The sequence below is a fragment of the Falco cherrug genome, chromosome 2 (assembly GCF_023634085.1).
Source record: "Falco cherrug isolate bFalChe1 chromosome 2, bFalChe1.pri, whole genome shotgun sequence".
NCBI lineage: Eukaryota > Metazoa > Chordata > Aves > Falconiformes > Falconidae > Falco > Falco cherrug.
The window spans coordinates 47,436,775-47,508,863 of NC_073698.1; positions in this window are offsets into that span (position 1 = coordinate 47,436,775).

A 72,089-nucleotide genomic window follows, 5' to 3' on the forward strand; every position below is an offset into this window, starting at 1 on the left:
TCAGTAAATCTGCTTTCCAGACAGTTGGTCTTCAGTGTGTCCACTGGGCATTATTCCTGGGGTTACTCCTCTCCAGATGTAGGACTTTGCATTTCCCTTTGCTGAACTTCATGAGATTCTTTTCTGAGCAGTGCTTCAGGCTGTCAGGATCCCTTTAAATGGCAGCATACCCATCTGGTGTGTCAGTCACTCACCCCATTTATTTTTTTTTTAATCTGTGAACTCTTTGAGGGTGCACTCTGTCCCAGTATTGGCTCATTAATGAAGAGATTGAACAGTATTGGCCCCAGTATTGACAAATGGTCGAGCATGAGAATGTTGTGGGAGACAGTAAAGTGCCTTAACTGATGTTGAGGTAATGTGGTGGTTTGACCCTGGCTGGACGCCAGGTGCCCACCAAAGCTGCTTTATAACTCCCCTCCTCGGCTGGACAGGGGAGAGAAAACGTAACAAAACAGTCGTGAGTCCAGATAAGGATGGGGAGAGATCACTCACCAGTTATCATCGTGGGCAAAACCAGACTCAACTTGGGGAAAATTAATTTAATTTATTACCAATCAAATCAGAGTATGATAATAAGAAAATAAAAAATAAATCTTAAAACACCTTCCCCCCCCCCCTTCTTCCCAGACTTAACTTTAGTCCTGAATTCTCTACCTCCTCTCTATGTCCAGCAGTACAGGGCTATGGGGAATGGAGGTTACGGTCAGTCCATCACACGCTGCCTCTGCTGCTCCTTCCTCCTCATGAGGAGGGCTCCTCACACTTTTCACTTGCTTCAGTGTGGGGTCCCTCTTATGAGAGACAGTTCTCCATGAACTTCCCCCAAGTAAGTCCTTCCCATGCGCTATAGTTCTTCATGAACTGCTCCAGCTGGGTTCATTCCATGAGGTGCAGTTCTTCAGAAGCAAACTGTTCCAGTGTGGGTCCCTCACAGCATCACAAGCCCTGCCAGCAAACCTGCTCCAGTCTGTGGTCCTCTCTCTCTGTGGTCATAGGTCTGCCAGGACCCTGCTCCAGCACGGGCTTCCCATAAATCACAGCCTCCTTCAGGCATCCACCTGCTCTGGGGTGGTGTCCACTGTGGGCTGCACGTTTGTATCTGCTCCACTGCTAACCTCCATGGGCTGCAGAGGGACAGGTAAACAACATCCATTGCTAGTTCTACCAAAGTCAGTCTTCCTCTGTGGTCTGGGTGATAGTTCACTCCAAAGCTTGTTTCTGAAAGGTGTTACAGGTAAGGCTGTACAATGTCCGGCACCTTCTGCTCTCCACAGACATCTCATATTATCCCACCTGGTTTTATACACAAAGAAACACCCATGTGTCCTTTACCACATCCCAGGGCATGCACTACATCCCCTTGATTTCATTCTGTAAAAATCCCAGTTTGGTGATGGTGAGAATGTCCTCAGTCTTCAGAAACTTCAACCTAGAAGCAGCACTCAAAATAGTCATCGTGACTCAGGGCTGAAGGAATACTGCAGTGGGCAGAGAAGATGATCAAGGTCAGCAGCTACGTGGTGGCCACGCTGTTTAACGGGACACATGGTGAGCACTGTATATGCAAGCAAGTCCTTGCCATGGGGCTTAAAAACCAGGGATCAGTTCCTGGTCTTTTTTCGTCTAGCAATAGAGGCATAGCCAGTTACTTTCAGCAGGGCTGCCTCTAAGTGTTTTTATTGGAGGTTAGGAAAAGATTTTTTTTCTTCTGTTTTTCTCATTATCTGATTGATAGGTGCATGCTCTGACTGCAAAATCCAGTCTAGGGCAGTTTTGTTCAGTAACCTACATTGTGCCATTAACAGTTTTAAGGTACTCTATTTCCAAATCATACATGCATAACTGAAAAAAAAAAAAAAAATCCTGTCTGTATTCTTGGGGATTTTTTGTGGGTCCCTTTTAACTTCCATGGCGGTTTCAGCTGCCTGTGGCCTTATCAGGTAAAGTCATGTACTTTTTTATAACATAAGACCATAAACAAAATTATTTGTCTTTTTGAGTGCTTAGTTTTTGGTAAGACACGCACAAACCACTGATTTGCATTTTTGCTTGTCCTGCTGCCTGAGAACTATACTAATCACACCCTGTGGAGGCACCTGTGGACAAGTAAGGTTTGAGGCTTCTGCACTAATTTTGTTCTTTTTCAACAATTTTTTTGTTGTATCTCATTCCCAACTTCACATTGTAACAGCCACACTCTTGTATCTGTTCCTCCTCTGTTCAGTCAGGCAGGCCATGATGGTCCTGATCTTACTGTAGTCCATTTTCTTTCCCCAAAGTTGTTTGATGGACTTTCTCTTTTGTTTATTACACAATGATTATTTTTTTTAACAGTATATCTCTGTCTCCTCCAAAACTGGTCATATTCACTGGTTATGGTCCTCAGTTATCTTTCCTCAAGGAAAAAAATGCTATTTACAAAGATCTTAGTAGTGTCCTTACCATCCAAATGTTAACTTTGTTTTCATTGAAAAAAACCTGTTACCAAATACAAGCCAGATGGTGGGTTATTTTCCCAAAAGATAACATTTAATATAGACAAACATGCTGTTATGTCTCCAAGGGTAGAAAATTATTTGATGTCAATGATACCCCTCAAAAAATTTACTTTGCAGAGAACGTATTATCTTTTTCTACATTTATTGATAATTCTGTGTTTATACAAGTGTATATGTCTATAATTTCTCTCTACAGCAGGGGTTTTTTGTCTCCTTTACTTACTTTCTGATTTGCACAGAATTTAATCTTCCACTGATTTTGCTCAAAGGGAACTTTGCAATGGCTAGTCTAGAAACTCAGGTTTGATCACTTGCTGTTGGGATTTTACTTTAACACCAAACAAGGGGGAACTTCCTTTCATAGCATAATGAATGATGTTGCTTTCCGAATGTATTATTCACATCCACTGTATAATTTCCTCTATATGTGTATAAATTCAGCTTTGAAAGTTGCCCGAGTATTATTGGTTTTATTTCTTCAGCTTGGAATTTTCTTAGTGTCAGTGGTGTTGTCTCTTGACTTTGTACTTGCCTGTGCATCTGTCCAACTTAAAATTAATGATATTCCACTTGCTTTCATGATCTACTTATGTTCTGCTGTTCAGAAGTAACTTAGTGACATATGACAAGTGGACATAGTCTTCTCCAGAAAGGCTGAAGCTGAACAGCATGGATATAGGCTACTTGCAGCATTTTTACCATGTGGCACTAGGCATAGGCATCACTCTCTGGGAATAACATGTTTAACAATGTTGTTTATTTATCTACCATATGAGCTGATGAAGGGCTGGCAGCCTTCAGGCTCAGTTCCCCAGCAATCCGCTTGGTAGTCTAACAGCAAGACAAGCTAAAAGACAGGAACAAACAGCTTTTGTATGGAAACTTTCCAAATCAGCAGATTCTGAAACCCACATGTGCTTCTTCACAACTTTGTTGGTCTCATAATTTCTGAGAAATATTTCATTTTTGATTAATCACCTGTCTCCATCCGAAAAGGTTCCACTGAAAGACTTCTAACAAGTTGTATACATGGCTATAATTTCAAAGAGGCCTACACATTCAATAGGATATTTTTAAAGGCAAGGTTTTCTAGAAACATAGAGTAAAAGTCCATTTCTATCTCACAGAGATGGCAAAAGACTGTTGACATGAGAGATCTAAACAGACAAACCAAAAAGAAGATAAACAATCACACAGTATTAGTTACCGTGTTAAATTGTGGTATGGGTGTATCAGCCTACCAGCAGACTGCCTAAGGATTTTTTGACATATTTGGAATTAAACTTTTTAATTTTGAGTTGATATTTTCATTTAAAGTAGTGACCTGAATTAAACAAACACCAAGAGAAAGATAAAAAAAAAGTTTAAAAGTGGATGGGAATTTATCTAAACTACAAATTAAATATTATCTTTCATTGGAAATTGAAGTATTTTATATTGATCCAAGAATCTTCTTTCAAAAGCTTGGTTAGTTATTTTGCAAAAATGTCTTTATTTATATGGTTCTTTTGAAACTATTCTCACTTTCCCACTGTCTCTTGTTTTTTGTTACTCTACTTAACAAAAATATGAATATTCATACAGTTTTTTTCTGAGATGACTGTTACTTTTCTGCAAATGTTCCAATACTAACCAGGAAAAGCTGAGATTGCAGCTTTCACTAGGAAAATATTAGTACTACTAAAAAGCAACAAGAAACCTCTTTTAAAAAACTATTATTTGAGGCCATTGAGACAAAATTGGAAGCTATTGCGACAAAATAAGAAAAAAAATAATGCAGCAATTACAACCACTCCCTTTTTTACTTGATACTAGTTTTTGTTAAGGATGCCTTCCTTGCAGTAAAATTCAGATTGATAACTCCCTCCTTTGCAAACATTGTAAACAAAGGATATACTATTCAGTCTTAATTCCAGGTGTTAAAGTTTGTTACTCCTTTTCATCCTGAAGAAAGATTTCTATATCTAAAGACTTGTCTAATTCTTCCACCTACATCAGCTGATCAAATAACAGCTATTACCTCTGCCTGCAAATATTGTCCTACTTGTACTGTTTATTATTATTATGATTACAGCAAAATACTACTTTAAAGAGAGATGTTTTCTAGACAGCATTTTGGAGACCCTCTTTCTGTCTTTCTCTATTGACTATAGGGGAATGTAAGGGACACTAGTCTCCTAATTCAGGCACTTCATTAAGTAATTTGAGACTGGTCTGTGCAAGATATCTACTTAAGTCTTGATCCTTGCTGCCTTACCAGGTAACCAACTATTCAAGCAACTCTAAAGATTTCTATGTCACGTGTTCAGAATGTCAAAACAGATAAATCCACAGCATCTAAATCAGAACACAGCACTGATTTAATTTCAGTTTTTAGACATACAGCTTTTAGATTGCAGAATTTTCTTCCACAGAAAGAATTCCAAACACCTGAACTTTATCTAAGGGCTCCTTGCCAGCAGAGACCCTAGCGGAAGATGCCTCAGCCTCTGGGGACCTTCAGTCTCATACCATTGTGTTGCAGCTTCCATACACACATTCCATTCAAAAGAGGGTGAAATCAGGGAATGACATCCAACATGCACCCTGTGTGATTTGTCATAGTCAACAAGAAATCACTTTCTTGTGATATTCTGGGCAGACTCTCTTGAAGCATATAAAAAACCCACTGCTCCTCCGTGCCCTGAAATAGCTTCTGTGGTAATGCTGGAAAACTGTGTAATCTTTCAGGGGCTCTGTGTATTCTGCTTTCTTTCCTACTAGTGCCTTGAATACTCAGCAAAGTCAAAGGAAACTGTAAAAGGAAAGGCTGCAGAACTTAACAGGGAAAGGTGAGACAATGGCATAGATAAGAGTTTCAGGTTCCAGCTTCAAAGGAGTTCAGATAACAATGGCTAGGGCATCAAGTGATGGGGAGCATTTGTCTGTCTGGCTCAATCTTCTCTGGGATCAAAAGACATGGAAAACCTCAAAGACCGTTGAAAAGGGAGGGTACTCAGGAAAGTGCCCAGACTGTGCCAGTGAAAAAAATGCCGGTGGGGTCCCTCATCCCACATTAAAGGAGGGAGCAGGGCACATCTTTTGACAAAAAAAAAAAAAAAAAAAAAAAAAAAAAGGGAATAAAACAGGCCTTCCATTTGATAGGGTGGAAAAAACTTGGTAAATAATGTCTGTGGGTAACATAATTTGAAAAATAATTTTCCCAGTATTGCTTTCCTTCTGGCAAAAACCCAAATGTTTTGCTTTCCATTACAAATGTTTTCCTTATTGCTGTAGAAGATACTCATGCTCCAGGAAAAGAGCTCTTACAATGGCCAACACTAGTTATATTGGTCTTTTATTCATAGCTAAGAGGATGATCAAGCATCACAGAATGTATTTTGGATACTGCCCTAAGAATGGGCTCAATGAAGCCTGTCACTTTTGAAGGTACATTCAGAAATTGTTGGTAATGTCTTGCACTATGGATGTCACCCTGTGAACAGTAAGAAGACCAGGTAGGCCATGTTCAGACAGTATGTTTGTTTTTTCCTCAGGAGACTCCACTGAACACAAATAGTGTGGTCATCAGATCCACTTGCCCAGCATGCAGAGCATTTACTGATTTCCCATAAATGTCTGCAGCCTATGTGCTAGTTGACTGCACTAGAACTATTGATCATGACACTGTATGTATGAGCAAGAACAAAATTATTCATATTGTCAGGAAGCTATCTGGCTCTGTTTGGGCCTGTGGTAGCTATTACAGGCATATGTCACAGGTGTTGTGGTTTTCAGGCATTCAGGATTTGCTGATCGACTTTTTAGCAGTTGATCACATCTTAATAGATCACTGTTCCTTCTCCAGCTCTTGTTTTAGCATTTCTCTGTAAAACATGTCAGTAGGAATTAGTAAACCTGGACTAATTCTGTTGTCAGTGGAAAGAAACAGGTATCTTCAAAACATACTCTTCATACCTCTGTTAGTTGGTTTTGGATGAGATGACTAACCTTGGGACCTGTGTATGTCTTTACATTGACAACAGAGGGAGAGTCAGTTTACTGACTGTATTTTCTTATACTCTATTACTTGTCAATATGTTGACTTAAATGTCTCATATATGTATGTGATATTACAGATCTGCAAACCATGACCCACAAGAAACTTTCAAATAATTGAGTATTTTTAATCTTAAGAAGAAAACACTGAAACCATATATTGTCACCCTGAATAATGGAATGGTAGTTGCAAAGAGGAATGAAACATATTCTTTCATTAGTTCACTGGGTTAGGAAAATAGTAGCTGCCTAATGTTGCTGTAGGGTATATTTAGGTTAGATGTGAAGAAAAAACAAGTATGGTTATCAATTAAATGAGCATCCAATGGCGATTTTGGGGTCTCTGTCCCTGGCTTTTTTTGAGAACTGGGTGGACAAACATCTCTCAGGAACAGTAAGCATTTATCATGCATGATTTACCCCACTGCAAGAAGCAGATGATCTTATCAGGCTCCCCATAGCCCTGTTTTCTGAGGCTACGTCTATGCTGATAAGTTAAATCTGCCTAGGATCGTTTTCTGACTTGATTCCAACTAGTATAGCTCAATGCATATCTATAGTACTAAACCGCCTTGGCCACCCGGAACAAGGTGGCCAACTCCACCTTACTTGAAATGGACGCCGGCCTGGGTCAGCTGCCACAGTAGGCCCATGAATTGCTTGGGAAGCTGCTAATTGATGTCATCCAAAGTTGTGTGGAACTCCTCTAGCATTTGAACAGTGCAGATGATCAAGAGAAATTGTTTGGGAACATTCCTTGTCCCAGTTTAATTTACTAGTATAGTTATAACTGATAATTATGTGGCCCAGTCTGTCCACACGCTCATCAGAACTGTTCTCAAATTGAAAAATGAAATAAAGCTCAATGTTCTCTACTTCTGAAAACAATCAGTCTTTTATTACATGTACTAGCTAGTGGAGATTCTCTGTAGCTCTCATATTTAGACTTCTATCCTTTTTTTCTCAGTAGAGGGCATCCTTAGTACAGTCACTTCAGTAGTCCGTATCCATACCGCAAAGAGGGAGCAAACTTCATATTGCCTCCAAAGTAGACTAACCTGAGTAAACACTTGGTGCATGTGCATATTTATGAGAAACACTAGGTCCTGTGGAACAACTTGGGCCAGTATTCGCTTGAACAGGCTTTCTCCTTTTCACCATAATAGGCAAAAAAGGGGAAATAGGGACTGGCAGACTAGAAAACATTTGTGAAAGTTTCTTGCTTAACCTTTTTTTTTGAGTAGAGAAAAAGAGCCAATATGAGCATAGAGCTAAAATAGCATATTTACGTTCTTGTCAGAAGAAGGAAGGGAGATTTCTCCATTTACTTTAATTAAAGTTCTCCACAAGCTTTTTTTTTCCCCTTAGGTTTGGGAGCTTGGCAGGCTTTATGCTTTTTAAAAAAATCCAGCTTGCTCACGAGGCAAATTTTCCCATGCTTTCAAAGCTGTACTGTTTAGGCAATCAAATGTAGATCCGACCACAGCCTAGCTTTTGCTTTCTTCCCAACAGCTTGATATCTATCGCCATTAATGTTATACCCTCAGATACAGGGTAGACAGTGATGTCGCTGTCCAGCACGTAAGTGGTAACAAACTGCAGCACAAATAATGAATTGATAACATGCATGTGTTCCTCACCCCCAGCACATATGCATGGGTAAGCCAGCTGCAAATGATTTATTCTACGTACCAAAGCTATACTAAATCAAGCCAAACAATATTGCCTTTTTTTTATAAGAGTGAAGTATTTCCCACGAAGCTGGTAACTTCTATCTATTAGCTTATAATCTATATAACCCATATGCTTTGCTTTATAACTCTCTGCCAGTGGTAAGCATGAAAAAAATTGAAGACAGTCTCTAGGGGTCTGTGTTAACTTAATAACTGGGAGAGCGAGCATGCAACTGAAATGAAGAAGGCACGTCTAAGAAAAGAAAGAGTATAAAAGGGAAAGTCTAAACAGTTAAGAGATCTCAGCCTTTGAAAAGAGGTTTTTCACTGAGTCTGATGTGCAAAGTTGCCACCATGAATATTTTGAAAAGCAGACTGATGTAAAACTTGAATTACAGCCCTTAAATCTACTTGATCTGTACTGCTTGTCATTGGTAGCTTTCATTGATATATTCAATGTTCATTCAGGATTCTGGTTATATCTGGCAAAAGGGAAAAAAATACAGTGGAAGTTTTTAAAAATGCAGTGTTCTATCTTTTTCTAACATCTTCTTTATAAAGGAGGTTTGCAATCAAACTTATGATAAAAATGTAACATTTCTTTATTACAAGCTAAATTTGAATGACAATAATTTTGCTATGATTGTTTTTGATGATAAACTGGAAACAGCATACAGTGATCACTACCACATGTATTTAGACTGGGGTTGGCTAGACTTGTATTCTCCCAGGGAAACTGGGTACTTCAACTGGATTTCATTTTTTAAAATTTATATCTCACTGAGAAATTTCCAACTTAGTTTCCAATCTATTTATTCACAAGAATTCTTAGGGTTTCCACTAACTGTTGCAGATGTTCTTTGCTAGCCTGGGTTCTGCAATCTTGGAACAAGCTCTCTGGAGAGAAAAGGCCTATTTTACAGGATCAGACTGTTTATTCACACTGAAGTCAAAAGGACTAGCTGTATCACGTTGCAAACAACAGCAAATTATCTGAACAAATAGATTCCTTTTCATTACAGGCATAAATGTGCACGTACCCACACATACACACACAGATGCACAGGCACATGCACATGTATGCGCGAACTGTTTGGGAGTAAATCTGAGAAAGAAAGTGAGGGAGGGATGAGGTTAGAAAAAGTTAATGGAGAAAAATAACCCCCTTGGGCTTAATTCTATTCCTGTCAAAGAGTAATAAAGGGGGTTTGTTTGTTTTGGTTTGTCTTGTTTTTCCCCCAATGAAAACAGATGACTGAGGACTGATCCTGTTCTCAGCAACGTTATTGTAAAATCTAGAGCTGGAAGTTGAGGAAAAGGGGACGCTGCTTGGTGTTTTCTCAGAGAGAAGAGCTTGAAGGTTTGGGGTCTAAAACGGTAGTGTGACATTAATGTCAGGAAGTTTGGACTTCTTTATTTATGAAAAAGTGTCCATGTCTTTTCAGGTCCAGAAGTTAGATGGATGCAGTGGTAACAAAGGACCCAGTTTCTCAGAGATTCTTAAGAGCTGCCAGATAAAATTAGGGTTTCATGAAAGGCTGAGAGAGTGCAGACGCTCATAAATAATGATGCTGTCCTCCTTCCTTCAACAGCGCTGCAGTGGGGCTCTTCTGGCAGCAGGCACTGTGTTAACGCTTTTAATATGCTTTGAAAATGAGTTTTATTTTTTAATGAAACAGTCTTGCATGTTCTGAAAGAGATTTTTTTTTTTAAATGAAAACCCAAAATTTATTTTTGTTAAAACAATATAGCCGTCTCTTCTTCCTCATCCAGAATGTGAATTTCTCCCTTAAAAATTTCATAATGAACTGCATAAAGTACATAGCCATGAGCATCCTTGGAGTCACCCTGTCTCCCAGAGGTGCATCTCTGGATGTCAATTGTACCCTAGGCTGCACCTTAATCTGTGAGCATGGGAGCAGAGGGGGGTCATGGTTTGTCACTTGTTATATTTATAGCAGAGGCTATGCTGTTTCAGCAGTCAACAGAAAGCTGGAAGTGAAGAAAGGTGACAGAAATGTTTCTTCCCCAATCCTTCCTCTCAGCCCAGAAATAACCCAAACATTTCTTCTTATAAACATGAAGGTTTAATTTATTTTAAAGTAATGACAAAATGTGTATCTGTGCCAGGCTGCAAAACTAACTGTTACATGGTAATATTTTGTGCCCCAGGAAACCCTTTCTCAGGTTTGTTGCTTAATCCTTGCCTGTTATAAGAAAAACTATTCCACTGAACTTTTTAAAAATAGATTTAAAAAATGCAAGTACGAGGACAAATCACCAAAAAAATCACAAGCCCTAAGCAAGCACATATAATATCTGGCTGAAATTACCCTTCTATTTGAAGCAAAAAAATGCCAAACAATTGAAACAACAACAATAGCTAGCCTTCCCTTACTCTGGAGCTCTGGCATCCTTCATGCCTTTTTGTTTTGTTTCAGAAGGAAATCCACCTTCCAGCCATTCAGCCCCACAAGCTCCTTGGAACAGGTGGTCTCTAAGCTCTAGGGGGAACCAGCAGGCTGAAAGGGGAAGGCTCCCAATTGCCTCCTACCATAGCCCGAGAAAGTACTTCATTATTTGTGTTTCTTTATTGAAATACAGTCTCTTTTATAGCTGAGGCGATATAGACAGCTGTTCTATTTGTTTCAAATGCTCCCTGTTTCTGGGGTAATCATTTAGAGCTGGTAGCTGAACCTCTGAGCAGAGTCTGCTTGACTTCTTAAATAAAGATGAAGACTTAGAGTCTGGAGATTGATAGGAAATTTTCTGGTAGTTCTGGTTAATTAATTAAAATTTTCTTGTTATTCTTTTCTTCATCTTGCAGCCAGACAGTCCTCCCTCAGGAACTGAGGAAAAATAAGAATGCAATTTGTAAAAACCAGCCTCAAAACTAAATCTTAATGTGCAATGTAATCTCTCCTTGGGTGAGGAGTTTGTTTTTTCCCTTGACCAGGGTATATTGCTGCTATTTTGGTGACTCCAGAATTTGTGAGTCACATCTTGATCTGTGAAGGAGCTGGGGCATGTGCATCATCATATATTGGACTTGCCTTTCCCATTGCTACTGTCAGCAAGTGTTGGCAACTTCATCAGCGTGGCTAACAGTTTTAAATTACTTCTCGTTTATATTGGCTTCAGTGAAAGCAAATACAGTAACCCTTCACTTTAGGTGGCACCAGTAGAACTAGATTTGCCATGGCACAGAACAGCCAAAAGAAATACAGTTATTTCTGGGAAACAGACTTATTTACATGTTATATTCTTTTAGTGCTGTATTGTCATAGCTGTCTGTATGTTTAACAGGCTTTGACACAAAAGGGCTGGACAAGAATTGTAAAAGAAGCAGGGAAGAGTGGAATAAAATAAATGAAGTACTGGAAATAACAGAGAAAGCTAAATGCAAAATTGAGACAAGAAAATACCAAAGAGAAAAACATCGGTAGCGTAAAAGAAGGAATTGAATGTGGTCAAATTCAGGCCCTCTACATTAAAAAAAAAATAAATCCAACAAACAAGCAGAGAATGGTAAGCACTATAAATAGATGCTTTCTGGACACTTCAGGTGTAGAGTGGACCCTGCCTTCAGCAGGCAGCTAAAGCTGGCTCTTGTCACATATAAAACCCACAATTGGGCCCCTTGTTTTCCTTGTCACTTGAACGTCTGGGACTTTTGTTCCTGTTTTATCTAGGTAGTAATTACATTAATGTATTAATGTAGATTATTTTGTCAGGACCAGAAATAGAAAGAACTAGATGAGTATTTTACAACATTGATGAAAGAAAGTCACAGGAGGGCCAACGGTTTCCAGAGCATGTCTGTGTGATGTTAATCAAAATGTTAGACCCTAAAAGGGAGAGCGCAAGGGACTGAGCTTAAGACATTTAAATATGGGAGAAACATCAAAAATCACTGAGCCTTGCCAATCTCAGAAGACACCACAAAAATTGTAATCTTGGCTTGTGAGATAGGGGTTACGGAGAAGGCTAAAACATTTAAAGACTGATAAATAAGCATATATATTTTAAAAATTTGTCTGAAATAAACCCAAATTACAGCCTATACTGAATTTGTAAACTGCAGTGCACACTGAAGGCGTGTTAAAGGGAAATTATGTTCTTCATTCATTGGCAAACTGGCAGAAGAAGATATTAATCACTATCATTTTCTTCAGTAATTTCAAGGGGTGTGGAGAAGGCTTTCAGAACAATTCAAATATCTGAATTGCAGAGCACCAAGTGAAAGGAGACAATCACAGCTGATTTCTGTGAACTTTTGCCCAATAGCAAAATATCTTTTCTTTTTGAGGAATGTGTATTCCAGATATCCGCTGCTGGCATTTTGTCATCTACTTCATCGGATGCTGTGCTTCCTGTTTTGGATCATATACTGAGCACATGTGGTAACTAACTTTTATCAAATCTGACAGCAGGCCACTGTTTGATAGACTACTTTTTGAAAAATATGTGGAACTTTTTGGACTTAAACACAAGGAAGTTCAAACCCAGTTGGCCACCATCCAGTGGGCTTTATGCAAAACTACTCTGGTTGAAGATTATTAAGAGCATTCTCTTAGAAATATCTCTAAATCAATTTTGAGACATTAGAAGTCCACAGCTTGTCTCACTATAGGGAAATTGTCTGGAAAGTTTGATTTCTTGAAGGCAAGTAGAGATGACTTTTCCAGATATCAAGCAGAGGAAGCCCAGTTGTGGCATCTCCATAAGTGCTCAGGTCACAGCTGCTGATTTTAAAGCCAAGAGATACTCTATAAAAGGGGGGTGACAAAAACTGTCTTTGGAAACTCTGGATTCAGTGTTTGGCTGGGAGAATATGAATCCTAAAAAGACATTACTCTATTTCTACACAATTTCCAGTCACCAGATGAAAAGCTTATGTAATTTAAAGAGAACATTCACCTTTCAATCATCAATTTCTAAAATGCAGATGTAATCCTGTGTCGAATTTTATTGAATAGCCTGTAGACTTTCAGAAAGGATCTAATTCTAAATTAATTTCTATCAAACTTTTCTCTACATTGTTACTGGCTTAATCTCTTATATTCTATGGGATTTTCTACATGGAGTTGGAAAAGTCCTTTATTACCTGAAAGAAAGGAAACCTGTCCATTTAAAGGCCGTGGGGTGTGTGTATGTGTGTGTGGCACAGTTCAGTGCCATGCAGAGATACTGGAAGCCACCCTGGATAATCTTGCTAGGTTATGGGAAGCATTATAGCTGTATTAACACAGGACTCAACCCAGGCTCTTACCATTTGCTTCTCAGCTGAGTTTATTAACCTATAGAAGGTGTTGTACTGATGCAAAGATTTTTTTGGTGGTTCCACAGTAACCTATTTAGATTTCACTTGGCCTTTTTGGGGCATAACACCCTGTTAGGCAGACTCTCCAAAAGTGGCTGGAAGGAAGAAAACATTTGCATGAGATATGACTCATCCAATGTAAGTTAAATTCACTGCATCCCCTATGGAAGGTGTCAACAAATGGGTAGGCCGAATGCAATTATCTACTGTTGATCCTAATCTTTGAGATTATCTTCCAAGAAATAAACAGACTAATGTACAGTGAGGAGGAGGAAGGTGTTTCTCGTGTGGTTGGATAGGTTAGCCACACGCCTAGTGATCTGATCTGAGGCACTTGAGCTGAAGTTTTCAAATGCCTCTGCCTTCCCACTTGTGCACTTTAACACAGTAAAGAAACCAGTTCTTCCAAAGCATGTATGAATCTGATCCCAGACTCTGTCTGAGATTTTAAAATAAAGGCCTAAACCTTCCTAGAATGTACTTAGAATGAATACTATGTGCTATAATTCACACCATTTAGTGGTGATTTTTATTATTCTGAGGGCAGTCTCCCCATGTCATACACTTATGATAAAAAAAGGATATATTTTTTGCAAGAGGCCAGCTGTTTTATCTGTACAATGATAACTGCAATTTCAATTTAAAAATTCACCCCCTTTGCAAGAGCCAGGAATTTCGTTCACCACATGTGTCTGGATTCCTTTACATTATCCTAACACACACACAATTGTCAAGCTAGACTTTGACAATGAAATTAGTGTCATGGATAAAAAAAATTAAGAGCTTTAGCCTCTAGGTGCACCTGTTTACAGCAACTAGTCAGGCTTAGTCAGGGTGTGGGTGTGTGTCAGTCTGCCACTGCAGCTGTTCCATTACCATAAACCCCATAGTACTTATTAAGTTTTAAGCCTTTCTGAACTCCCTAAGTTTGCCTTACAAAGGGAGGTTGTAATGCTATGTCTGGACTGTGATAATAGTTCAGATAAAGATCCAGCATGTGACTCCTAATGACAGCATTAAGTCTATTGGAAGGAACTATATCAAACTATATGCAGTAAAGCAGACAGCAAGTATGAACCATGAGAATTAATGATTAACTGCTTGCTGCATGCTTCACTGGGAACAGCACTGCCATTGAAGGAGTCTGCAAACTCTGCAGAAGAAATTAACTCATGAGCTAGAGTTATCACAACAAGGTAAAAATCACAAAGCCACTGCTTAGATTTTGGGTGTGTTTCAGTGCAGGAAAGTTCCTTTGCAAATAGGTATCAGGTCTTGCTCCTGTCTCCAGTCCTGCAGCTGATTCTATACAGAAAGGACACCCCTGTACCTTCAAAAGACTCCCCCAGCATTAAATTCAATGAGCAGTCCCAGGCATGTCCACATGGATTCAGCTAAGGCATAGGAGTTCCAGTTACAACAAACAACCAAACTCTTAGACGCTGTATTGCATCTTCATTGTTCTTTAAAGACTTCTTGTGTTTTTTCTTTTTCTAGGTGAAAGTTGTATGGGATTACACTCGTTAATCTTTGTGCATTCTGTAATTTTAGCAACCCATAGCATTTGAAAGCTTTAGAGACCCTGCCTTGTACATGACTTCTATGTTAACATCCACAGCTTCAAACCAGCTTCACTGAAGGAACTGACTGGAAATCCTGGCAAACCCAATGCCATGGCTACTGACAGGCTGTGAAGATGACATCTGTCTCCCTCCATTCCTGGCAGCAGGGAATTGTGGCCTTGCAACTACTCTTTCACTTCTGTGCAAGGTACAAGTCTTGGCTCCTGCTGCTCTGGGAGTTCAGCAGGAGCCAAAAAAAAAAGCATGCAGGGGCATCTGCCTCTCCCAGAGATGACATCCTGCTGTCAGCTGGTGTGCTGTGGGTCACCACTGCCCATGTCCACAGCCTGAGAGCTAGCCTGCCCTGCTGCAGTGCAGGGTGCTGGTGCACTGAGGACCTGCCTGGCCTGTGAGGTCCCAGGCCTGCACATCCCCAAAGGCACGCTGCAGCCAAAATCCTGACCTGCCTCCCCACCCTGAGTGCCAGGGATGCACAAGTGTGACTGCACGAAGCTCTTCTGTAATCTCTGTCATGGAGGAAAGCAGAGAACCCCAAATGTCAGTTCAGCCTGCCTCAGATGTAAATCGCCTAACTGCAGAAGACTGCATTGACAGTGTGAAATGATGAGGCTCCAACCTTAAGGCTTGCTGGAAGTGCGTGTGGTTGTTTACCCAAGTTAAAGTGCCAAGTACAGAAATTATGTTTATGCCAATACAGTTCTATTTATAGTGCTTCTATTTATCTTGCACTCGTGAATGGGCCTAATGAAAATGAGGATGAGCTCCAGCATATTGAGGAAAGTAGGTTATGATGTTCTCTTCCTAAAACTACAGAAAATTTTCAGTGTTAAACAAGAAGTACTTAATGGTTTGGGTGAGTGTTTTGGCCCAGACTGGTGCAACTCTTGATTGCTCCACCCCCTGGCACTGTATCCCATCACTTTGTAACCAGCACAGTGCATGTTGATTCCATTTATATTCTTGCAATGGCTTTTACATTTGTTTTCTGCTGCTAGATCAGTGGAAATTTGAAGGACTCCGAATTAATTATGTTTTATGACAGGTATGAACACCTTAAGCTCCTGCAGTGGGCTGACCTTGGCTGGCTGCCAGACACCCACCCAGCCGCTCTCTCACTCCCCGCTCCTCAACAGAACAGGGGGGAGAAAATAGGATGGAAAAGCTCATGGGCTGAGATAAGGACAGGGAGATCACTCACCAGCTCCTGTTACGGGCAAAACAGACTCTACACAGAGAAAATAAAATTAATTAATTAAAATAGAGTATAGTGAGAAACAAAGACTAAAACTAATACACCTTCCTCCTCGTCCCCTTCTTCCCAGGCTCAGCTTCACTCCTTCAGTCCCAGCTCCTCTGCCTCCTCTCCCAGGAGTGGTACTGGGGGATGTGGAACAGAGGTTGGGTCAGGCCATAACAGCTCCTCTCTGCCACTCCTTCCACTCGCACTTTTCCCTTCCTCCAGCATGGGTCCTTCCCATGGGCTGTAGTTCCTTTCAGGAGCCTGCTTTCGTGTGGTGCAGGGAAATACCAGCTCCACTGTGGTCTCCTCCAGGGGCTGGCTGCAGGGGAACCCCCTCCAGTGCCTGCAGCACCTCCTCCCTTCCTCTGACCTTGGTGTTCCCTTTGTTGTTTTTTACTCCTCTTTTTGTTCCCTTCTCCACACTTTGTCCTGTGGTGGTTTTGCCCTTCCTTAAACACATTTTCCCTGAGGAGCCACCATGGTGGCTGCTGGGCTCAGCTGTGCTCTGCAGTGGGTCCATCAGAGCCAGCTGGTACCCCAGCACCAGCTGCACCTGGCCTGGGGCAGCCCTGGGTCCCCTCCACAGAGACCCTACAGCCCCCACTGCTGCGCCCGGGCACCTGCACTCGGTGCAGCTCCACAAAGGCCCAGATCCATAGGAAGATTTGTTCTTTTCTGTCTCATCTGATCTAAACATTGCAGTCATTTTTATCAATATACAAATTTAGTCATGTGTGGGAACTCTCTTGCCTATTTTGTTCATACAAAAGTCAGGTCTCCAGTCTACACTTACCAGTCAAGGTCCCCCTGTGGTTGGTGGAGAGAGGCAGGCATATTCAGATGCAGATTCATTATGTCCTAAACTATGGATGGATAGATGGATGGATGGATGGATGGATGGATGGATGGATGGATGGATGGATGGATGAATGGACGGATGGATGGATGGATGGATGGGTTAGACATCCATTCAGCAGGCTTGTGCCTCTCCACAGGCTATGGAGGTAAATGAGACAAGATATTGTTTCCTCCTTTCTCTTTCCTGGAGGCTGTTGGGTGTCTACTCTAAAATAACAAGTTTCTCTGCCTTTCCTAGATGACAATCTGATTTTAGTGCTCCATGAATCAAACAGCTTCTAGAATTTCACTATCATAGCAGTCCAGCATCTTGTTATGGAGATATCACAGCTCAGTACCACAGCAGGACTTCATGAAGTTTCATGCAAGTTTTTGAATCACTGGATCTTGGGTATGTGCATGCATGCGTGTGTATGAATACGTACACCGGGCTGCATGTCTGTGTGTTTGTGTGTATTGTGCATATGCGGCGAAAGGGAAGAGGTTTGAGTGTGAGACCTGCGATCACCCACTCTGGTCAAAGAATAGCTCTTTGGCTCTATTTCGGATTGCTCCGACTAGCTCTCTCCACGACAAATCTCAGGAGGGCTCAGGCCATTTGGTGCCAAATAACTTTTAATTTGGCAACAGAGACACAACTATTGCCTGTGCTAGAGCAACATTAGATTACTGTGTGCTGAATGGGCCCAAGGTACAAATAAAGTACTGGGTTTCAAGGAAGAAGTTAGGAAGTATTTTTAAAAATAAGGATGTGGTATGATGACTCTATGGGAGAGGTCCATTTTCTCAGACAAAAGCATTTGTAGCCATTTGAGATGCCCTGAGGTACCAAACACATCCAGTCAGTGCTGGGAAACACAGCACAGAGCCTATAGAGGATTTGCTTCTGGCATGGAAGCCAGGCACCACTGGGCTATCCTGCGGTGCCTATGGTCACAACAGGGATGTATGTTTAGGCAACTGTATCATACACTTATTCATTAATCGCAGGTTTACACATTTTCCTTAAGGAATTGATTTCAAAATCTGGTTTTTCTTTTCTTCTTTTTCTATATAGTTATATAGGGAATTATGATATCCTTACTGAAAATGAGTAGCACTTTAAATTATGAGTAGACATTAATTTCAGTATTATTTACCTCAGTGACAACTCTGCCGATTGCTGATGTATGTGAGAATGGCAAAACCAGGCTAAATATGAATGTATGAGAAAGGAGAACTATTCCTAATATTCACCATTAATTTTAACTCTTTTTATTTGGACAGGAATTTAAAAAAAAAAAAAAAAAAGAATTTGGAATTAGGTAAATCTTTCTCCAACCTGCTTTTTGAATTAATCATTGCTTTGGATTCTCCAGTTTTAGAAATGATAAAAAAAATCATCCTTACATTACAAAACCACATTTTCTTCTAATTTAGTGGCTGCTTTCCAAAGCAGGAAGTTAAGAAAATAAAACAACTTTATAGCCAGGGTAAGTAAGATAAATAGTACTGTCCTAAGAGGGAAAGCTATTTATACTCCCTTTGTATTTATATTTCCTATTCCGTCCTCTTCCTTGTTCCACTGACTGAAATTAAAATCACAGCTTCTGAAGTAATTTTACATTTCCTTTCCAATGATAATGCTGTTTTACCCCCTACAGAAATTATAATGGTGTGATTGCTAGTGTAGGCAAGCTAAAAAAGACATCTAACACTTTAATCTGTGCCATTTAAACCTGCTCTTTGTAGGCAGGTTATTATGATGAAATAGGTGATGGTTTCACAAATATCATAAGTCTTGATGTTGCACATGTTCTAACAATTACACTGCTGTGCAAAAATACCCACCTTTTTGAATGTGGGTCCTCTTCTCAGAAGAAGGGGAGGTGACCTGGGTTTCAGCTGTGATGGAGTCACACAGCATCTACATTGACTCTTTGTTCACTCTGTATAGAGAAATGTATGCTTAGGGTGCTTGGTCTGTCTTCTGGAGCTCTTCATAGGCACATACACCTCTTCACTGGGAGTAGAGGGAAGCATATTGCGTCATTTGTCAGGACTGTATTGCTCAATTACAGTGATACACATCAGGTCTAGGCACATATGCCGTAGAGCTACGTACTTAAGTTAGCCACCCTAGACCTGGATGTAGGCTGTTATATAAAAGTGATGCTATCGTTGCCATCACCATCAACTTGGCAAGAAAAACCTGGAAATAATTATGGCTTTCTCTCCCTCCAAGTAGCAGGGATCAGATGAAGAACAAAGAGAGGAAACATTTCAGGGACACCCTTGTCCTCAGTGGCTGTATCTATGCAACAAAATGCATTTGTTCCAGCTGATGCAAAGTAGCCATGTTGCTGTAGCTGGGGCTGATGGTGGCAGTGGCACCAGGGCAGCAGCCGTGGGCAGCCGTGTGGGCTGGTGGGAGTGATCTCCAAGTTGTATCTCCCTGGGGTGGCTCTCAGGTCTGGTGCCACAGGGAACCAGTTGCTTGATTTCAAAAGAAAGCTGGAGAGCTAATTGGTGCTTATGAATTAGCTTAGGGACATTATTATAAAATTGGGAGTGTATGGGGGGTGCCAAGATATCTGGCAGTGTAAGAGTAACTATTATTTCCTAAATAATTTCCCTGTATGAGTAATGTGTTGGCTATGCTGGAGTCCTCCTGAGACACCTGTCCTGCAGCGACTAACTAGGTTAAGCTTAACAGAGTGTCTGGATTTAACTGTAGGTGCGGTTTGAGCACTGTAGTCCTTTAATGAATCTAATTATGAGGGCATTCTTAATGTGGTATTGTTTGTATGTGGTGCTGGGCAGGAACTTAGTAGGACTGAAACCCATTAATACAAAATGTGCTCATAAAAAACAGCGACAGAATTATCCTGCTATCATAAATTTGTATCTTTTGGGACTTACGAGTCATTGTAAGCAAATGGAAAAAACAAACTGAAACAATGCAGTGTTAATTGGCAAGGCTTTTTCAGGATGAGCAAATATTCTTTCATACAAATCCAAACAGGGCCAGGCACAGTGGAGGCTGATCCATATTTAGGATCTACAAGCAGTATGGGAAAACTGCACAGTCTGAGGCTGCCTTGTCACATTCCTTCAAAGGGGAAATAGAGGTGGCAGAGTTTAATCCATCAGAATACTGGGGCTCCAGTAAGAACAAGCACCGCCCAGTATCAAACGACCTAAAGAAAGGCTGATACAAAACAGTGAAACCTAGCTTTATCTCTCTCTCCTCTAAAGCCAGTGGCAGGTTTGAATAAAGCTCAGTCATACCTAGAGCTTTTCCAAATCAGTTACGTGCATAAGAGCTGTCTGGCAGATGTGGAATAAACCCAAGCCAAACGCAGCACACGCTGGACGGGCTGCACGTGCGGCACAAGGGGCAGTGCTCGGGCTGCCTGGCTGCGGCTGCTCCCTGGAGCTGCTGGGTGGAAGTGGGTGGCCGGACAGGGCACCTCAGAGGAGACAGGACTGAGCTGTCCTATGGCTGGCAACCCCAGATATAAAGCTTTTGACCTGAGCCAGGACTACCAGACATCCAGAAGTCACAAACAAAACTATAAATGTATCAAAATACGCCTAGAGGGAGCCTCTCAGCAGAAAGGGGGAGGGACATGTTACGAAAAATTTGGAAAAGCCTGCTACATGCTAGAGTGCCTGCGTATGGTGACATGAAACAGATCTCAACCCTTCTCGGTGTTTCTGAGGCTGGAACAGTGCTTTTTAAAATATTGTTAGTGTTTGCGAACCTATAAATGTTAAAACGTGATCAAAGCAACGGTTTGTTCATTAATAGCATGCTCGAGAACCAAGCAGTGATTCCTAATTGCAAAATGGGTAGTACTCAGCCCAGCTTTCCAATTGGCTTTAGGGAGCTTGAATGCACAGCCTTATTTCACTGCAAAGCCCTGGCAGACTTTGCACATTAAAATTCTAAACTGTCTAAGTAGGTGTGAAACTAATTTTGTGTTTATTTTTTAAAAACCACCTATGATCATTTAGGGCCATCCACTTTACTTTGGGAGGCCCTTACCTAGCTGCAGGTGGGCCCTAGGAGACAATAAAGCCCACCTCAGAGAGGATAATTTCTTGAATATCATAACCTGAATATTTATAGCTTCTGGAATCGTTGTAGCTACTTATCCATGTTTCCAGCCACAACTTTTCTTAATAAGAAGGGCTTTGAAAAACTTGCTAAATCTGGACATAAAAGGAAACAGAAGTTTTCCTAGTGCAGTGGAATTTTTTGAAAGTCACATAGTAACTTTATTGATGAAACAAGGAAGAAAGCACTTTTCCACCAGACTTTGCAGAGCTTATTTACAAAACACAAGATTTTTTTCATTAATGTGTAGGCAAGGCAAAGTCATGACGTGGTTTCCTGCAGAGTGGGGATGCTTATATGGCTAGTCATTTCATCAGTGGGTTATCTTATTCCTTTGCTTGTGGTGTTTTAATATGTTTATGAGAGAGAAACCTTGGGGGGAAAACAACTTTCAAAGAGACATGAAAGAACTCAGAGACATTTTTGTGTTTTAAGGTTTTATTTAACATGTGAAAATGTGTGCTACATCCTATTTACACAAATGTAAAAACGTTTGCAAATCACCTTGTGCATCTATAATTGATATCTTGATTGACTGCTTTGCAGTTCACTTCATCATTGACAGAGACAAGCTCCAAGTCACTGAAATTGGTCCATGAAGTCGAGAGAGCGTTGAAATCATGCTGGCTGGCTGGGATTCACCCTCAGATTCAGACACCTAATTTTGGGTATATGAATAAAAATGTCTGCATGTAAACTAGAGAGCTAAGCTTCTTTTCCTGTCAGTGGAGAAGTGGTGAGCTAGGGCAGGATTCAGTTACCTATGTGTATGTATGTGCTGTCATGTGAGATGCTCAAAGTGTCTCTCTCACCAGGCTCCTTCTGGTACCTCAGAGAAGTTCAGGTCACTTGTAGGTGGGTCCTGTGTCTATCTACCAGGCCCATGTGGGTGACCTGGATAGCCCAGGTTATTTCAAGTGGCACAGGTATGTTAGGCAGCAGAACAGCACTTCCAAGTGTTGTAGTCCAGAGCTGCATCCTGGCCTCAGCTGGTCTGCATCGGTGCACTGCAGCATGCACATAATAGGCGATCTTTGCTTCTGCTCTTGTGTGCTCTTCCCTGTATTATTTCTTAGTGCTGCTGTTCAATGGTTTTTGAGAGGTCAGACCCCTGGCTTTGCTGTCTTTCCCAACACCTATGTAATGGTTGCATGTAGCTCTGAGAAGGCAGAAACTATGACTTTAATAACAGTGTCTCAAGTGGACAAATTTAGAGAACATATTAATGGTTAACATGTATTTAGACTAATGTGGAAGCATAAACATGCACATACACATGACACATCCACTGTATTGAAGGAGGCATAGCTAATAACTTAGTATTTATTTATTTCTCAGACCCCAGAGATCTAAAGATGGAGGGACAGACAAGATGTAGGTGCTAAGCAATTGTGTATCCCTTCTTGGCAATGACAATGAATGACAATAGAAATACAGGTAAGAGTGAAGATAAAAATCAGAGTCACTAACTAAATTTTTAGAAACTGAGCCATATTTTCAAAGAGTCTGCAGCCAATAACTTAATTGTCCTCCACAGGAATGTTAGGATGAAAGTATTTTTGCAAATGTGGCCCTTCTTTCTCAGAGGTACAAAAAGATCCTGCCACCACCAAATGGGGTGACATATTCTGCTGAATGAGGTTTCAAACTCAGTTTTCAGGTTATAAGTTGTCTGGGGAGGCTGTAATGCCTTGTGAATGATGGGAGCTAGGAAGCATTGAAGTTCTGTGGAAGTGTGATTACTATGTATGCTTAATATGCTACTACATATGTTTATGTTTATATTACTATGTATGCTTGTGTTATTACTATGTTTATAAGCGTAGGGATTAAAAGGTAAAGTATCATTTTCCTACCATGTATTGTCCTTCTAAATCAGGACTAATGACTGTAAATGCACAAAGAGTGAGTCAGCAGTGCCATTCTCTGTCCTGTGAGTAAACAATTGCTCTGGAGACTATCCACAGTTCAACAGCTTTTACCATAAGACACTATCAAACAAGAAACTGCTCTTTCCAGCCATGAGGACATCTCTCCTTTAAGGCAGATACTGTTGCCTTTGTATCCAGAAGGAGGAGGCTTTGGTTCTTTAATTAAGCAGTCTGAGTCCTTTTTTTTCTGCAGTGTTGGAAAAATAAAAAGACTGATCGATTATAACAACAAGCTGAACACCAGATGTTTTATGAATATATGGCTTCCCCAGCCCACACCCACGTGCATGTAAGAGAAAAAGAAAAACAAAAGACTGTTTATAATTGTCAGAATATTAAAACCTTTGCTTATTCAATGTTCTTTCTTTGCTGGCTTGTTCATGCAGCCAAAAAATTCATTTATGACATAGACCATTCATTGCTTGAGTTTTGCTTTCCAAACTTGGTAGAAGTATTTCATGGCCATAGTCAGATGTCTTTCTTTATGTAAATTTTGATAATTTGGAGGCTATCTTTAAACCAGTTCCTGAAACTGCAGGCCATACTAACTCACTTGGTTTCATGTACTCTGCTTAGTCCCATCAAGACAAATTGCTGGGTTCGGTGTCCTTTGCCAAAAGAAAGGAACATTCCCTTCTGTTACATAACACTGAGACACTTCAGCAGGAGAGACAGGAACCGAGGCTTGCTGACTAGCAAGTATTCTGCAGTTTTGGGGATTTCTGCCATGCTTTAGACTATCTTTTATGGAAATCCAAATACTGTTCTGCAAATTTGCGGATGCAGCTATTACTAGTGCATTAGCTTTTCCTTGAGAGAAAGGCCATGGACCAAAGCTTTCCTGATACAAACGCTTCCGCTTGCTATTGAAGGATATTTTTGTTTCAGCAAAGCAAGTAGTGGTCTAAGAACATATTAAAAAAAAAGTTAATCATACTGTTTTATACTTTCTATAAAAATCTAAGGTTATTTTTCCAGAGGTGTCAAAGAGCAAAATCCTTCTTAGGATTCATTGCTACCTTTAACTTCTTGGTTGACAAGGTACCTGAAAGTGATTTTTTTAATGGCAGTACTGGTTTCATGGGTTTGCTGTTTCACATCATTTGATAGTGTTCCCAATCACACTTCAGACTTCACAGGTTGGTTTGAATCTGGTGTGGCCACACTTTAAAGACCAACAGTAAAACTGGAAAGTATGCATTGGCAGGAAACAATCACCTCCTGTGCAAGGCTACTGTTAGCTTCAGTTAGGGTGTCGAACTGCCTGAATCCATGTTTTGCACAGGCTACACTTTGATGTAGCTGAAATGAGAAATGACACGACTGCCTTGTTTAAACTGTGAGATGGCTAAAAATGTGTGACATAAACCCCCTGCTTTTCTGTTTGAACTGTTCTTCAGCAGTTTTGATAGTCTGTATATTTAAATTGAGATAACTCCCTTAGTATTTTCCCTAACTTAAATATATACACATATGTGCGTGAGTTTAGCTTGGTTTCTGAGAGCAATGAAGATTAGGCCATCACATGGTGAAGAATATGTCCATATGTCTTGCTTATTCCACCTCTGTAATAACTTTTGAACTAGTTGCTATATGACAACTGAAACTAACAAGCAGAAGGTCCAAAAAACCCTAATTTCCTACACATTTTGTGGAAACTGATGACTGCAGAGTCAAGAGAGACCCAAATAAGGGCTGCTACTGAGGGAAAAGCCATTATGATCCATCTCTGTAGCATTCAAAGGGATTGCAGGTGACCAGTTTGCACACACTGCTGGCCACAGGACACCACATGTTGCTACTCTCCCAACCAAAGAGCCGGGGGACACATACGGCATCTCAGGGGACTGTGGAGGCAAGCAAGTGGGAACACATCGGGAAACAAAACTAGTTCACCCCACTGATCACTGAACAATTTATGTGTATATCTGTCCATATACAGCATGATTAAAAATCTGGATGAGTTTTATATGTACTGCTGAGGCAGTGAGAACTGCTATCTCCTACTAACAGGCTGGCAATGGCCAGCTGAGGATCTTGGGGTTTTCTTTGGCAATATTTAACCAAGGAAGGAGAAGAACGGAAAAGACAAGATTCAGATCATAGGCTAGTTATTTCTGGGACTTAAATATTTTGTTAGTTTACTAGACTTCCCAGTCTAGACATCAAGTCTTCATTCTAATGGACAGATTGGCAGTTTTTTTCTGGTGCAGATATGGAGACACTATTCTGTCAGCACACTTACTCTCAGTAAGACCATCAAATAGACTATAAAGTTCTTCTTCAATCTATAAGCGAAAACATCTGATAATACATAAGTGTTTATCACTTTTCCACTTAAAATAGAAGCTCCAAGATTGCCTTTTACAAACAAAATTTTAGAATCCCTGATATTAAAATCCTTAAAAAGTACATCAGATTATGCTGTAACCTAGAGAAAATGAAGTGTATTTTTAGCCCTTTTACTAACAGTTTTGATTTCTTGTTGAAATTCTATTTGCATTTGAGAAAGAGTCACTGGAAAACTACCAAAACCAAACTCAGCACACAGAATTTTAGTATAAGGCTTGTAAGAATCCCGGTTATCCCTAGTGATAAGTGGAAATTAACGTCCTCCGTTTTTTCTTCTGTGTCTTCCCTACTAACATGAGGTCATGGATTCAAAGACCCTTGTGAACTAAGGTGTGGATTAATTTTAAGCATCTGATGGCATTGAACATGGTCTTTCTATAAAGCTCAGCATCATATAAATAAATCCATAAATATTTATAGTGCTTTGTATTGTCACTGAAAATGAGATTCAAAGATTTCAGCAGCTGACATGCTACATGGTTAGCACAGGCCCAGTTCTTCAGTATCACCTCTGCCAGATGTTACAATCTCCTCTGTTCTTGTTTAAACATCCATTTGACTGTGCTCCAACCCAAATTGTTGCAAGTATCTTGCTTTATATATATATATATATATACACACACACAGTTTTTGGTGGTGGAGATAGTGACAAGAAAATGCCTTAGACTGAGAACATGGTTTCCCTATAGGCTCTCTACATATTCTTTGAAGAAAGCGTGGCACCTGCAAAATGCAGTTAAATATTTTGATGGGCTAAGTCACCCACTCCGTTGAGGAAAAGGTTGTGAGCAGCTATGTCTGTTGGCACTTCTGTAGGTCTGCACAGTCCCTAAGCTGGGAGTGCAGAGCCACTGCCACCAGTTCCAGGAGGCCCATGCAACAACGCTTGCCCAGGCAGCTTCAGAAGCCAGGCAGGAGGCACAGCATGTCATGGTACCTTCCACCCACAGGTGACACTGGTATTACTTACCTCTGGGAAGTAGACGGTGTGTTTGGTGAAGGGTTAGGTCTTGGGAGATTTAGTAGTAGACCTGATCGTGTGCATTCAGATTCTTCCAATTTCAATGGGAGCTGCTCATGAAGCTGTTCCTAAAATCTCCACAAAACCATGGCCGGAATCTTCTCTTTGCTCAAAATCCTCAAAACTATTCAGATATCAAACACTCAGTACTTATAAGAGTCTGTGCCTCATTTTCCCCTGAGTAAAGAAATGCCTTGGAGCTCTGCCATGTGTCATGGGAGTTAAGGTGCTGCAATGGAGCCCCATGGCTGTAGGGAGCAGGTGCTCTGAATGTACGTTACAGCCTGCGTTTTCTGCTGGCATGCTTCACTCTCAGATCAGAAAATCTCCTTTACAGAGAGTTACATTTCCAGATTTTATACTTGATTTCATCTGAACTTAACACTGAAATGTACCAAAATTCCTAAAGATCTCCATTCATCTATGTAAAATGCTGTTTTCGGTAACTAAATGTGGCTTTAGAGAGCCTGCGTTTATAGCAACATCCCAAAAACTGAAACTGCTGAATTGACCATGATCTAAAATATTCTTTGTAGCATTTCAGCTAGTTGTATCAAGACTGAGGAGTGGACAATGTAGCTTTGAATAGCTAAAGATATATTTTTTTTAAAGATGAAGAATGGAAAATACATGAAATATCAGACAGTTTGGCAGTTAAAGCAGACAGAAGACAGAAAGAGGAATCGTGATACAATAAATATACAAGGGGAAGAAATAATTCTTTCTCTACTTTTTCCACACAGGAACGCTTAGATGCAACTTCCTTTTTTAAAATGCACCTATGTCAAATGCATGAGGAACCTGATAATGACATTAACACTAACAAAAGAGGGAATTTGATAGCCTAAAACACGCGTAGTATGAGCGGAGATTTATTTTACACAAACCAGATAGTAACAGCCAAAGATAATCCCTGTCACAGAACAGAGACTGTGTTTCTCATTCAAATAACGAACTCTGCTATATATAGCTGGCTTTACTATAAACTTTATCCTTCAGAGATGAAATTATGTAGCTCCTTATGAGGTATAATAGTGTAGACCAAAGCCAAAAGCACCTTTCAAAGCTGATCATTTCCATTAGGATGCATTTCACTATTCTCAGTTCTAATGTGGTAGGGTAACAAGGGAACTATTTTGATTCCAATCAGTAAAGGAAAAGAATAGAGAAAAATAGAAAAGCAGTTGGAGAACAACCTTTTTGGGAGTCAGTCCTGCAATGCTTTGGTGTTGAGCCACATAGTGCAGAGCAGCCACATCTTCTTCCATTCATGGAGGTGCCCATCTCTTGTGCAACAATCCAGAGCCCGATACAACTGGGAAAGCTGAGTGCAATCGCATGAACAATGCCTGAATGGAGGAAATCTCCATCACGCCTATGGAAGCTGGGCTGCCATTCAGTCAAAGCGGAAAAAAACCCCACAGGTCAGGGGGAGAATAGTTTACTCCCCTTTAGATCCAAATTCTAGTGATAAATGTATTGGCTGGTTGTGAAGGAGGGACACATGCATTCAAATCACTTTGCACCTAGTTTATCAGATCTAGGCTCTAGGTTAGGACTTTCAGCTAGGGGATTGAATTCTAATAACTAAATAATAGGGTCCTCGAGAGAGGCTTTTTGTTTCTGTCCTACTGAAATTGGTAAACTTGCTATAAATATGAACTGGGCGAAGAAAAAGACTAAAGGTTTTCAGTGCAGATAGTTGTGAGAGAAAGTTCATTCTTTGACTCCAGTCCTGGTGGTTCCTGTTTGTCATGCAAAGCAGAACAGCTCTCCACTGAAAAGCTCATATTTGCTAGGGTGGTTATGTGCTCTGGAATGCCGAAGGACACATTTTAAGCTCACACGCTGCATGAGGCAAAGGGAAGATTTGAACGTTGGCTTCCTATATTGGATAATATTATCCTAACCAGTAAGACATAAGTCTCCTCTGACTTGTGAATTGTTCCAAACCTCCTTCATAAATGTAGTCTCTCTTTATCAGATTTTTTTCAGAAAGACTTAGGTGAGCCAGTGTGTAATTTTTGCCATTTTTTGTGCCAACCCAAATTTGCCAAATCTGATCCACATTGACGAACATCTTCCAGGTGAAAATTATTTTTTTTCCCCAGAAGATAAATCATTTATTGAAGATAATTCTCTTGGCCACACTATGGTACAGCATTCCTGGCTATGTTATAGGAGAGCAACATATTCTTCTCAGTGCCTGGGCTCCTAGTGCAGTGCATTTTCTGAGGCAAGTTTAGCAGGTTAATTCCATATAAGCCAAAGAGTGTGATCAGAGGGCCAAACACAGTGGAATATTAATTTTCCATCTGCATAAGCCTCTGAACAGAGAGGTGTGAGCAAGCTGGAATTTTCTAACCCTACAGAGTAAAAGCGTGAAGGGAGAGATTCAGCCAGGCAGCAGCATAAGCTGCCAAGTGTTCGGACACGAGTAAGAGAGGAATCTCTGGCTGCCCTTGATAATCCTTCCAGAGCTACAGTTTGCTGATGGCACTGCCAATCATTCCCACTTTTTTAGTGCACTGATTTCCCATATGCCTTTATCTATTTATTTTTTCATTTTATTTTCTGTAGGATTTAAATTATTAGAAATTACTTTTGAGGCTACAGATTTTCCTGTTGAAGCACTGTGCTGTCAAGCCCTATACAAGTGCCATGGCCCGATGTTACTGCATTGCTCTAGTTGACATTTACCCAATTTTGTGAGGGAATTTGTTTGAAGACGGGAAAGGTGGGAAATTTCAGATACCAACAGAATGTATCACTGAAAAAAAACAGTCTAATATGTGTCTTTGTGGAGGTTTTTTTCCTCTTGTATTTTAAAGCCATGCAGAAGGTCTGGAACCATGTAGGTTCCCAGAATTTTGCTTAAAACAAAACCGAGTCCCCTGTTTCTTTTCAGCCTGAAACCACCTGATGATCATCTAAACCTGGAAGGCTGACATTCTCTTTGTTCTCTGCTTCAATAAACTAAGTGTATGTGCACAGCTTTTTTGAATCTGCTTACTCTACTTACTGCTTACTTATGACACCAGAAGGATGTTCCAAACTGGTGGTCACTAAATTCTTTTACTAAAATAAAAACATTCTGTGGAAATCTAAATTTAACCATCTTTTATTTCCCCAAGATTGATAATAAGCAGACTCATAAACTAAAGAAGTACAGTATCTCTTTCCAATACAGTGTAAAGACAGAACTGCACCATATATTTAGGCTAGCTGGTGCAGGCGAAATTCAGTCCTCTCCTGCATTCTTTGGGATCATATTGAATTCAATGAGAACCACCTGCACACAGAATTTAACCCCAAAATGAAAGCCTGGCCACAGATTTGATTTGAATTACTTGACTTAGAAGTGACATAGGCTCCCTCCAACCCCCCACCCCCCAGTATTTTTGGAGTAGTTGTAATAGCAATAACAAAGATAGCATATTTCACTATGGAATATATGTGAAAATATTTATACTTTTGGAAAATAGTGATGACCTGCTGTGAAGTACCATCTTTTAAAATGTTACATTTTTCTGTGGTGTATTGGAGCCATTATGTTTGAGATAGCAGGGCTTTTTGGTGTCAGCTGGCTTACAAATTCACCTGAGCAGCAGTTCAAGTGGGTTGAGTCCTCTAAGAAGCAGAACATTGCCTGGTCTGCTTTGGTTTTAGCAAACCTCTGCACACACCATGCACTGTGGCTAACTTCCTGAGCTGGAAGACAGGGATGGAGAGGAAAGTAAAACCTCCATATTCCAAGGGTAAATGGTCAGTGACCTGCAACACCACTTAGACATACACAAATCTATGGCGCCAGATGGGATCCACCCGAGGGTACTGAGGAACTGGTGAAGGAGCTCACCAAGCCACTCTCCATCATTTATCAGCAGTCCTGGCTAACTGGGGAGGTCCCAGAAGACTGGAATTTATTAAATGTGACACCCATGTACAAGAAGGGCCAGAAGGAGTATATGGGAAATTAAAGGCCTGTCAGCCTGACCTTGGTGCCAGGGAGGGTGATGGAGCAGACCATCCTGAGTGCCATCATGCAGCACATGCAGGATAACCAGATGATCAGGCCCAGCCAGCATGGCTTTATGAAAGGCAGGTCCTGCTTGACAAACCTGATCTCCTTCTATGTCAAGGGGACAACCTTAGTGGGTAAGGGAGAGGCTGTGGATGTTGTCTACCTAGACTTTAGTAAAGCCTTCACTACCATTTCCCACAGCATTCTTCTGGAGAAACCGGTTGTTCATGGCTTGGAAGGGTGTACTCTATGTTGGGTGAAAAGCTGCCTGGATGGCCGAGCCCAGAGAGTGGTGGTGAATGGAGTTACATCCAGTTGGTGGTTGGTCACAAGTGTTGCTCACCAGGGCTCAGTATTGGGGCCAGTTCTGTTTAATATTTTTATCAATGATGTGGACGAGGGGATTGAGCGTACCCTTAGCAAGTTTGCAGAAGACACCAAGTTGTGGGGGGAGTGTTGATCCGCTTGAGGGTAGGAAGGCTCTGCAGAGGGATCTGGACAGGCTGGATCAATGGGCCAAGTCCAGTTGTGTGAGGTTGAACAAGAAGTGTTGGGTCACAACAACCCCATGCAGTACTAGAGGCTTGGGGAAGAGTGTCCAGAAATCTGCCCAGAGGAAAGGAACCTGGGGATGCTGGTCTACAGCCAGCTGAACATGAGCCAGTAGTGTGCCCACATGGCCAAGAAGGCCAGCAGCATCCTGGCTTGTATCAGAAACAGTGTGGCCAGCAGGACTGGGGAAGTGATCGTCCCCCTGCACTGGGCACTGGTGAGGCCGCACCTCAAACACTGTGTTCAGTTTTGGGCCCCTCACTGCAAGACACACTGAGGTGCTGGAGCGTGTCCAGAGAAGGGCAATGAAGCTGGTGAGGGGTCTGGAGCACAAGTCTTGTGAGGAGTGGCTGAGGGAACTGGCATTGTTTAGTCTGGAGAAAAGAAGGCTCAGGGGTGACCTTATTGCTCTCTGCAACTACCTGAACAGAGGTTGTAGTGAGGTGGGGGCTGGTCTCTTCTCCCAAGTTACAAGCGATTGGATGAGAGGAAATGGCCTCAAGTTGTGCCAGAGGAGTTTTAGGTTGAACATAACGAAAAATTTCTTCACCGAAAGGATTGTCAAGCACTGGAACAGACTGCCCAGGGAAGCGGTCGAGCCACCATCCCTGGAAGTATTTAAAAGACATGTAGACGTGGTGATTAGTGACATGGTTTAGTAGTGGATTTGGTAGTGCTAGCTTTATGATTGGACTTGATGATCTCAAAGGTCTTTTACAACCAAAATAATGTTATGATTCTATGATTCTAACTTGTTCTTAATTTCTTATTAAATGATGAAACATGGACGTTAAGGACTTTTTCTACTTCATTTACAAGCAAGAAGTTAAAAATTATGTCAATCCTTTAATAATAATAATAGTCTAAAAAAAAAAAAAGGAGATAATATTTCTCACTGGCTTACACAATGTGCTTCTATTAGATCTATTGAAGCTAAAAGGATGAATGGAAAATCTGAAGCTAAAAGGATGAATGGAAAATCTGGTCTGACATTGCTTGAGTTTTTCTTAATTTCTTCAATTAATCATGGTAATAATGAAAAATATGCATTCTGTTACTTAATGTACACCTGACTACATGCCTGTCTGTGAAGCAACATGACTTCTGAGGTCAGAATATCTCCAGTTCATGTTCCTTCTAAATAATAGTCCCGTGGTGGCAGCAGCATCTAGTTTTTAGAAGCTAAAAGGAGTACCCTTGAAATATTTCAAATACTCTTATGTACTTGAAAGTGAAACACTCGTTTAATAAAAGTGTAATCTTGAACAATTAAAAGTGTAAGTGATTAAAACATGTACAGTAATCTTTTGAAATACAGTTTCTCTCTCCTTCTCTTTCTTTGTCCCCTTTGTAACTAGAAAAAAAAAAAAAAAAAAGAGTGCATTGTACAGGCAGCTCTGAGATGTGTACTTAAAATTGAGTGACTGGATGCCAAAGGTATTTTCAAGGACATGGGAGACATTCACTTAAACCAAGGACTGAAACCACTAGAACATGTTCTTAGGTAGATTCTCACTCCCCTTCTTCTCTTCTGCTCCTTCAGCTCCTACTCTTCTCTAAAAAAATGTTTGATTAAATAGAAGAGCTCTCTTGCGTTTTGAACAGTTACACATTTAGGGCCAGATCAGATACCTTTTCTTAGAATGAGTAGTACCCTCCTCTACAAGAGTCCTTAAGATTGCAATAGTACCAATGGCAACATACAGTGTTCCTTCAAAGTAACAATATTCTGGCCATTAAAACACATACCTGTTATAAGGTCACCTATACAAGACGTTTCCATTATGTATTGCAAGTGTAAAGTTATCAAAGGTAGTTTGGGTATCAAAAACAGTGTCACTGCAATAAAAAGGTGATAGCGTGAGCTGAGTGAGCTTTCCCAGGGCCCCGAAGACAGGTGCTAGTAATCAAACTATGTAGAAGTGTGTATGCCATGGTGGTACTGGTACTAAAGGGAGCTCACTTGGATACATGCCAGACACAGGGAAACTCGTCTAGTCCGAGCTTTGGCATGGTTTAGCCACCTACACCCACTTTCCCCCATGCAGACATTGGTCTAGAAGTTGCAAGTGTGGACGGACCTCAAAGTATGTGGCTGGGCTACATCTGAGGCAACTTGCTGCAAACAGCTTGTGACGGTCACAGGCTCCCAAAGCATTACCTTTGCTTGATTGTCCATGAAAGGATAGTTTTGCATCTCCAGATTGGCAGTGTTCCTGTGGCCTAATACAGAAGGTACTGGAACAAGCATTTAGAAACAGGAGAAACCCTGTGGGGGATTTGGCTGCCTGGGCTCAGGGCCAGCACAGAAAAGATTTAGGTGTCCGGCCACGACACACCTCAGTGAGGCCACTTCTCCTTTAATTAGGAGCTGCTTTTAAGCTCTGGATCTCACTCTTGCTCTCTGCCTGAGCTATCCTGGAGGTATGCCTGCACGTGGTCTTGTATTTCCTTGATTTGGACCTTGATCCTGATCCACTGACTAGACTTTGTTGCTTGGCCTTACACCTGGTTCACCACTATGGATTTGCGGAGTGACTAACCGGCTCTCAGATGAGGCTGCTCACCACCCCCAGGCTTGCCCTGCCCTGCATGGGTGCTGTGAGGCTGGCTGCCTTGTCAAGCAGGCTGCTGCCTTGCCTGCTTTGCTGTGACCTGCATCCCCCAGGCTGCCATCCCTCTTGGTGCAGCCTGTTCCCACTGCTCCCTGGCCCACAGCATAGGGTTCATGACACCCATCTGTGGGCTTCAGCAATATTGACATTGTGTCTGGTCTACAAGCTTGTGTTGCCTTTGTAATAAAAAGAGAAGAACAGATGCTTGTGGCCCACCTGACATATCTTACATGATAATTTTAGATGAAATAAGCCCTGGCAGGGGCTGATTCTCTCTATTCATTTGGACAGATGAGCCCCAGCTATGGTGTCTCTGTACCTGCCTCTGACCTACTGTGGATCAGCTTGTTTGTTATCTATATTCTACTCTAAATGATTAGGTTATTATGTGTTCTTCATTGAGGTAGAAATTGCCTCTTAGTGTTTCGCTCTGTGGACCACAACATAATGCCCCACAAGCTGGGTATTGGGACACTAATGTAAATAAAAATAATATTAATTTCAGCATTACATTAAATAAAAATATACTAGTTCTCTGTGGCTAAAATGATACTGAAGTCAAAACCTCATCTTAGAAGAGCAATACAGCTTAGTAAAAACTTGAACTACCTCTCCTCCCATTTGAGATATTGAAGAACTTTGTGCATTCCTATTCCTATCAAATTTGTCAAATCTATTCCCAGGGGTGTTCAGGTGATAGAGGAGAGCTTGGTTAGTGAATCAAAGAATTTGTGACTCAGTTCTAGCAATGTTTATTAGTAACCTTTTTAATCCCTGGAAACTGTATATTCAGTTTTGATAGCCTCTTTTGGGTCCAGCTAAACCACTTACTCTCCTAAAAGAAGATGATATAGGCAAAACCACTACTGTGTCATCCCTGAGTTGACAATGCTCTCTACTATGGCCAGTCTAATTCCTAAATCTGAAGGTGGTATTGCCTATCTACATTTGATCAATACATTATCCCCCTTTGTGTTTATTGCATTTGGTGACCTAATGGTTGCCTGCTTGAGATATTCATTAAAAGAGTAGTTCAGAATTTTTAAAAGTAGATTTGAAAGGTTAGTTCATAGCAAGAACCAACCTGATTTTGGAAATTTCTGAGAGCGTAACAGCTCCCATATATGTAAGCTATGGACAGCTTCTTTTCCTTGACCATCCTTACCTATCGAGCTCTGTTTGATTTTAAGTCCTTGTCCTGGGAGCTCATACATTTCCATTCCAAACAGTCTTTTCTTTGTTTTCATTCTTCTGGAATGTGGACAAGGATCATAAAACCCCATTTGGCTACAAATGTGTCCAAAACTCAGCTACTGCAGGCCTGTGATGTGTTTCTTTGCTTGCTAGTCATATTCAGCACGTGGGTATAATTTTGCTTTTTGAAAGTTCTGTGCATGAATTAATGAGTTAATCTAAATTAGCAGACAAAATAATTGGCAGAATTGCCTGCCTCTTGTTAGCCTGAGGGTTGAGAGCACATGAATGCTCTCAAAACTGCATCTCCCACATGGCATCCCATTGCTGTGCCCACTTGAGTCAAAGGGCAAGAAACAAGTACTCCTTTGAAGTACTACCTTAAACAAGAGATAAGGAATAGTAAACTTAACTGAAGCCTAACTGATGGCAAACAATTCTGTCTTCTCATGCACAATAAGCAATTGCTGAAACTGTCTTTCAATCTCTGTAACGTAATCATGACAGCAATCAACCAAGCCCAGTCTCTTTTTTGCTCTTCCTATGTTATTCTTTTACTTCAGCAGATCTTCCCTATAAAGCTGAGTGATAAGACTTTGCAATTGCATCCATGTTTCAGAAGAAACAGCGCACAAGGTAATGACAGGTTTCATCACCATAGCGTTGGCTGTAAACAGTTCCCAAGCTTCCTGTTCCTGAATGATATTACAGTGGCTTCCTGTAATTACACAATATATTGTCATGCAGATTAGCTACGGGTCACTGCATGGGGATAGGAAACTTTAGAGATTTCTGTTGGACCTGTCAGGTTGGCAGATCTAACAAAATGTTGGGATCCCCTCCAGCATTCCTCTCCATAACCCTCACAGCTTATTGCAGGCTCTCTCTGAGAAGGGGGTGTAAAACAAGCTGTAATGTTCCCCTGAGGAAATGCCCCAAACGCTTGTTTTAGGAACAGGCATTCAGTCTGTAATTGCTTGAGGGAAGGTGAGGACTGCAGGCTTGCAGGAAAGCAAGCTGAAGGAAACTGTAGGGATACAGAAGCATCTTTTCTGGGAAGACAGAAGAGTATGGGACCCTTAGGGGCTTGGTCTGCCTTTCTCTGAAAAAGGGACATAACAACATGCACATCTAACTACTGTTCTGGGAGTGGGAGGAGGAAAACAGCCAATGTATTGCTTTTTTATTAAGGTACCAAGGACAAATCTGGGTAAGAGATGTGCTTCCTCATGCTCCGGAGCGCATTCAACAGCAGTCTCGTTATCTATCTAAATTCAGGGGAAATATCCAACAAAAAAAAGAGCTGAGGAGGAGACATCAGAAACAACCATTAAAGTTGTTTAGAAAGGGTAAGCTGACAAAAGGGTCAGGGGTAACATAAAAAAGGAAGGAACCAGTCACAGTCTGTCTGTCTGCAATTTAGAAAAATCTGACATATCCAAAAAGAGCAATGCGTTTGGCATACAAACCACATGCTGATACTATAACATAAGCCATGCATACTCAGAAGTGAAAATGCAGATTGCATTTAATATGGAAAAAGCCACGATTTAAGCTTGGGCTTAGCAGCTGATATGAGTCCTGTCAGACAGCACAGTGGTACACTGTGGTAAGACTAGACAGTTTAAGATTTTTAAGATCTAGAAAAGCTGCTTGTCCTCACTGCCTGCCCCTCACCCTGGTGCTTTTGTATATATATACTCAATTAAATTGTATAGCAAATGTGAGTGATTCCAAAGGACATTAGCCATCTTTTGAGATGTTCTTTTCAGAGGACCTTAAAAATGTTTTCTCCTTTTTAATGGGATCATCTCTGAGAGGAGTTTACACTTTCCCTACCTTTGCAATAGACAAAGTAACAGTCCATGACAATATCAGCAACTATCTCTATTAATCTTCTCCCTGCTTTTCTGGGATACTGTGAGTTACAGTTTTGATAGTACTTTGAAAATCTGAAAAACTACTACAGCAGCAGAAAACTGGACAGGTCTGGGAATACTTGGGTTTCTTTTCCAACTCCTTTCACTTAAACTCCTGCTGAAGGCAGGAGTTCTGGTCCAGGCACCCTGGAAAGCCCACTGGTCCCTGGTCTGTGATGTTTCTGTGGTGGAAGAAGAAAGTATGTATTTATATTCCTGCCTTGTTTTAAGCACTCAGTAAAGTCATTGACATGAAAATCCCCTTTTTTCTTTTTTCTCCATTAAATGAGTAAACCTAAAGAAATTATTTTTAAAATATGATCTCCACTCTCACTCAACAGATGTGTGTCCCTCCTTCTTGTGTTCCCACTACTGCAATTATCTTTGTGAAGCCATATGGGGAGGAGCACAGCCCAGGCATTCCCTGAGTTGACTCATTTATTAATCATTCATTATCTTTTGTAAGAATGAGTGAATTTACTGGCTTGTGTCTGAACAAGAGTTTTCTGAGCGGATTCTACAAGTCAGCATTTTCTGAGGCTGAAAAGAGCCTGAAGATGAGAAAAGAGCTGTCTTCCTCTGTTAACAGCACTTCCCCCACAGTCTGCTGCTTACTCTGAGTAGCCAAAGTAGCCAAGATGTGGTTTGTGCCCTGGCACTAACTTTGTGCATGCAGAACGTCTTAACTTCTGTCGTGGTAGAGGACTGTGTTCTAACAAGCTGGTTGAAGCTTATGCTTCAGCTTGTCATGGTATGTTTATTTAAAAGCTTAAGAACTTGCCATGGTTTCACTTGATGTTATTAATAGGAAGTGTTTTGTTTTGACTCTCTTTCCTTCCTGATTTAGGGTCCTTTTTTCATCATGGCCATCCCCAGACACCTAAATGTATGTTCCTTCAGTGTCTTCCCACATGTTCTGAGGTCACGTCTGCACAACCAGATAGGCAGCACAGAGATCACAAGAGCGAAAACCAAGGCCAAAATGATCACAGGTTGCCTCACAGTAGGGTTGGCCAGATTTGAAATGTTCTGTTTGGAAGAATTTTTGACATATAAAAATATCCTTTAAGCCTTGGTACTCTCGCTTTCTCCCCCAGCAGAGACAAATTCTGGTATAAAATCTTTCCGGGAAGTATTACAGAGAATTCAGGTTTCATCTGTCATTTTGGTTACAATTACCTGATATAGGACTATCTTAAAATGAAATGTTTTACAGAAAATATAAATTAAATGCTTACATTTCTGGGAAGAAAACAAAACCCACACAAACCCTTCATATTTCACTGGAATTAAATTTTAGAGTGGAAGAACATGCCTGAACAAAAGCCTCTTAAAGTGAATAGCGTCACTCCTCTTGACCCTAGTGGCTTCTGGGTCAGGGCCTATGTGACTTAGTTTACCTCACAGAGGGCCATTTAGTAGGTAGTTGATTGGTGTAACTAAATTCTGAAAACAAGTACAGTAGCTGCAGTGGGCTGATGAATATAGCTAAACTGCTGTTCTCTAAACAGTCAAACAGCTAAATATCACTTAAGTGGCTTGGCTTAAATTACCTTGGAACAAGTTACTGTGAAAGGGAAATGAAAGCATATAAATGAGTCTGAGACACTTGTATTCATTTGCAGAGAAGTGAGGGAAACAATTAAGATAAACCAGAAAATGGCAGGCGTGTTGAGCCATATGGCCCTTTCCTGTTTCTAACACTTCTTTTGTTTAACTTCTCCAAAGCAATTTTGTCACTATTATTACTGGGGTTGTTTCAGTTTTAAACATGTTTTCCTAGCATTCAATCTTTTCTCCAGCTGCCCCTCAAAAAAAAAAAAAAAAAAAAAAGAAAGTTCCAGCCCAACTGCCCAACTAAAAATAAATGCTGGAAAAGTCTTTAAGATGCTCTTTGGCTCACATTGCCTTTAAAACGTTGCACTGTATGCTAGTTTCTTTTGTTTTTGCTTTCTGCGTGATTTGCCCAGCTGTTGGGCACTCCTATGTTCTGCTATAGCAAAACAGATGCAGACTAAGATCACATGGACTGCTCCAGTTGAATGAAAGCAGCTTTGGCCATTAATCCTGTCTATAGGCTCTTTGCCTTTTTTTTTTTTTTCTCTTCACAAGTTGTCTTTTCTTTTGTCTTTTTTTTTTCTTTTTTTCATTCTAGCTTTTAATCACAGTTTACCAAAAATTAAGAAATGGGTCTAAAAAAAGTGTGAGAGACAGAGATCAAGCAGGCTGCTGTGAGCTTTGAAGCCTAAAAAATAAAGGAAAAAAAGAAGCTTTTATTGTTCAGGAAATGGCAAATACCTAGCTCAGTTTAACAATTCTGTCTGGCTGCTAGATAGGGAAGTAATGCCTTTGGCAGTACATAAACTCTTGTTTTCTTGCTCTTTGTCTTCCGGTGTAAAACACTGTTGAAAAAATCACCTGTCCATTGCAAAGTTAAACTACTGGCTTTAACACAGTTGCATGGGAACTTCGGTTTATTAATGAATACAACATACCCTCTTTGATTTGAATGCTTTCAGAGCGCTGAAAAGATTCAAAAGGCATTGCTTCCTGCATCAGCGGCGTGCCTTTATACATCTCAGTGGTTCACCCCTACCCAGCTGCTATATCTCATTAACAAGCGTTTGGCCATCGCAGCAAACTTCGCAGTGTTGACACTTGAAAGGCCCAGGCAGGCGCTGGCAGGCTATCAGCTATGGCAACAGGAAACTGCCCCAAGACAACACTGAGAAAACAGCAGCTGCAAAAGCCAAAAGCAAAAGAGGACGGAGAGAGCTAGGTGTTTTCAGGCTGCGCTGTTTTCCATATGGGCTGTTTGTGCAGCAGAGCCATGCCAAGGGAGCAGGGGAGAGGAAAAAAGAGAAAAGAAGGGTCTAATAAGGAGGTTGATATAAGCTCGGTATATGCTAGGGCATTAAATACTTTTTTGTTACATTTTAATGGCTTCCTAAAGTCTATTTTCATGCAAATAAAAGCCTGCCTGTCTTAACGAGTTCACAAAAGCCAGGCCTGGGGCCCATCCGTGAATGGTGAATCGTGCTCCCTGAGCCATCTCTGGTCTGGGGAGGCTGCAGCCAGCCACACTTGCCAAAGGGACAGGCTGCCCCTGTCCCCTTCCCGGCAGCACGTCCCCTCTGCAGACACGTTGGACACTTAACTGGGTATCAATTATACCCCACATAACTGAGGCTGCAGCCCTCAGCCCCAAAGGGGCTCTGTTTCCCTAGTGTTGCTGGAGTCAGCCAAAATGGGAGCTTCACCATGCCAAGAACACCTGCTCTGCCGCTGCCCTGCTCCAGGCAGAGCATGTTTTCTACAGGCTTTACATCCGACAGAGAGCTACTGAGATCAGAGGGGGAGGAAACCTACAGAAGCCGGTGGGGTGAATGCTTTTACGACTGTACATTGGGGTGGATGAAGCTCGCTGGCAATTGATGACAAAGGGCTGAAGCAGTAAAGGGATGGGGAAATGTGTGACATTGAAACTAGGATTCTAGCTTAACCATATTATACTGCTATTTTACATATGTTAAGGAAAGGTAAACCCTAAATGCAGTTTATCCTATTACCCTGTGTTTCCATGGATGTACCTAGGGTAGCCTGTGGGCAGGCACCAGGTTAACTGGTGCAAGTTAACTAAAACCCGCTCTGCAAACAGCTGCAGCGAATCTTCAAGTAACGGGCAGATTCATACAACAGCAGCAAAAGCAGCAGCAACAGAAAACAGACTGACATGAGCTCAAGACTCACCACCACCTTAACATTTTCAATGGTCTGGAAAAAACCTCTCAAATAGTTTTAAGTTTTTAATAAGAGTCATTATTTTTCCAGTGGTTCAAATGTAGCGCTAACCATTACCATGTTTCTTCTTTCGGCTCCTTCAGGGGTTTTGCAGCTGTGAGAGGCTTGCAGGCGGATGTTTAGATAATCCAAGTTTGTATTTTACATTTACAGGTAGAAGTTGTATACACTATCACTATTACAGAAAATGGAAACTATTTTCTCAAGCCTCATGCGCGTCAAGCTCTGTGGTTTATACTAAAAGTGGATTTTATAGCCTGTTGTGTACACTTCATGTTTCCTGTGCCAAGGAACCACAAGACAGAAAACCTGCAATCTGTGAAGTTTCCCAGCCTCAGACCTCGGTGTAGCATCGTCACCAATGGTTTCCAGCACGGCTGCACACTCTTCAGGCTCTCTGTTGTTCAGCCGTGGGGTGACTCAGGTGGTGATGCACTAGGTGGTAAGCTTCCTTCTGTCAATATTGAACTTATGCCCTGCTATCCAGGTATGATACTACTATTTAAAGGACTGATGGGATACAAGAATAATGTGGTGACCGATTACTGTTGTTCAAGCTCCCATGGCAGTTAATTTTGGCGTGAGCGGAAATATTAACTCCTGGGCACAGGCCAAGTTTGAGTTTGTAGGAATACATTCTGCTTAAGCTTTCCTTTCCCATCCTTATGCTGGTTTGTAATCTTGTTCTTCCTGATGGCTTCTTTCCACATGACACAAGGCTGCACACTGTAGTGTGGGAGATGATTTCTCTTAAGCCCAAGGAACAGGGCACAGTGCTGGTATCCTGAGTCAAGCAGAGAGAAAGTATAGCAGAACTGCTGTTAGTCTCTGTGAGTAAAAGTGCTTACTCACCCTTTGTCCGAAAGTACAGACACCTAGAGATGTTTGAGATTAGTCCTGGATTTTTACATATCTGTTGGCAAAAGAGCATGCACGTGACAGGGTAGAGCAAATGTAAGCTTACCAGGCTGCTTATTACCACAATACAGGACATTTGGAAATATCAGTTAATTTTCAAAAAGTTATTTTACTAAAAAGAGCTGCATGCTGCAAGAAGCACATAAAATGCCAGTTTTCCTGAGTTCATACTGGTTCCATATTATGTAACCAAATTACATTATTATTTTATATTTCTGGTACAATATGAAGTGCTGATCCTGATAGTCCTAAAAACCTTCCATACTTCAGATGTTTGCTAGTTGAGAAGCGATGCCCCAGCAATTAAAATGAGCAACGCTTGCTCTGCGGCTGGCACATCCCTGTAACAGAGCAGTTAGCTGTCATGCTTTCATGCCAGGAGTACGTGGGTGTGTTCACCTCAGTGTGTGACTCTCTTTTGCTCATTTGTGCAGCTTCTTAGGTTGTTTTTTTCCCCTCCTGATCAGATACTTTCATGTTTTGGTATGAGTTTACACAGACACAGCCTCTGCTCTCTTCTCTTGTTTGAGGAAGAATTGCAGGATTCCCCCGGTGACATGCAAAATCATATCTAGAATATATAAGGGTGTTTCATGATTTACTTGTCATTTGTGTCATCCAGATAGGAAATTACTGGTCTGATGAAACAGTAAAGAGAGAATTTGGAGATGTAGTGTTATTTCCCCTGGGTGCTACACCAAAGCAATAAAACATTTATTGATATCAAAGTTGGTTCTTCACTGTCATGAAAAACAATTTCCAAGCAAAACAGGCTTACAGAAATAAAGAAGAATTTTCTGAGTCTATACTAAGAAGTACTTATTTCTGATTTTGAGAAGCAGCAGAATATATGACAAAATACAGCCTTGTTCTAGAAACGTAGAAAAAACTGTGTATCAGTCCTGGTAGACAAAACCAGTGCTCTGGCTTGCTGATTGGACAGCACTATTTTAAATTTATACACAATAAGAAAGACATATGAGAAGCAATTAGCAGAGGAGAATATCACCAAATAGCTACTTTTATGACTATGATAAAGTATGTCTGTACCTGAAAAAAAAACCACTGTAAAATGCAGTGCATATCTGTGCTTTTGTTTTTATTTTCTGTAACTTGATGAGTTCAGTGTCACTCATTTTGTGAAACTACATATCTCAGGTAATCTGAAACATTATGTATGTGGTTAAGACTAAATCTGTTATTTTAATGTGATGTCCTGCAAGTATTCTTTTCTCTTCTTCATCAGACCTGAAAAACATACATCTGACCTTATATTTTTGAAATGAAAGTGTAAATTATTTTTGATCTTCACGGCAAAAAAGGAATACTAAGGAATCTTTTATTTATTTATTTATTTATTTATTTTATTTGGGGAGGCCAGGAAGGGATTAGAAGTTTGAATTTAAAATTCTATCACTTCACTATTACCAGACTTTCAGGAACATTGACTATACAAAACTGTCTACCTATCAAATAAAACACTAATTTCTGGAATGAGATTTTAAATGTGAAGTTTTGCTCCAAGATAATTTTTTTCTCTCTTTCTTAAACCTAGGATAAGATGAAACTATAAATAAATGTTAACATTTCCTTAATCACAAGAAAAACTACTGGGTATGTTTTAAGGAAATCCTCATCTTACAAATGTGTTTTAAAGGAAGCAAGTTTTGGGCTAGTAACTTGGTCACACAAATTTTTTAGGAGTCTTTTGGGTTGGTTTCTTCATGTGAGCATCTAAGAATATCTGTGGTAGACAAAACAGCTAGGCCCTGATGCACACAGCACACAAACATTTACACATTTTCCAGTTCATAAAAAGTGCCATGAAAAATAATTCATTATAGGCATATTTATTTGAAAGATTTCTTGGTGTTCTGCTTCAAGAAACTATGGCTGATTTGAAATTGAGAAAAGTGCCATAAAATGGGTTTCTTCAGCTTGATCAGGTTCAGTGAGGATTGTAAAGGACTGTAAAAGCCTGGTTTCATTCAGTCTCGTGCCTTTGCAAAGCTCCTGTGAATGTTTTGTATCATTGCTGTCAGATGTGATTTTCTCTGCCGCTGCAGATGTGCACAACAGATTTACTGTTACAAGTAATACACAGTAAATTCCTGACATAGAGGCATTTAGGGCCACTGCCAGATGTCTCATTTTAATAATACATTTGTATATCCTAGTTCTAGGGGGACAATTAAGCTGTGAACAATAAAGATAAAATCAGTGGAGGACAGGTATTACCACTTTATTGTTGTAGTCAATCTATGGTGCTCAATAAAATGAATTAATTCAGTTTTGGTTTTGTGTTGTTACAACAGGATTACTATCATCTAGGTCTCATTCAACAAATAGAGGATAAGGACATGTCTTTATTACAGCTGTCTGCATGGGAAGAAGGTAGCCTGTTGCTCCATCTCTTTGACAGTTTGGATGCAGAATTAACTCTGTCAAGCTCCAGGATGCATTAAGCAAATGCAGTCTCGATTCCATCCTCAGCAAATTAGTGATGTTGAGAGATCCGTTGGCTGGGCATTGCCACTTGCTTATCTGTGTAATTGCTTGGGAAACATTGTCTGACCTTGTGAAGGACTTATCTGTTTGCTACAAGTACGGGGACACAGTTCAGGGAGGTTTTAATACTTTCTTTCTAGAGAACCCTTGGACAGAGTTCTTGAACAAGTTTTGTTTAGCTGGTACAAATAACAAGGGCTACCTCCACAGCTAAGGGTGTCTGGGAGTTGCTCAGAACGAAAGCCTCAACCCCAAAGAGAAAAGAGGGAGAGTGCAGGTATAAATCATAAGTTGCCTTAAAATTAGTGGGATCATGCAGACACTGTTAAAAGAAACAGTAAAAAGTCCCTAGTGTTTACTGTAGCATTAGGCAAGTTAAGACCTGACTTTTCCAGAAATTCAATATTGTTTGAATTGAATGAGAAATTCTTAGTTGGTACTCGCTGCTCTGTGTTTAGCCCTATGGCACTCTCCAAGACGTACTAGGATTTTATGGTTATATGTTAATATTAAGAGGGGACGAATTATAACCATCAGAACACAGAAGAAATAAAAGGGTTATCGAGGGAAGTCTTCTCTAAAAACTTGTTAGTTTAAGTAATGCTCCTTTCTGGCCTTAGATAACGCAGTCTTACCTCACCTAAAGGTGTCATAATTTTTTCCAGTCAACTCCTACACTGAAACCCCACAGCGTGCTTTTAGATAAAGCATATATTCCAGAAGGACATTCAGTTTTGATTTAAAGGCTTTGCGAGATGAAGGACTCTGCACTTCCCTGGGTGGTAGTTTGTGCCAATGTTTAATCACTGCCATGGGGAAGAAAGAAAAGAGAAAAATCCATCCTGAAGTTTGAAACTGATTGGCTTTGACTCTTAGACTTCACTTCTCATAATGACTAAATAAGCAGTCGCATGGGCCCAGACTGCCCTTGTTCTGGCCTGCAGGGGTCTAGAAAATGGCTAACAACAGCTGGCTGTAGGCAGGGAGCCCTCTGGGTGGCTGTTTCCGATGGTGGCATCTGTGTGAAATTGCCAATAGCAGAGTGCGATGCAGTCCCTGTTCCCATGTTCAGGGCCTTTCTTTGGCTGGCTCCATGGCTGGCTCCTTCCTCTGGGGTTGTATCCTCTCTCTCGAGATGACCTGGTCTGAAGGCTGAGCTGGGCAGTGTGCCCCGCAGTCATGCACCCCAGTAAGCCTGGGCTGCACGATAGGGTTGGAAGTGGCTGTGCTCTATCCTCACTTTGGGGAAAAAAAATCACATGCAGAGCTGAGGGGTGAGCCCTGGCATCTTCTAACAACCCACTGAACTAGAGCACAGGGAAATTAGGATGGTGGCCTGCATCTGCCTTCACTTTAAACGCATCCCTTGTGATACTGAAGAGACAGGAAAGGGGTATAAAAGCTATGCTTTTAAAAGATTTGTTTTAAAGGCTGACTGTTGGAGAATCCCTCCCTTTTCAGAGCCATAGTAACATCACTTAGTATACATTATATCTTCCCACCATGGGATCTCCCTAAACTCTGGTCTGAAGCAAGCATGCTTGATTACAATCGATCTGGATTGCATGCTTTAGTAAATTCAATTTACAAGTGTCCCTCTTCAAACTACCCCTCCTTTCCTAGTAAAAATGAGACAGCATGTAGACAGACAGTTTTAAGAATTATCCCCTGGGCCCTGTTAAAGAAACCAATTCATAGATACTCATGTGTTAACCACATGTGTGTCACTTTGCCAGTAAGTACTTAGAAGCTAATGGTGATGGGGTAATGAAAATAGCTGCAACCATGGAAGGCCACTCAAAAACACGCAAACTTTTTGAAAAGCAATTAATTAACAAGCCATTGACCTATCAACATGGAATATCAGAATAAGAAGAGCTATTAACAGTCCTGCCAAACCATTATTAGTAATTCTTAGCTTTCTTCAGGCACATCCTCTTCCCCCCCCACCCCTTTACAGTTTTCCTTGCAAAGAGTAGAAGCCAAGTGCCAAATTACTTTCCTGATTTCAGTGGTCCAGAAAGTCTCCCTGGCATAAATCAAGCTGTTCTGGAGATGTCTTCCCTCAGCTGGGTCTGGCAGATTAGCAATGAAGAGGGAAGAGACAATGGTACAGTCAGCCTTCCAAAAAGCACATTAGTTGAGAGCTAATAGCTGATTAGTAAAATCTTCCCATCATTTAAAGATGCATTTTCGTTAGTGATGAAAGCCAGGTCTCTTAGACCTCAAGTCAGCGTCTGGTCTTTTAGGTCAGTTCCAGGGTAGGTTTACATTGCGATTAGCATGGAGTTTGCAGTTTGAGTAGGCATATGTGCAAGTTAGCTTTTAACGTCAGAGTCTGGACAAGATTCAGTGGTGTAGCTGCAGCAGAACCCAAAAAGGACACTCCAACTGAATTATGTGCTGCTGTTAGCGTCCAGTCAAGCTAATGAACCACATAAAGCCTTAAGTGAGGTTGTAGCAGACCATACACTTCACTGTTGCTCTCCGCAGTAATTTCAATATTACCTTTGGACTGTAAGGCAAGTAGTGTCGTCTGCCTCGGAACTGAAAACTACATTGATGTTTTACCTTGCTTTTCCTCTGTAAGATGAAAAGAGTGTCAGCATGGAATTTGCAGCACATGAGTTATGATTTTCTCAAGTCTTGAGAATGACATTTGTGTAATTAATGACTGGTAACTATTGCATCCAACTTTAAACTCAGCTAAGTGGCTTTGTGAGCTGTTTTTTTTCTTGGTCTGCTGATACATAACCTCAACTTTTTCAAAAAAGTGATGGAATGCAAGGGTATATGATTATAAAAGAAGATGCAACTAGATGAGTATTTAGGGTCAAATATAGTTATTTTAGAGAATATTTATAAATAATGACTTTATTTTTGAATCCCATTTTACTATGAGATTGCAAATTCTTTATGAAATTAAAAATTATGTTGTTACATATTGTACTTACATAGATATTGTTACCGAAATACTTTCCTGTTAAAGAGCTCACATGCAAAAAAGGTTTTTTAAAACACTTACGACTTTGCAGTCTCGATTAATTTTTTGTTGTTTCAACAATACGAAATATAAATTATAAATACATTATTTTAACACTGATAATCTCTTACAAATCTACTGTTAGTGTTAACATAACATTCTTTAGCGCGTCTACTAAATAGATCAAGAATAAATTGACTGGAATGTGTAAAGATGTAATTTAACCTCAGTTTAGCAGGACATTTATGTGTGTATCTGGTTTTATACATATAAAAAAAGAAAACAGAGCTATACGATACACATAAACAACTCTTCTTTTCGCAGAAGAACTTATACCAGTGCCTGCCAAAAACCAGTTTCCATAGGAGGTGATTATCTTGCAGCACTAATGTTCCTAAGTCTTGTGATACATGTCTTCTTGCTTTTTTTCTGAAAACTTTCACTGTCAGAGTAAGGTGATTAAGGAGAAACCTCAGCTTTCATTAAAAATCTTAACATTATCTCCCATCTGACAGCTTGTACAAATCTGTTGACTAAATCCATTTGACTTTTGTAGCCACCTGAACCTCAACAGGCACAATGCAGAAGCTGAAACAGCATCTTCTCGATGCTTGGGTAGCTGCATATCCTCCCTCATTTCTGAGGCATTCTCTGACTGTGGAACTACCACGATAAACAAAAGAGAGGCCACAATCCTCTCAAGCACTGGAGCCTTGATTTTCCATATTGCTTAACTACTATTTTGTTCTCCAACTCAATTTTGGACTGCCCTCACCAGCTGCCACTGTAACAAAGCTCAGGAGTGGCTAAGGAGGGTTGCATTCAGCGGACATGACTGTACCAGTCTGGCCTCAATCTAACCTAAACAATCCTCTGATGGCATCCCAAACCTCAAACACCTATATGGGCCTTCACGCAGGCAATAAATAACTTCAGTCCTCCCTGGCAGCTGTGACACAGCCCTTACACTATTTTAGACACATCTATCTGGAACAAAACATGCAATAAGTAATAAGAACATCCCAAGAACTCTTGGCACTGAGGAAAACTCTGGACAAACTGCTATGTAGCCTGGGCACAGTCTGCCTGTTCTAGGTGTCACTAGCCCTGGGATTCCAAGGCCAGGCAGCCTTGGGATCAGTGCCAGTCTCTAAATAGTACAGTGGACTTTGGAAAATGAGGCTTCTATGTTTGTATGCAAATCTAATTAGTACATTAATTTTCATTATGCCAATATTCCCCAGCAGTCAAGCCAGATCTCCATTTACCAGGTCATTAATGATTTGCCTGATAATCAGATCTAAGTTGATTTTAACTGTTTGTTTTAAGTCCCTGGGGATTAGAATACCTGGATGTTTTAGTGCTATTGGGGACCACTGAAAAATCCCACCGACTAAGTAATGCCTGGTATGTTTGTTCAGTTAATCCTAACAGCTCAAGCTTGTTCCAATTAATTTTATACCCCGACAACTGCCTGAACTTTTCAGGTTCTGTACAGATCCTTACAAATCACTGTAAAATAGAACAGTCTGAACACCAACTTTAATAGACAAAAAAGTTTTAAATCTCATGGAACACTTCTCTGCACACTAAAAGAGCTCTCCTTGGTTTATTCTATGCAGCAAGCATTTATGCCTGGGTTTAGCTTCAGCATATGTAGGGTTCTACTGGTACTGGTGCATCTATGCCTAAAGCTCAGACTATATTTATAACTGGACTGGCTAGGTCAAAGCCTTGTTTAGGACAGTCCAAATAGCCATTCTTGCTGGGAGACTTAAAATCAGGAAGAAAATATTTACCTATAAAGCCATTTTTCCTCCAACTTCATGCAGGCACCACAGTTCAAAAGTGTTTTCATACAGACCACCCTGACCTCTGGACCCAGCTCAGACTAGGCAGAGACTTGCAACAGAAACAGAGGTAGCCCAGCTCCCCCATTTATGGGCTCATCTAGAGTCTTTTGTGGTCATCTCAGATTAAATGCACCTGGAGGCCCTTGCTGGGTTAATGGCCTTCACCAGGTTACTAAAAAAAAGACAGGGAACTGAAATTTGGCTATGTTCCAGCTTGGCCCTTAGTAACAAGGTCTCCTGTAGCACCAACACATTTCTGCAGAAACTCAGTTAACAAACTTGGGGGCTACTAGTTTACCTTTCATTCAGCTCAGGCAATTCTATTATGTATGAGATAAAATAAGGGGGAAGTAAGCATAAATCTCCAAAAAGATCACTCTCAAGTGTTCTGCCATGCTCTCCTGCAAGGTTACATGCCCAGGACTCCCTTCTCATCTGCCACCCATGGGTCATCTCCCTCAATACACAGGTGCTCACCATCTTTATTACTGTCTATCCAGGTGCCCTTTATGACTTGATCCTTGGAGGCATGGTTTCCTAACTCAGGCCTCCAACCTTGAGGCTGTGGGAGTTTCAAAATCAGTGGATTTTGAAATCAGTTTAGCTAGAGTATCTGTCTCCTGCATATTTAGAGAAAGTATGGCCATGGCTGAGGTGGAACAGCTGAATGAGGGGAGGCTATAGAATTCCCTCTGCAGTTTATAGTCCATGATTTTAAACTGTTGCTCCACACTTCTCACACCTCTGGGTTTACTGTATCAGAAAACATGGGTAGTCCTAACAGTCTTGTGATGGAGCTATTGGCTCTTGGCAAGGTTATGAGCTGCCCAATTGCCCATCTTCCAGCAAAGATCTTCCACAACTTGGGCCCTCTCTGCTTCTGTCAGGAGCTGCTGGATGTTCTGGAAATGGTGAAGTGTAGTCATCCACAGAGGAGATGGTGAGGGACAGCACTGTCTGCACTGCTACCAGCCTTCATTCTGGGGCAAGATCACCCCTTGTGTCATTGCAGGTTCACAAATAGACTGGTACTGGGTAAACATAGTTTGGTCCTTTAAGCCAAGAGCTCATGCTACAGCAGCCTGTCAGACCCTTACACCAAAGGTTTCTTTAAAGAAAGCCTGAGGTCTCATTCAATGACAGGCATATCCAAGACCTGATCTGTTTCTCTTGCAGAGGAACAGCTGTCTTCTCCTCTCTGCACAGTCTGCTCTGACCCCACAGGTCTAGAGACCCAGAAATGGACTCAGAAACACCCTGTTCACCAGTGCCCTTGGTCAAGGAGGGAGGAAATCCCTCCAACAGTGGTACAAGCTCTTCCATCTCTTAGGCAACGTGTATCACTTATGGGTTATTTCACTGGATGGCTAGTGGGCTGCTCTCTGGTGATGAAAGATGGGCTGCCTGAAGAGCTAGGGGTTTGGCAACCAAGGGGAGGCTGGTAGGAACTCGCTGGGAGGAACTATGGGACTGGACAGTGCCATATTCTTACAAAAGAGAGCACAGCATGTCATACCAGAGCCACTGAACTGGAGGGGGATGTTATGTCTAGCAGTATGAGTTTCCAGGGACATGCACGATACTGGTGGCCTGCAGAAGTGTATCAGTAGGCCATTCCCAGGCCACCTGGAAAAGTCCACTGGAGGGTGTTGGGAGAGGTGGGTGCACCTGAGGTATCATTTGCACTCAGAATGCCTTGAAACATCATTCTGAAAACTGCATAAACAGGGAGTGTATCACTCACACCAGGAGGTAATATCCGAAGACAATTTGTGCAAGCACTCCCCAGAGCAAGGAAGGGGTCCATAGTCTCTCTCAGAAGTACAGGCAACTTATAGATGATGAGTAAAGGACAATGTAACAGTGACCGAAATAACTGGCAGTAAGAAGTTAGCACTGACTGTCAGTCTAAAGTGTCCCTGCTAGACATTTGTCTCTTGCCTTTTCTATCCCCAGAGCAAGAAAGTAAGACAGTGGGTTTTGTTGACAGCTGCAAGAAAAACAAAAGTCTGGGGAAAAGCTTACTCTAAGCCCTCCTTACCTTCTTCACAGAGGGAGGGCTGGAGTCGGGGGAGCTCACAGCAGGGGCGAGGTCGGCTGTTTGGTGAGCGATGGCAGGGCTCCGGGGAAGACGACGGGAAGCAAGAACCGACCATCTCCCTGCCTGGTGCAAACACACACAGACTTAACCTACAGCTGAACTTTTGCCCTTGAGTGACCAGTGCCATTAGGACGCAGGTCAAAAGGTTGCAGGGTGACAGAAAATGGAACTTTATTGAATGAAAGAGAAAATGAAAAAATTCCTTTGTTTGCTTAACTCCGTGTGGTTTGTATAGCCGCTGTGATCCCATAATAGAGTCCAGAGTGAAAAAGTAACTTGATTTATCACATGCAAGATAAAAAATAAAAAGGGGAGGGGAGGGGATTTCACTAAGGGAATAACTAAAAAAAAAAAGAGTGAAAGAATAAAATCCCCAAATCCCTAAAACATTAGAATAAATGTGACTTTAATCAACAAAACCCCTTTTCTATAAATGAGGCAGAGAAAGAATTTGCACTCTTTAGGAGCAAGTGTATATTAAGAACACCAGTGTATATATCAGTTAATATTAAGGACACCAGTGAGGCATGTTAAAAGAATATTCTTCCTGTTTGAGTCAGGAAAAATGGGCATGTGTATGAGCATGCGGCTTGAAAATATTTTGGTTTGACACATGTTGGAGTGCAAAATCATATCCTTAGATGCATAATCCATTTGCATTTGCATGCAAATGTAAAACCCAGATATTTAAAATCAGTCTGAGGAGAAGAAATATCCCTGGATAAGTATAGAGAAAACATGGTAGGGCTCTGGCCTATTATTTGGAAATTAGAGATTCCAAATGAGGTCGGCTAAATGTAACCTGAAATCTCAGCATATTTGTCATGCTTAGTATGTGTTGGGATTTTTTTTTTATTTCTTGACAGAATGCGGTCCACCAGTAAATATATGACTGGTTAAAATCACATGTTTCAAAATAATGGATTTTTAGTGGAGTGGCATATTCTGAATGAGATCCAGAGAGTTTTAAGGAGTAATGTGCTACTTCTGAGCTGTCTCACTAGTGAGATTGAAATCAGTGGATCTAAAGCAGAATAAATCTAATGAAGTCCAAAGCTATGCCAGGTAAGTACTTTTCAGGACATATAGATACTCCTAGAAACACACACAAAAAAAATAATAATTAAAATAAGTGTTACAGACAGACCTTTAGTGAATTAAATGTTTCATGATCTGTCTTTCAGAACACTAAGGAGCAGTTTTTTCCCCTGAAGTGCATATAAAAGTTCTGTGAGTGTGATGAGTGGTACTGTACTCAATGTGTTCATAAATAGTACTTGAGGGGCAGGAGGCTGAAATGCTACTTGCTGTGAACAGGGCATCAGAAGCTGCCTTCCCGCTGAGGCTCCTACATCTCTATTACTCTTCCTACTTGCTTTGCAGTGCCTCCTCTCTCACTCTCCTTTCCATCAGTCAGCCCACAACCTGCATAGTGCAACAATTACGTCTATGCCCTCAGTGTGTCCCACAACCTCTTCTTTTTGATCACTGTGAACAACTAAACCATCTGGCCTGCCACTTAGCGCCAGAGAGTGACATAGTCTACAGACCATGTCTCCAAGGGTCTTCATTTCCAGAATATGTCTATGTCTTGCTACTACTTTTTGTGTTGTGTCACAGACACAGGCCATTTTTTCTCATCCATACAGCTAAGACTCTTACTCAGACTAATTTTGGGTGTTGCAGTCATGTAACTCAGTTACTGCAGTACCCTGTGTTTTTGTTCCTGACAAATGCAGCCATGCTCTCTTCATATATATTTGGAGTGCTGCTGTCAAGATCATTATCCCATCTGTTGCCTTGAGTTTGTCATAACTCTATTTATCTTTTTGCACTGCCTCCTCCTCCTCCACTGTAACAAGTGCACCACATCTCCCTATTCCCACTTAAATGACACTGTAAGCCGTACTAAAACGCTGACTGTTACCTCCATTTGGACTGTAATATCAGTTTCCGTCATCTCCTTTTCATTTTTCAGACAAGCATTTCCAATTTTTCATCTTCCTTTCCACACACGTTTGGGAGAAAATCCCCATAAATGTGTGCAAACCTGCCTTGTTTTCTGACCTCAAGAAGTCTGTTCCATTGACTGGTGCTATAACACAGGTTCCTTCAGCTTTTCCATCAGGCTGTGTGATTCCATCTAGTGTAAGCACTCAGACTCTTGAAATCTTCCCTTTTTGTTCTCATTAATACAATGCCTAAAACAATGGGGTCCTCATTCCTGACTAAGGTTTCCAGTTTACTTGGGTAATATAAATAGTAATTATTAGTAATAACTTTCTTGGTCACATAAAGCTATATCAAGAGTAACTCCATTAATATAAGTATAAATAACCCATGCTTATGTGGGTATAATGGAGAACAAAATTTCCTCCTTATTTTAGTTTTTCTGTTCACCTATAGAGACTAGTTAATTACTATATATCTCCCCTTACACCCCCCAAGATTTTAGAAAAGGTGGCTTTAAGAAAATTCAACAAAATCCAAATGTATAATGAAGTGTATTTCACATGCAATATTATGAATGAACTTTGAGGCTGTAAATTAAATGCCTACGAAATCCCTTAAAATGCTATTTAAAAATAAACTTGTTTCTACATGAAATCTTCAAGGCACTTTATGTTTATTTTCTCATTCTCTCTCTTCTATTCTCACAAGCATAGTTAGATACATCACAGTTTACTGGCTTGCAGCTTGTCTTTCTGAAAACAATGAAAGCTGCTTTTAAGGTCATGGGAAGAATCTGAAAGAAGGATTTTATATTTTGCAGAGCAAACTTGCTTCTGATCTAAGATCCTTTATGCCAAGTTTCAGTGAATTTTTACAGCCAAGTTATACACTTCCTCTGACAGTTCTTTAATGCTACCAGACAATTTGGCTACATGGTATTGTTATCAAAATTCTAAAAGAAATACTCAACAAGTCATTATGTCGGGGAACTAGTGGCACTAGACAGTTATTATGATTTTAATGTTGTTTCTGTTCAGCAGGTATTAACATGTTTGGAAAAAGGGAAGAAAGGATGGTAATAAAGGCTAGAATTTTTTTGTGGGTGGATGAATGATTAGGCTTCAGCACACTGCCAGAGACAGAAAGTAATCTGTGGAAGGCATTGTTCAAAGCAGAGATATTTTGGGATTGGAAGTATTGTGCATTGTATAACGTATGCCAACCTTTCTGGGAGGTCAAGTCAGAGTAGTGGGAGAAATTTAGAAAAAAAACCCCCACAACAAATCCCACTGTATTTCATCATCTTCACCTACTCACCAAGAATTTGGTGTCTGGAAAATATGAATCTAGCAATTGAACTTGCCTTTCTCAACAATAATATCTGCTAGACAATATAGATGTATCCTTATAAACAAAGCCAATGTATCCTGTACAGTGATGGAGGGTTTCTGCAGCTATTGCAAAAGAGAATGTAAAAAATATTGAGTACTTAGGGTAGAATTTTTCTGTAATCAACTTACACCTGTGCTTGGTATGGACAAAGCATCTGTGGATGCATCTTTTAATCAAGAGATTTGGAATACTGTGGCAGACTAGATGATTCATTTAGACCAAACAGATGACGTTAGGTATAAGACTTGCAGATGGTTGCAGGTAAAGGATATGAGTCCCACTCACAGAAACTACCTATACTTTTTGTTTTGGCAGTGCTCATTGTGCGTGTCAAGCACCAATCTCTGATCACTGCTGGTAGCATCACAACTACAGTCATGATGTTGAATGCAGCAGAATGCATTTATACAAAAGCAGCTAGATGATCCTATTTAATATTAAAAAAGCCCACCATGAAAAAATTATGGATCAGTTGAAAAAAACAAATAACCTCCTTAAAAAAAACCAGAACAAAAATAGGTTAATTACTTTTCAGATATCAGCAAGTGCCATGGGCAATCAGTCTGTAGCTTCTCTGTGAAAACTGCCAGCTTGTTCTGGCAGAGCTAAAGAGGGGCTACTGTTGGGAAATAACTAAGGTGCTCCCTCATTTAACACAGACCACAGAACAGCTGCAGATATGAATGCCTTTCAGTCACCATTGATCAGGGATCGATTCAAATTACTGACCTAGAAATAAAAGGCTGTCTATTGAAGAACGAATTTCCTATACCATTCTGTCTTCAGTAATGAGAAATGGAAGTGTCTGCCACATTTAACTTTCAGCTGTCAAATATAGAATAGATGACCTCAAAGCATGACAATATGAAAAAAAACTCTAAAACTTAGGCCATTTTTCCTGTTAAGTGCTTTTTTGGTTTGTTTGTGTTTCTTTGTCAGCTTTCTCACTGAGCTTGGTAGTTAGGTGTTTACCATATTAGGCAAAAGTAGAAAAATAATATTTCACTTTCCACACCTCACAAAAACTTGCTTTAGAAGTACTTTCTCAATTCTAAACTTCTTAACTTACATTAAAACCCTCGGGGAGGGTGTGCTTTCAAGTGCTAGGCTAGAGCACTCAGGATTTGGATTCCAGTCCTTGACTTTGTAAGGACTACCTCCGCAGCCTTGGCAAGCTGCTCTATATGTTTTCTCCATCTCAGATTCCCATTTACTAATGGTGAAAAGTAATGTTTCCCTATCCTGGGAATATCATGAAACTGAAGTCACAGGTAACTGAAAGACGCTCTGCTACACATGTACCAATGATCAACTTGACAATCTTACTGGTCTCTTATGACTAGCTAATGTTTCCTTTGAAGGCTGAGTTAGGAACACAAGGCTGCAATGTAAGATTTATGGGTATCATTTTCATGCTTATGGACCTTAGAGATAAAAACAAACAACTCCCCTCTCTCCCCAGCCACTGAAGAAAATGGGTCAATCGAAAATTATCACAGTGACAGGTTTTTCCTTTCATTAGGATTACAAAACATTCAGCATTAGTAAGAATTGTAGAGATTTTTCTGACAGAATTAATTATTCTGAATGATTAGTTTGTTATGCTCCTTGCAGGCACCAAGTTTGGAAGAGGAAGTGCTTTGTCTTTCGATTAAAAATATCCAAACAGCTCTGTGGAGTCATGATCTGAGAAACCAAAACAAGTCCTTAACCATAGATAAATGAAGGTTGGCTGATCCCAGTTTGTAGAAAGCCAGAGGAAGCCCTCTGCTCTGACCCCACGCCCTCTGGCATCACAGCTGGTGCACGAGCACAAAGACAACTTGGATGTAGGTGCTGCTATGGGCACTTTACACAGGCTAGATTGTAAATTTGTATATTTATGAGTGTCCTGCGGGGGTTCCCACCAACTCAGAAGACAAAGCAAGAGCTGAACTGAACAAAGCATATCCATAAAAGCTCCTCTGATTGCTACTATTAAAAAAATGGAGGCCATAAACAAATTTACTGTGTACTGTTTCTTAAGCAGGGGAGCAGGAAAGCAGAGGATGCCTCCCTTGAACTGAAGGAGGTGTATGTGCTACACAGGGTGAGTGCAGAAGGTATATGAGCTCTATGAAAAATAAATCTGGCTGCCAGAAATGTTTTCCTTTACACTTCTTACTGCTGGGCTGTGGACATGAATTTCCTTCTACCTGAAATCTCAGATTGCCTTGGCAGAAGCTTGTAAATACGCATTTGTAGCATACGTAAAACAGGTACTTTGGGATTTCTGGAGTGGTTTTGGTTTTTCTTTATATAAATTCAGAAGGGGAAGAATAGTTTTGAAACTGTCCTGGCATGTACCAGCATACTCCAAAGTACTTCAAGGTCCACCTCCAACTTGCATATTTTTCATTTTCATTCACCCTTTCTAGAAATAAGGACAACTTGCTTATTTTTGATGCCAACACCTATTACGGAGCATTAGATATGGTTCAAAAATCACAGCAGTTTAAGACAAGAGACTAATTTCTGGGGGAATGATTGACAGAGAAAGCTACATTTCTTTCAAAATGCCAGGCCTGGTGGTTCCTTCCAGTCCTGTGTACAAAGAGAGCAGTTCATAGATCATAGAATGGTTTGTGTTGGAAGGGGCCTTAAAGATCATCTAGTTCCAACCATTTTCCAGGACTGCCTGCTCTGGTTTCCTACTCACGCTAAGGAGTTCTGCAAAGCACCGCAGAGGCTGGTAAAGTGGGGAATGAAGCTTGGGTAGAGGTGAAAACGGAGCAACCTCTTTAAAGCTGCCTTGATGGAAACAAGTTTTTGTCTGACTGTGTGTCAGTCATACACTTGTTCTGCTGTAGTCTGCCTTGTACTGCAGGTACCCAGCTGGAAAATGTTACTGCTTCCCAAAGCTGCTACTGTGAAGTTAAATACATTGCTGGCTGACTGCGCAATGAAAACCCAAAGCAAAAAACAGTGGATATTCCCAGTGGGTCTGCAAGTCCCACAGGTGGTAAGGAGAATCTCTGTGGCCCAGCAGTGGGATCTCCAAAGACCTTTAGCACACCTGGGATCAGTCTCTGGCAACATGACCCACTGAGGTGCATAGCAAATGCCAAAGTCACAGGGTATTAGAACATGAAGATACTTAAGCCGTATCTTTCTGCATTGCACTTGGATCCTTTTTCAGATAAATGGTTTTTAAGACTTAGAAGAAACTTTATACTGATGAAAACTGGATAACGAGCATGGCACCTAATCTGCTTCCCAGGGCACCAAGCATCAAACACAGCCAAGAGGTCCACATGGATTTATTTTTCTTCTTTTTTTTTTTTTTTTTTTTCCTTAACTTTAATTAGTGCCAGGTAAGTTTTGGGTAGAAACTGGAAATTGGATATCTAGCTTAGTCGGAATTCATGGTCTGGAAACCACTAAGAAAAGCCAGTTCCAGTGTTTTACATCTCAAGCCTAGCGTCACGTGGTCGCACTCTGTCATGCAGTAACACTGACAGTGGCGCAGGAAATAGCTTGGAGGAACGCCCTCATTCTGTTTCATTTGGAGCTCATTTGTTCTGAAACTCGCAGTGACAGAATTATGGTGCAGTTTTAATAAGAGTATGTGTCTAAACTCATACTCATGGTTTTTCTGCAAATCTGGATTAGAGGATCTCATTTTTCTCCTCCCACACACGCACTCTCTGCCAACTGCTCTAACAATGACCTGTATTCATCCATGCTGTAACTCTGTTGACATCATCAGGCTACAACAGAGATAAATTTGGTCCAATGAGGCAAAGTGCTGTGAAATGGTTTGATTTTTCTCTTTTACCCAAGGAAAATGCATCTGGAAGCATATCATACTTTCATGCCTGACACACAGGAATGTCTTTATCATTATCAGGTGACTGATTTTCCTGCAGATTCACGAGATTTTCTTTAAATAGATACTTAAATTGAAAATTTGGTGCATAATATTTTTTTCTATTGCAATACAAATCCATGAGTTCTTTATTATTCTTCTTATAAACAAACTTTCAGAATTAGCAGTATGATTTTTTTTTTCAAAATGTTAGGTGTTTCCTGCCTTCTTTCTGTTTTTGAGGACATTTAAGTTCCATGAGAGCCATGATCCAAAAATGGAGTATTCAAGAGTGCCTAAGTGTTTCTGGAGACTGATTTACATCTTCAAAAGTAGCTCAAGCAATGACAACAACAGGATTTAGGAACACAGAGTCAGGAAGAATTCAAGAGTGGTGTCACAGTGCCATAATGTCTTTTAGCTAGTTAAATGAGTGGTGCATGTGATCTTAATTTAGGAAACTAAGTTGCCTGGTCCATGAATAGGAATTGCTAGTGCCAAAGACTAGAATTTGCAGCACCTAGCACATTGAGCAGAGGTACACCTAAACAACCCAAAAGTAAGAGCTGTGAAAGAGATATATCTGAGATCGTGCCTCTTGCCCAGACACAAGAATTAACTACATCCTTCAGATAGGTGACTCTAAAACAAAGACCTAGAGCCAGAAGTTGCCTTTGTATGCACATGACTGGATTGCTGTTTTCCTTTAAAATGCAGCTTTGTAAGAGTAAAGTGTCTTTTACTCAAGGAATGTGAACTTCCTTTTTTATACAGTACAGTGGAACTGGAGACAGAGAGATTTCTTTTGCATTGATTTTATTTTTTTATCTCAGATTTATAACAGAAAAGATAATCAAAGGTGGTGTTCACAGAATAAAAAGCTCTTGAATTGCCTAGCTAACATATGCAATAAAGTCTGTTGCTAACAAAATCAGTTATCGGGTTGTTCACAATGAAATCTGAATGACCAACACCTGATACTGGCAGATTTTTTTTCAGAGCTCCTCAAAATATGAGATTCTGCTGCTTTGAAATGTGTTGCAAGATGAACATCTCAGATTCACCTGTAAACTACTTACTACAAGTGGGACTTAGAAATGACCATATCTGAGGTTTTGCAGTTTTCTTTGGCTTTGGTATAATCAAATTCAAATTATCTTCCTTCAAAATTGGTATAGTAATACTTAAATGCTTGCAAAAGACTTAATTAGTTACTTAATATTTATACAGTCATCAAAGATCCTTTTCTGTGAGATATCATGCTAATTTTGCTACAAGAGATTTCATTGAAAATTTAATAAAAAATTGTAATACAATGATTTAAATTCCTTACTGTATTTGAATTTAATATATTATTTAATAAAAAAATAAAATTAAATTATTAGCACACCCTGACACACCCCACAAACAAACAAACAAACAAACAAACAAACAAACAAACAAACAAACAAACAAACAAACAAACAAACAAACAAACAAACCAACCAACCAAAAATATCAGGTAATCAAAGCCATGTAAACAAGAAAATGGGAGAAGGAAGATTCTGTAGTAAAATCTGATCAATTTGAGTTACCTCCATGCCCTGTGAAGCTCATTTTCATCTTGCTGCCTGGTTTACGCATACTGCAAATAACACCATGCAGAAGACGGTTCTGCATGATGGGAATTCAGGCCCTGGTGCCAGTCCTTCAAAAACTGACTCCTTGTATTGCTTAAAAAAATGGATGGAAATAAAAACAACCAGCTGGTTCAGAGTGAAACTGTAGTCTGGTTTGGGATCGCTTGCTTCCAGCCCAGATAACTTTTTGCAACTGTTTGTTCTCACCGCATGCACAAGGGCAGAGTCCTATGCTAAAACTCATGCACAGTTGACTGCAAGGTTAATTTGTGGCAGGGCTGCCCACAATGCTGGCTAGCCAATCTGGGGAGCCAATGAAGTACTAGAATCCATGACCTACAGATAAACCGAGCATGTACCAGACAAACCAAGTAATGTACCAGAATGGTACATTACACAAGTTCTGAAACGAACAGCTCATAGAGCAAATTAAAAATGGAAATGGGGGTGTTTGCCTGGCAGGACATACTTCCTTTTCCCATCTTCCAGTTTCATATATGGTGAGGGAAAAAATACCAGAAAAAGAAAGCAAACCTTAGGAGATTAGGGAGACTAGCAGATCTCTTTTGTCCATATCTGCTGGAGAAAAGATTGAGAAAAAGTCTGTTGAGCCCAGGCAAGTAGAAAATAGTGCCTGGCTGAATCCATGTAATCTATCACCATATCAGGCTGGGCCAGGCCAGCAAATATGAGAGCACCACAGCGCAGCTCAGAGTGAGGCAGTGATACCAGATCACAGCAGTACCTGTATTGCTGAGGAGTCGCACACAGACAGATCACGTCTTTTGAATGGCTGGCAATGTTCTAATGCAGCCCAGGAGGCTGCTTTGTCTTTTTTGCTGCAAGGACACAGATGGCTCATGGTCAAATGCAGTGCCCAACAGGACTCCCATGTCCTTTTCTGGAGAGCTGCTTTCCATCTCGTTGGTCTCCAGTGTGTACGGACACATGGTGTTGCTCGTACCGAGGAGCAGGACATTGCACTTCACTTTGTGGAATTTCATGGTGTTCTTGTCCGCTCATTTCTCCAGCCTGTCAAGGTCCCTCTGAGTATCGCCCACCTCTCCCAATTTTGAACTGCCTGTAAGCTTGCTGTGGAAAGAGTTTATTCCATCATCTCAATCATTAATAAAGAGCCTTCATCACAGTAGATGTTGTCTTTAAAATTAGTAGATACCTGCTCACTTGTGCAGATGACGTGTGTATGACCATACTGAATGTCTGAGAAGGAACTACTAGATCCTAGATCCATACTAGTAATTGTGTGATGATGACAGTGAATTTGTCATCTCTATTTGGATTATAAATTTAGTTGGCCTTTGTTTGAATTGTGTGGTATATGCAATTAATGGACTGAGTTTTCTCACCACACAGATCATATGCTGTTTTTTCCCATAGCTAGGAAGCTAGTCTCAAGTAATTGTTGGTATCCCTCTACAAAGAATCAAAGTTGCACAGAATATGCAACACTATGCATGTCTAGAACATACTGGAAAAAACTAGATTACGTCCCTTGTTGACAAATTCAGCCTAAAAATTTACTTTATTCAAGCACCAAACCTGTTTAGAGACCAAGGAATTCTGGATAGCTGCCCAAAATCCGTGCTGTTTTTCTCCACAAAACAGATGGTCAGAACCCTAAATCTAATGGTTTGAAACCTCAGTAAACCTTTCAGATGCATAAAAGCCCACTTAGCTTCCTGGAGCTTCTTCTACAAATTCTTCAGGACTGGGCATGTGAACAAGACTGCCATAAGAACAATAGGGGAGAACACCTGGTGCGCTCCATGGCTAGCAGCCATCTCTGACAGACAGGAAATTTCAGCACAGCAAGAGAGGGGCGTGCTTTGAAAAAGGCAATAAGCATGCTCTGACACTCGTTATGTGGAAATCCAGCTGGTTGTAGATGACGTCTTTTGAAACTGGTCAAATATTGTGGAAAAGACAAACCTCTAATCTGAGTATTAATCAGCCTCTTCAGTAATCTTTCTGTTGCACTTTATGGCTGGAAGGAAATGAAGGTGTTTTCACTTCCAGCTCTTTGCATGCCATCTCAAAGGGATGCTGAGTGATACAATACACAAATCCCATTGCTACAAAGTGAATGAATACTTGAAAGCTAAATCTGCCCATCAGTACCTGCGAGAAATGTCAGACTTGGGAGGAAAGCTCCAAAGGGAAAAAAATTACCCATGTGCTGACAGATCAGGCTTTCATTTCCCATCTGCTGATGAGAAATGAGATGAAGGTGATAACTTCTTGAGAGATGGTTGTATATTGGTTCCCTTCCTGAGGAAAGGAAGATGTGATGCATGATATTTTCTTACCTTCTCCCTGCACTTATTACACACTGGGAGTGGTAAGCAAGGTTTCCATATGATCTGAACAGTAGCCCTTGAACCCTGCTTCTCCCTACAATAAATACCTGTGTGTATACATTGGTGACCCACCAGTCCACCACTGTAACAAATCTCAGGATCTCAGGATCAGCAGGACTTTAATCTTTTCTTCTTAGAGCAGGGGTCCTCAAACTTTTTAAACAGGGGGCCGGTGTGTGGATGAAGTGGCAGGCAGTCATCTGCGGCTGCTTGGTTTCCTCCCCCAGCCCCTAGCAGGGGGTGGGGGTGGGGTGGGGGGTGGGGTGTCTATAAATACCGGGGGCTGGATTGAGGACCCTGGGGGGCCGTATCCAGCCCGTGGGCCATAGTTTGAGGACCCCTGCCTTAGAGTGAAGTGTGATTTGCCCTAATCAACCAGGTCAACAGTACTCAGTCACATAACCAGTTCCTTACTTCCAAACCAAGGTTTCCTGTACGTTTTGCCTTTGACCTAATTGCTATAAGAGAGCTTCCCTACTCCTTTTGCTTTCTCTCTTGGCTTGGGCTATCCTCTGTGTCCACCCAAGCCTGGATTTAGATCATCTCTTTCAGTTCTGCAAGCTCATCCCAACCCATGCTGCCAGCTGCTGTGTCACAATCTCACGTATTCACAGTGCAGCTCAGATAGCTTCTCTTCTACCTGAGGGACTACTCAGTATGCTGTTTTCTGAACCCCAGGAAAAAGTGTTGGCATTACACTGGACTTTTCCAGATGGCATGTTTCGTTGGTAGTAGCCTGACTTCAAGCCTTCTCCACCACATTCACCCACACACCTTTTGGCTTATTCCTCAAACCATGCCAAGAACTTGCACCTCAGCTGCACGACTTGGACATTGTCACACAGCCACCCTGCCACCAAATCAGGAGATCTGTCAAGCACATAAATGGATTACATTTTCCTCAGACTTGGTTGTGTAAAACTGTTTTCATCTTGTGTTCCCTAGCTCAAAATCTGCTCATACAATTTCTCCATGAATGATACGTTATCACGATTCAGAAAGGAAATACTTATTTAAAAGACATTTCTGATAATGTTCTTAACCTGGAATAGGCCAAAAAAGGTAGAATGAAATTGTTAATTGGAGTCTAATTTACTAACACAAATAGCCCCATAGATTTCAGTAGAATTACACGAATTAATGAAATGAGCAAGTTTTCCCTGAGGTAAACCTTTAAACTGACAGTCAGTCGAAAGCTTGATATGGGGTACTGTTGACTGAATTTGAAATATGTAGCTCTGATTCTGGACTAATTTTTTACCTTAGGACTTGGTGTGCTTGCCTATGTATATTTTACACAGCAGAGAAGAAAGGAGTGTCTCATAGAAAAATGAAATGTCAGCATATTTCCATGTTTCTCCTCTTTGCTCTTCATTTGAAAAAAACTGATTGTTTTAATGTGTTGGTTTTTTTAGAAAAATAATAATTGAAATGATTGTAGAAAGCTAAGTCAAAATGTTTGGGGTGTTCTTTTGAATTAGGTAAAGTTAGATTCTTATCTGCTTCATGTTATTTATTGTTTGACATATTTGATTTGTAGCATCTAAAAGCCTGGATCAAGATGGCAATCCCACTGAGCTATACATGCTGAATCCTGCTTTCAGTGGAGCGGTGAAGGGATTTCATGGCCCATACCAACATCTATTATACATGCAAATGTAAAGCGGTACATTCCACAAGCATATGCGTATTCCTACGCATGTGGGCGTAAGTGTGTGTGGATGCACTTGCTCATGCACATGTGCACTTTGCCCTAGCTTTGAAAGTCTGATGTGTGGCGAGAGAATTTTAATCCCATTTATTGACCTTTCTGAGAAGTGAAGGGAAAGAGGGGAGGGGGAAGCATACACACCTGCAGTTTATTTCCTTTAAAGACATGACTTTAAGATAATAGAGATGAGATGGAAGAAGAATACTGCCCATTGCCAGGAGCCTTGTTCACAATGCATGCAATGCACGGCCTCAGAAGCTGACAGGGAACTGTTGCCACTGGAATGAAGAACAGTATTGCCAGGGGGTCACAGAGCAGTGAGTGCAATTGATTAGAGATATAAGTCTTAAGATGGCAGCAGGGAAAATGTTCAGTGACCAAATCAATCTGCTAAATGACCTTTCCTCCAGATGCGTATAACGTTATTCTTTTAAAGCTGAATTTGCATTCAGGTGCTTTAGCTTAGCTAGTTTTGAAGGCACTGGAAGTTGAACAACTGTCTGTGGGAAGAAAATTTAGAACAAAGGGTTCATAAGAGCATTTATTTAGCATGAAAAATACCTGCCTGATATTTGAAAATGGAACTACAAGGGAATCCAGAAATAAGGTGCAATAAGCTTAATTTAGCTAATGTTTATTGGTGATAGGTAACTGATTACTATTTAAAGGGCATTCCTAGTACACTGATGTCAGTGGTAGCTTTTCAGGAGACGTTTGACTAGGTCTTTGGTGAACATCATCCCTGGTCTGTAGAGATCATTTACACAATGTGATTAGATACTATTTAAGGCAGTAGACTCCTAAATAATTATATTGTTTATGGCAAACCACATTTATGTTCGTTAAAGTATGACATATTCTGCACTTCTCTTACGAAATTTAGTGAGAGTTTTTGTATGTAAAAATTAAGACTGGGCTATTTTAACCATACTTAGTGCCTCTTTGCCCCTGCTTCCTTCTGGATTTTCTTTGCTCAGTAGGGGAAAATAATACACATTGCAGTATACTCAAAATTAACTTATTTGTATATTCCTGTCACATATTTCTGTGTACTGTCATCCCATTGTGACCAAAAAAAACCCCTCTCTTTTGGTAATGAAATGTTTTTCAACAACAGAAATTTTTTCCTCTTCAAATTTTGTTTATGCCATACTGTGCCCTGATTCTTACTGATGTGGAGAAATGCACGGCTCTTTTATGATCTAAAGCAGATCTGAATGTAACATTCCAAAGATAAAAGCTGCATGAACAGCAGCATGGAGTTCCTGGCAGAAATTGCTGTTCTCAATATCCTCTGTCAGGAGAAATGTTTTTGGCTACAAATTTATGCTCTTCAAAACTGAGTAGTGAAAGTGCCTACTCCCAAATAAAACGCAGTATTTTGCAGATGTGATTACGCTGTTATAAGTGGCAGGAGAGTTTCACTGGTCATGTTGGTATCTTGTATTTGCACTATAAAAGTTTCAACCATGAAAACAAGTTATAGTTTTCAGCTTCAAATGTTTCTTAATGGACTGCTGCATATAAATGTCTTAATTTTCTCATGATTTCTCTTAGAATTCACTCTGCTAAAAGCTATTATTTCAGACTGAGTGAAAAAGCAGTGTTTTGTATAAAATTTATAATACAATGTTTCATCATTATTTTTGACATACTCTGCGGTTTCAAGATCTTTTCCCAAGACACTTTTCATTTCTTTTAAGTCTGACAGTTGAACATGTTCTTTGTTATGACAAAGTATTGATGCTCACGTCTAAGAAAGATGACATGACAGAAAATGTCAGTAAAGGTTTCAATCCCCACGCTAGGAAGTATAAAGGTTACATTACCAGAATCTGCTGTGCTTACGTGTAAAAATAGTACTTATTCAAATACCTTGAACTCCTACATGTATTTCTTTTTTATCATAAGAATTCTTACACTAGAACGAAGGGTAAAGTCATCTGTGAATAGGATTTGTTGAAAATTCGATAGTGCTGATAATGAAGATTTCCCTCAGTTTGAGTACACATATGCTGAAGGAATTCTGTTGTTCTACCATCCTGTTTTGTTCAGTGTTTTGTTATCCTACAGCTGACATCTGAGAAACACAGTAAGTACCGAGTATAAGAAATCATCAGCATTGTACTATATTTAGCAACTATCTACAGGCACTACTCTTATACACACCTCTGCAATCAAAACCAAATCTCCTATTTCAGCTGTAATATACAGCATTGAATCTCCCAGTTGCTGTAGCCAGGAAAGAAAAATGTGCTTAAAGCTTTTTTCTCGCTCTTTTTTTTTTTTTTTTCTTTTTTTTAGGGGTAACACACTTCAACAATCAAAGGGCAAAAACAGATAAAAAGTCACACAGAACTGTATTTAAAACCCTTGGTTTGGCAGTATGGGGGTGGGGGGGTGGGTTATGTGTGGGAGAAATCCCCTTAACTAAATGCATTAGAAAAATGGAATGAATGTAAAATTTAACAGTTTAATTGGATCCCAAGGAATTATCTTGGAACCTGCAAACTGGCTTCCAAGCCCTGCTAACCAACTTACCTTCATCAAATGCTTAAAGGCTTTCCTCACATTGTCAAAAGCATTTTAAGCAAGCACAGCACTCAGCTACATACCATGACAAATTTTGCCTGTAGGCTGTTAAAATGGCTTTAAACTAGTGAGGTGTGCTTTTAAAATACATATATATACTTTGTACATATTTCATCCCAAGCTGGCTCCCTCCTCCCTAGCTGCTTTCTTTTTTTTTCCTTTTTTTCCTTTTAGCCTTTATATCTTTACTGTTTAGCAGAGTTATTAATTAATGAACTTGTGTATTTTCCATCTTTAGCTGCTGAAGAGCGAGGAACTGCCAATCAGCCGGGACCCTCCTGAATTAGGTGAATGCTAACATTTGGCAAGTGTCATCACAGTTGCCTGCCCATGCCCTTGTAATGCTCTAAGCCAGTGACCCTTCCCTCTTTGTTACACATTTCAGGTAGCACTCAGAGCTCATTGTGTGCAACTGAGGTCAACCGCCAACCAACCAAGTGCTCTGTCCTGCTCACACAAAGCTTTCCCTGAAGGCAAGAGAAAAGAATAATAAAAGGGGGAAATGGCCTGCTGAGCAAAGGCTCTCAGCCTTTTATAACAGGAGGTCGTTTTTGATTATAGGAAGGAACCTTCAGTGGCCATGGAAACCAAAATGCCACACAAAAGCCAGAGGGTGCTTGGGAGGTAAACAAGATAGATGAAAGGTGATGGTGCTTTTAATCTCCACAATCAATGTGCTTAGGTGGGTGACTTTAATTTAATCCATGTCTGATTAACCCTCTCCCTTTGTTTACACCATTATAGGAGTTTTTCTCCTGTAAAATTTTTAAACAAATGTTAAAAAATTCCAGAAGAGGGCTGATCACTGCAGTGTTTTCATCCTATTCACCCCCCTGATGTAATCATGGATGTTCTCATTATCCACATAAATGCCTAATCCTTCTTACTCCTGCTAAGCTTATCCTCAGTGCTATATTTGTGAATGAGAGAGTGAAAGTTCTTATACAAATACAAATTCTTGTGACTTTCTTTTTTGGACACCTAGCAAGATGAAATAACTGGAAACAATGGCACTCAGTGAGGAAACCTTTTCCATCAAGAAGCCTTGGAGCAGTTCGGTGAAAACTGGATTTATTTGGTTGAATTATGAGCCCTTGAAAACTGCACATTGTACATGCTTAGACATTTTTAAATAACAGCAGTGGTTCTAATGACAGCTGAATGTTCGGAAGGAAGTTGTGCTGTGCATGCGTGCATGGCTAATTTACCTACTTACTGAAAAATATACTCAGGGGTAGTGCTCCGAATGAACCCTGCCACATTCAGTTTGGGTTGGCTTACACGACTGAAAATTCTCTCTGACGGCTGCGCAAAATTTTCCACAATAATGAGCATTTTATGGATGAGATTTTCAAAAGCCTGTTCCCATTTAGGAGAGCAGATCCCATTCAGACAGGAAAGGGAAGGGAATAATAATAAAAAAAAAAAGGCCCAGAGGAATTTGTGTTCCTACAGACAGGCATTTAAGCACTTATCTCAGTCTCAGTGTCATTAAAGTATGAGCTTTAAAACCTCTTGGAATCTTGTCCTGGCTCATGAATGAGAGTAAAATGCACAATCATTCAGTTAGACTTCCTAAACAGTCTGAAGGAAAAGAAAGGTGCTTCAAAATAGCATTTGCAGAAAGAACTGCCCTTTCTAGAGCTACAATGCCTTTGCCAAGGCAGAAAACAGCTGCCTTTATCCATCCAAAACCTGGGTCCTTTCCTGAGAGCAGCTGCCTATCTCAATTCTGAAAAAGTAAAGCAGAGCTTAGTGTTTATTTTTAAAATACAGGCAAAGGAGGCACTGCAACTGATGCTGCCCACTCTCAATGCAATAACCTGGCAGTAAGAGTGCTTGCCCAGGAAGCAGGAGAACTGAGCACCATACCTTCCTCATTGCCAGGATGCTTGAACCTAGTCCCCTGCTGCCCAGCCAAGCAGGTCGAGTCTGTGGAAGAGGACATTGCTGGAGCTGGACTGCCTCTCAGAAACAAACGCGAGGACTGGGGGCTCAGAAAGAAAAAAATGCCTGCGAGCTCCTAACTATCACTTGGGCTTAGCAGGGAGCAATGTGCCTGGATGCTAGGCCAGCGTAGTTCTTAGCTTGGACTGCAGTAGAACTGCAAATACTTCAAGAGCTTCAAGGTAAAATAAGAAATTATAAAAGAAAGCCAAAATCCAAGCACAGCTTTCTGAGCTGTAAATTCAGGCTAATCAACCAAGCCTGTCTAAATCATGTTTTTTATCTTGCCCTAATTCCATAAAGGGCCACAGATGTTGCAAGGCCTAATTTTTAATTTATTTGCTCTTATTTGCTTGAGAGGAATGTGGGATGCAGAGAGTTAGGATCCTAATTATGAACTTCCCAGTAGTCACAAAGCAAGAGCACGAAGCTGCCTCCACTAGCCAAAAAGAAAGTTAAAGGAAAAGACCTAGTTACTGGCTCTGGGCAAAAGAGAGGGTCCTTTTTCAATAAGAGCTGGCAGCTCTGAACCCTCCTGTAGAGTTAGACTCTTCCTTAGCAAGGTAGCACTCTCTGAGGAAAAAAACCAGATGTTTTTAGTTGCGGCCTTCTGCTAACAGTGGGCACTCACATGCCATTTGAAATATTCAGATCCTGCTTTTCGGTTAGGTCTGGGGCTTGCTTCTTCCTCCACAGCTCCCCAGTGGGGCCTCGGTCCACTAAGCTGGAAAATACTCTGAGACAAACATCAGAGTGGTCCTCAGCCTAAGACAAAGCCTTTTATACAAGGTGAGAAACATTTTGTTTTTCGATGAATCCACGGCTACTTGTTAGTGAAGAGACTGCATCCAAGAGCCATATGTGTGCCTACGCTAAAGTCATTCTCTCTGAGTCAGCTGGCATTTAAATCATTTATATGAAATGGAGCAGCATAAATAAGCAGGAAGTGAAAGGGATCCGCACAAGCATCTTTCAGTAACTTTTACCCTGACAGCAGAAATTTTAGATTCCAGTATCTGTGTGATAAGATCTTGGCCATGGATCAAGGACACAACCAATTCTTCTTTATTCTTTTCTACTTTGATTAGCCACAGTCAGAGATTTCCTTCCGGAGCTCCTTGTTTATCAAATCCCCAACATATAGCTAAACAGTGTCAAAGTCTGAGTATTACATGTAAAATTAAAAGGAGAAATGTCAGTTCCAGATGACAAATCAGCAATTACAGACTGGAGGTGCTTTCAGATTTAGCTATCAGTTGAACAATTGCTTTTCAGGATCTTTGTTATGAATAAATTTTACAACTCATGTTCATGACTGAAGCTTTTCAGCCCCAATCATAAAGTGTTCTGTATCTAATATTTTGGAAGGTTCATGGTCACTCAGTTGGCACAAGAATTGCCCATGTGCTTGTAACCTACATGTGAATGCAGTGGGCAACAAGGAGCTTTCCTTCTCCTTTCCTACTTGTATCAAAATAAAGGTTGCCTACAGATGCAATGATCCATGCTACAAAGATTAAAATCTGAAGTAAACTTGCTTTAAACTTCACATGAGCTCGTAGGCCTCTTTCAAGGAGTACTAACCTCTGGTAAATTTCTTCTTTTGTCTAAGTGTGTTCAGGAAGTTTCCTGAGATTCTCTGTAGCACACAAAATTTTGTTTGCTTCATCTAACAAACCCAAGGATTGTTGTTGACAATGTATTGTGTCACACCAAAGCACTCACAGCACCGTTCTCACAAAGGAGCAAATGCAATCCTCCCCTGATTTTGCCTAAGCAAAACTCAGCTTAGTATACTTAGTATTTAATAAGAACCTTGTGATCAGTAATGCCAGTTGGATTTGTAGAATTCTGGCTTTTGATAAAGTACACTGAATCAAAAAGCCTGTGAAATATTTCTCAGATGATAACTATGCAGCAGGGCAAGATCAGCCCTGTAGATTGAAGAAGGAAAGAGAAAGGTTTTTCAGGATTTGGGCAGGTTTTGATAGACCTTCCACTCATCTGTCAGAGGGTGACATTCTCATTTTTGCCCTGGAATTTTTGTTGGTCTCTTTGAGAAGGTAAAGAATGAACAGAAAAAGCAAAGAAAGTGAGTGGTGGACATAACTACATAATGGGATCAATACCTTACTCTGTAAAGATAGAAGTAATGTATTGTGTTATTTAGACAGCAAGTTATAGAACTACTCCAGAAATAGAGGATAATGATTGAATGAAGGGGAAAAGGCTTTTTTACTGACCTGAAGTACCAAGACTGAGAATATTGCTATGAAGTTGAGGAACTGAAGAGAAAGATGACAAATTGCTATTTTAGATTTTGCTTGTTCCTACCAGGAATTTCAAGCCATTCATCACTGATTGTGACTGTTTCCACTTGTCTTCTTTGGCTGTTTTAATAACATTTTGCAGATGCAGTGCAATTTTTACCTATTATTTTGGGTGAATCTTCCAACAGTTGTTGCCAACTTTTCTGGTATATTTTAAAATACTTTATTTAAAATAATAATAATAAAAAAAAACCCAAACCAAACCACCTCCACACTCAATAACTTGAACACATCAGAATGAATGCATTATTTATTACATACTCCACTCTGCTGAAAATGTCCCTAAATTGCGGTGGATAAACCTGGGGTCCTGGAAAAGGAGAAGACCATTCCTTCCTTCACTGCATGGTTGTATTGGAACAGGCATAGCATATGAATCCAGACAAATTGCTAGGGTTCTGTGAAGTTATAAGTGTCCAGGCCTGCTGCACAATAACAGAAAAGTTACGTGGCAAATTCAAGCAACCCAGTGACCACCTTGAAATCTATTGAAGTTTTCCTTAGACTTAATGTAGATATTTAGCCAAACCTCTCTGGGTGAGCAACTGAGCTTTATCAGACTCCTTTCCTTTTCTCCCAGCTAAAAATATAAATACCCTTATATTTATGCTAGTGCACCACCTACTAGGAGGCAAGGGTAAGAAAGCTAGCTCTTTTAAAAATTAATGAGCCTTGGAAGGAAATGAAGCTGAGAGAGTATGAAAGCATATGAATTTCTCCTATACAGAAGAACCAGCATTCATTAAACTGTAACTCTACACTGTTCAAAGCTCCAGTCCACTTCAGCGGTAGATTAGTATGAGTAAGGACTACAGAGTTCAGGGTACATGTTTTTTTCCTGCCTGGAAAAACATATTACTGCATCTGTGGATAATGAGATTAGCAAAGACATTTGCTTTGTCACAGCGACATGGGCCTACCTGTCCATTAGATGCAATAAAATTGGGTCTTGCAATAGTCCCAGAAAATGGGAGATTTATACACCGTGCTAAATCTGGGGTTCTTTGCAATGGTAGCAATTGTAAGCATAATCCTATTTTTAGACTGTCAGATGATGGGAATCACATTCATTGGGCGTGTTAAGAATGGCAGCCTGGAGTTTTTGGTACTAATTAATATTAGAACTTAGAAGAGGTGGAAATGAATGTTCTTACAAATAATTCTGTTAAGCAAGATATCTTTTAATTGTTCCTTTGTTGCTCTTTTTACTTAAAAGTATTAAAAACTTAC